The sequence below is a fragment of the Amblyomma americanum genome, chromosome 8 (genome assembly GCF_052857255.1).
Source record: "Amblyomma americanum isolate KBUSLIRL-KWMA chromosome 8, ASM5285725v1, whole genome shotgun sequence".
Lineage (NCBI taxonomy): Eukaryota > Metazoa > Arthropoda > Arachnida > Ixodida > Ixodidae > Amblyomma > Amblyomma americanum.
The window spans coordinates 27086927-27158044 of record NC_135504.1 but is presented as its reverse complement, the minus strand read 5'-3'; the positions used below and the strand labels follow the sequence as shown (position 1 = coordinate 27158044).

The 71118-nt window shown below is 46.3% G+C and overlaps 3 protein-coding genes and 1 long non-coding RNA gene across 6 annotated transcripts in view; 2 read left to right on the top strand and 2 right to left on the bottom strand.

Annotated features, from left to right (window-relative positions):
- The first annotated feature begins 14269 nt into the window (after positions 1–14269).
- On the top strand, positions 14270–15851 carry LOC144100692 (uncharacterized). Its single transcript, XR_013307804.1, has 3 exons — positions 14270–14388; positions 15292–15404; positions 15767–15851. It is a non-coding gene; the product is annotated as an uncharacterized LOC144100692 (long non-coding RNA).
- A 228-nt stretch (positions 15852–16079) lies between these two features.
- Positions 16080–34555, top strand: Top1 (DNA topoisomerase 1). Its single transcript, XM_077633190.1, has 12 exons — positions 16080–16139; positions 17387–17511; positions 20263–20387; positions 21382–21626; positions 23019–23206; positions 24674–24956; positions 26596–26850; positions 26944–27058; positions 29121–29248; positions 30678–30772; positions 30850–30999; positions 33623–34555. The coding sequence occupies exons 1-12, from the start codon at positions 16080–16082 to the stop codon at positions 33723–33725; spliced, it is 1872 nt and encodes a 623-aa protein (XP_077489316.1). The 3' UTR covers positions 33726–34555.
- Positions 34556–35949: 1394 nt separating this feature from the next.
- Positions 35950–57802, bottom strand: LOC144101195 (RING finger protein 151-like). 2 transcript variants are annotated; one of them, XR_013307954.1, is made up of 6 exons: positions 57334–57802; positions 55138–55391; positions 51356–51614; positions 44825–45208; positions 41311–41427; positions 35950–37570 (listed from the first exon to the last, which is right to left on the bottom strand). XR_013307954.1 is itself a non-coding variant. In XM_077634269.1 (5 exons), the coding sequence occupies exons 1-5, from the start codon at positions 57365–57367 to the stop codon at positions 41363–41365; spliced, it is 996 nt and encodes a 331-aa protein (XP_077490395.1). In that variant the 5' UTR covers positions 57368–57780; the 3' UTR covers positions 39458–41362. The 2 variants fall into 2 exon arrangements, 1 of the variants encoding a protein (XP_077490395.1); XM_077634269.1 differs by lacking the exon at positions 35950–37570 and having other exon boundaries at positions 39458–41427; positions 57334–57780.
- Positions 57803–60455: 2653 nt separating this feature from the next.
- Positions 60456–71118, bottom strand: part of LOC144101194 (BTB/POZ domain-containing protein KCTD9-like) — a 13219-nt gene continuing 2556 nt past the window's right edge. For both annotated transcript variants that reach the window (XM_077634267.1, XM_077634268.1), the window contains 6 exons: positions 70859–70926; positions 68769–68867; positions 67945–68094; positions 64744–64849; positions 62489–62622; positions 60456–60859 (listed from right to left, as the gene is read on the bottom strand). In XM_077634267.1, the coding sequence (XP_077490393.1) occupies positions 60785–60859; positions 62489–62622; positions 64744–64849; positions 67945–68094; positions 68769–68867; positions 70859–70926 (632 nt within the window). In that variant the 3' untranslated portion in view covers positions 60456–60784. The remainder of the gene's footprint in view (positions 60860–62488; positions 62623–64743; positions 64850–67944; positions 68095–68768; positions 68868–70858; positions 70927–71118) is intronic.

Genomic DNA, 71118 nt, shown 5'->3' with positions numbered 1-71118 from the left:
GCCAGCGAGAATGGAGTCAGTGCTGAACTCAGGCACCTGTATAGAAAATCTGCTAGCATGCACGACTCCAGATGTCCTACACCTTTCCACGTACTATAAGCAATAAATGAAACGCGAACAAGACAGTTCCACCACGAACAGTAAAATGAGAAGCTCTCAGCCAGAGGAAGCTCAATACTAGCTCCGATTATTTTCACTTTGAAGGCGTGAGGACTGTTCAACAGAAGTCTTAATCAACCTCGCTTGTATTTATTCTCCAGAAGCTAATATGCTGGTCTTTTTGTGTTACCATCTCAGTTTTCTTGTTCGCGTTTCGTTCGTTGCTGATAGTAATACGTTGAAGGCACTTAACTACGTGTATTTCGCGTCCATACAGCTGTAGCCCTTATCGATCGTCGAGGGCACCATTTAGTTATTTCAGAATTTTTTTTGTCACAGAACTCTCTCTCTTTTGTTCCCTCGATCCCATTGGGAAAGACGTCCACACAATGCCCTTATGTTTAATCGACTAAGCCTATTATAGAGACATCGCCACGCGCAAGCAATTATTGCGCTGCGCTCACCGACTGCGTTAGGTAGTATCTTACTTCTACAGAGAAAAAGAATCGTCTTTTGCAAATATTCTTTCTTCGTTGCTCCTCGCCGTCGTTCGCCACGCGGCCTCTGTTCATTTCGAATACCAGAATTTCCACCGCAATCGTTAAATTTCCGCAATTCTCCAGCACCGGGTGCTTTCTGGCAACGAATTACAGTCATAATTCGGCGTGTTGCCGTATATATAACGCACCCAGTGGTGGGCCGAATTAGTATGCGCCATAGCCTTTACTGCGGCACCAAAGAATAGCATTTTCAAAATCAGTGCTCGAACGAGTCCTGCTCGCTTAGGAGAAGAAAAGCGAAACATACCAGGCAAAGTTTGGCCCGATCCTGTTTTCTCTAAAACCGTGCACTGTTTGGAGAACAAGCCCCGGTTTGAGGTAAGCAGAGGACTTCCTTCGCACTGGCGCGTTTAGCTCTCAAGTGGGGCACGTGCAGGAGCAGGCGGAGAATAGCCCACAGAACTGAAGCTGAGAGCGATTTTCAGGTACAATTTTGCATTCCAGGCCTACATCGCAGTTTGTTGGGTTTTTTTGCGTGCAGTGTCGTTTCGCCTATAAAATTCAGTGGCTTTTGTTAAGTCATCGCGTAGTATACATCAGTGCTCCCTCTCAAAATATATATATTTAACGCGATAGCGTTAAAGGCTTCCTTCCCCATAAATCCGGCGCCGATGTTGTCGGCGTTGTGAGCGAAAGATCACGAGCACGGATTTGGCAGGGGGTGCCCAGAGAGCAACCTTGGAGGCGGGTGAGCCACCTAGGTCACGTGACCTTGCGGCGGCGTCACAACCTGCCCACCGGATAGAGATCAAACTGCCCACCGTAGCAGGTGACAGTTAAATAATGATTGGTGGCTCGGCAAGAGCAACTTGAGTCGCACAACTAAGGCCCACCGCTGGGAGCACGTGCCATCACAGGGCAGCGGCGCATCGCTTAACCGCTGAACGACTGTACCAGGTGTGGTATAAGACTCCCAGGAATATGTGAATGTAAACTAGAGAATGATAAATTCCGCGCGTATGTATTTGTAACTAATACTTTATGCCAAGAGGCATAAGTACTGTCGCAATAAAAAAAATCCCGCATATAAGACAACCCACTGACGCTATCGCGTCATACGCTTAAGGCTGAGCAAAAGTGTCCCTTCCAGTTTATTTTGTTTTTGTTTTTTTCTGAGGCTGCACACCGACAGACAGACGCCAGGTTTTCTTTCGAATGTGTGTTGCAATTCTGACTATAATGTGTTAGTTAATTACCGCGTTCAGCCAGCGAATCATCGAAAACTGGGCTTCGCTTTCCTGCACAGAAAAGCTACTACTTCAGTACGTCGATTAGGCTGCACAACACTGAATGGTTTTAGCGCACAACTTCATGCAGCCGCTCCGTTCACAATTGCTCAGCCCGTTGGCGAGTCTATTTTTAGCGAGCGCCCAGCGCATAGCATCCCCTGGTGGGGAATTAAAGCGCTGCTCCAGATAACGTTCTTGGACTCGGGCGCATCCTAAAGCTTTCCACTCCACAATAAATGTAGCGCCAATACACGCTCCCGCGCGGCCCATCCATGAGTAACGCTTGCTTCCCACAACGGAGACCGTGCCTTCGAAAGGAGCGGCGCCGGAGGCGGAACACAGTGTTGAGCTCCCGAATCGAAGCTGTCGTTTATTTGAATATGTCTTGCCGTTTTTCTCTCCGCATTGATAGAGTTTTGCTTGTGTTGTTGTTGTTGTTGTTGTTGTTGATGATGATGATGATGATGATGATGATGATGATGATGTTCTTGTTGCTGTTGTTGCTATTGTTGTAGTCGTCGTCGTCGTCGTCGTCGTTGTTGTTGTTGTTGTTGTTGTTGTTGTTGTTGTTGTTGTTGTTGTTGTTGTTGTTGTTGTTGTTGTTGTTGTTGTTGTTGTTGTTGTTGTTGTTGTTGTTGTTGTTGTTGTTGTTGTTGTTGTTGTTGTTGTTGTTGTTGTTGTTGTTGTTGTTGTTGTTGTTGTTGTTGTTGCGACTGAAGGAAGGATGAAAAGGAGAGTGCACGGGCTTGATTTCTTACCAATTGTTCGATTTCTTACCAATTGGGTGGGGCGCCGGCCTGCTCACGCGCTGGCCAATGAAACCGCGACGTTCCGATCACGGAGAGGGCATTCCTCAAATTTGTCGCTGTATGAAGGAGGAAAATTTTCTACAGGGAAGAGCAAACGGGTGGACTGTTATTTTTCTTTTTTTCATTATCTGCGTTTCTGAGAGCCCTTTTCTGACGGCCGTATTTACTGCTGGGAATTCCTCGCGTATGTGCCTCCCCATCTTCTGTTCGCTCTCAGCTTCATAAACCTGCCATCATAGAGTTATGACACGTTGGCCAAATTTCGCTTGCATGTTTATTCGCTCATTAAGCTCGTAAACAGCAACAACCGTGACACTGACGGTTAAGAGACAGCGCCCAGTTATCCAGCGCCAAAGTCTTCCGGCTGTCGGTAACGGGGCAGTCGACCTAAGTGGGGTCACTGCTGGGTTGCACCAAATGAGCGAGGGATTTGGAAGGCTCAGAAAACACGCGAACCAGCGGCTGCAACCCAGATTGTTCTTCCTGATCCGCGAGATTGCTTTGAGTCCAAACCACCGGGACGAAGACGAGCTGAGCTTCGAGGATTATTTACTTGCGTCGCGCAGTTCCGGGAGTCCTTCATTCAACCTGTGGGGGGGGATCGTCTCACTTGGAGATCGTCTCCAAGTGAGGCAGGCAAAGAAAAGAAAAATATGATGACCTCTGTCGTCTCCCCAGGCAATCGGTCTAAAGCACGCGGAATGCTTAACACGTCGTGGAATGTCGTGGATACGGTCGTGGACAATCGTAAACGCCGTCATTGCGACGAGGCGCTGTGTCGTGACCACGTTTGGCTTAAGTTCTCTATCAGTGTTACGTAATGGCTCCTATGCCACGTCTCAACCACCCACACTCTGCCCCTTGGGTGCGCCTGTCTGATTGGACAGCCCACCTCTCTGTGTTTTGTTTTTGCCTTCTACGGTCGTCGATTCTCGCCCACTTCTCTGGAGGTCTCGAGCTTCAATTGCCCCTCCAGCACGTCAGAGCCGGTATAATACAGCGAGTTTTCATGCGATATATCATTAGAGTTGTCGTCACACCGAAACGCCGCTGATTCGCTGATTGGTCCAGAGAGGTCACGTGACCTTGTGACGTCATTACAAACTGCCTTGATGGGCCACCCTCTTTTGTCGAGAGAGGTGACGTGACGTTGTGACCTGGTCACAACCTGACGATTGGGTTGATGACATCCTATTTCTAGACGGCAACCCAGATATAAAATCGAAATTAAAAATCGGAAAAAAAAGAATTTCATACATGCAAATGGAAGAAGCGTCACAGCATAGCGGATACATGCTACTGCGGCCAGAAGTCTGCATGTGGAGGTTGCTGAACCGAAGGTTGCAATGAAACTGGCGCAAACACTGACAGAAGTTGCGACTGATGCTGCGACAGATGTGAAATCTAATCCAATCACATTCCATTTTGAAGGTGACATAATGTATCCCTATTGTTTTTCTCCCGATTCTATTCCGTACCTTACAGCCCGCCGCCCCTACTGATATTCCGAAGATCATGATGATGGCGAAGTCTTCAGCACAATAAGAGCGGCTGGTAGAATGGAAGTGGAATAGAGTTGTAATCGAACCATGATATTTAGCCGGCTCGAATGTCCTGTCTAATGTATTTTTATTTCCCCGCAATGATAACCATTCGCCAGACCTCCACTTGTACATTATTTCGCATTTGTCCTCGACATGTTGATTACTCACATTCACGTCTCCAGTAAGCAACTAAGCCCCACGTATTGCACATTATACACGAATTAGAGTATATGGGAGTAAAAAGAGAATAAACTTTCATCTAGAGCACCCCCTTTTAAGCGACAGGGTATGCTGGCCAAGTCACAGGGTATGGTTCGAACACTTAATATACGGAAGTCTTACCCTTGGCAATGGAGGTATATTCTCATTGCAAAGCATAGTGACCATGTAGTTAGCAGTGAGAGGAGGCTTTTAAACGCGGCATCGGATTTCTTGAAGTTAGTAAACAGAGGAGACTGAAACTTCGTTTAAAATATTCGTAACCGCGAGAACGTCGCATATTTTGAAGAAGGAATTTGTTCTGCTGTCAACCGTAAGTATTCCGTATTTTTAGTGATGGAAATCTACCCCAGGAGTTGGGCTGAGTATTCTGCCCCTAAAAGGATCTGCGCTGGAGGAGACCTTACTCCTTTTTACTCCCCTACAGGCGTATTCGTGTTTAGAGTGTGCCGACACGAAGCCCGAGTCCTCTCTTCCACCACAGTGAGCGCCATCTATGTGAAACTCCTACAAGCGTTTCGATCAAGCCTCTGTGTAGCGTGCAACGATAAAACTTGTCAAAGTCCCGTTCCATGCACGACAAGCGCAGACAAGCAGCAGCGTGGAGTGATGGTGCAGTAATATTATTTTCCTTCGATTCTCGTCGGTAGCCGCGAGGGTCGACAAATCTGAGAAAAAGCGGGGGCATAGGGGGCTTAACACGGCTCAGTGACGGAAGGCATAATAAAACACAAGTAGAAAAGAGGTTGGAGTGAAATGATCATCCGGGTGACACTTGAGCTCGGCCTTAAGGGTATAACGCGATAGCGTTATTGGGCCCCTTCAGTGGCATGGTGTCCTCTTTGCGTATCAATTCGCAGACACGGACGCTATTCCTTATTGTATTGTTTTAATATTTCTTTTTATTTTATCTTCTTTTTTATTTTATTGTTAATTATTTTTACTTTTAAATATCTGTTTCTTAATTTATTTCCAATGTTTGTTTTTTTACAGCGAGAGCTGTTAGGCGCCCATCCCTGGGTTTCGCGTCGTAGTCGTCCGCCGTCGTCGCCGTCGGCGTAACCGGTGAGTGCGCAAGCACCCACTGGTTGCGCCGGTCAACCTGAGAGGCTCTGTCTGGAACAGCCGCCTGCCAGTGCAGGAGTGCATCACGTGGCCACTACACCAGGGGTCACGTGACTAAACGCCTAAACAGCTCTCGCTGAAACTGGCGTTACACAGTCGTAACCGTCCTGTGAGTTTTTCTTCATTTTTTTTCGTGGCGTCATGTTCCTCGATAATTGCCCACAGCCTGTGGCGTCACATCGTCAATGAATAATGGAAATTTGGTTTTCACACCAACAGGAATTTTGCTTTACCCCGCAGGGGTTGCCGCCGAGCCAAATTTCGTTCCTACGCCACCGTGGTTGCCACCGAAGGGGCACTCTAACACTAACTCGTTAAAATCGTGGCCGCGGAATTATCCTGGGTCTGTCCCAGCAGGGTTCTAGTTGGGGGTTTCCTTTAGGAGAATGGTTGGAGGTCTCACTCTGGCATCTTAAACGTACCCGCCGCGGTGGCTCAGTGGTTAGGGCGCTCGGCTACTGATCCGGAGTTCCCGGGTTCGACCCCACCCCGACGGCTGCGTTTCGGTGGAGGCGGAACGCTAAGACGCCCGTGTGCTGTGCGATGTCAGCGCACGTTAAAGGTAATAGTATTAATAATCATTGGTTTTGGGGGAAAGGAAATGGCGCACTTTCTGCCTCATATATCGGCGGACACCTGAACCGCGCCGTAAGGGAAGGGATAAAGGAGGGAGTGAAAGAAGAAAGAGGTGCCGTAGTGGAGGGCTCCGGAACGATTCCAACCACCTGGGGATCTTTAACGTGCACTGACATCGCACAGCACACGGGCTGTGCGATCCACAGGTGGTCGAAATTATCCCGGTCGAATTTTTTTTTATCCCCAGTTGGTCGAAATTATTCCGGAGCCCTCCACTAGGGCACCTCTTTCTTCCTTTCTTCTTTCACTCCCTCCTTTATCCGTTCCCTTAAGGCGCGGTTCAGGCGTCAGCCGATATGTGAGACAGATACTGCGCCATTTACTTTCCCCAACAACCAACTTTTCATCTTAAACATGCTTGCACATAATAGCAACTCAGTCTTCTCTATGCGTTAAAGCCAAGCAGACCTCTCCTGTATTGATTAAAGTCTCTCTATGCGTTAAAGAAAAAGCGATATTGTAATAACAAGAGTAATTGCTCGTTAGCACCCGCCCATGTGCAGCCATGTGGCCGCCCTTAAGCGGATGCTAATTAACAATTATTCCCTTATTTCAAATTCTCTAAACTAATTCAACTACAAGGGGATATTGCGTCCTGCAGAAAGGCGTACTGGCTTACTTCAGGCTGTCTTATGAACAAGTCTGTCACAATTGAGCAAATGAATAACAAAACTATCCGAACATCCACGTGGATGGGTTTCATTGCAACTTCTGTAAAACACATACATTCGCCTGTAACACCCTATCAAGACAAGCAAAAAGTGAGAATGGTGACAAGGAAATAGTCTACACTAATGCAAGCAATACGTAACACATGCGCTGGTATGTCGGTAAATGCGAGAAACATACTTGTGATCGTTCACGTGAAGTGTTAGTGACAAATCGAAGTGGGCTCGAGTTTGTATCCACTGTGTATTTTAACACAAAGTTCTTTGTGTGCACCTTCCGGCAGCTGTACATTACTTCTTCGTACAGTTTCAAATCGTCTATCTCGCCCGTGTGCTGTGCGATGTCAGTGCACGTTAAAGATCCCCAGGTGGTAGAAATTAATCCGGAGCCCTCCACTACGGCACCTCTTTCTTCCTTTCTTCTTTCACTGCCTCCTTTATACCTTCCCTTACGGCTCGGTTCATGTGTTCATCGAGATATGTGAGACAGATACTGCGCCATTTTCTTTCCCCAAAAAACAATTATTATTCTTATCTCTCTCGTGCGAAAGTTTTGAGAACAAGACGGACTCGCGCCAGTTAGGAGGACGCAAGCAGGGCTGTTGCAGTGACGAAATGAATAACTAAGACTTTATTTAGCTAATGACATTGAATCAAAACAGTACAGAAACAAACACAGGTGAAGCGTGTGTGTGTTTGTTTCTATGCATAATGTATTTTTGACACCTTCGTTTGCTTCAAAGCAGTAATAAAGCTTTTTTTCATGCAAAGCGCGGCGCCTTCTCGGGAGTGCTGTGTCCAATTACAAGAGCAATAAATGCGATCGTATTGCAAGTTTCCTTTGCAACACTGATGATCTTCTCACACCGGTCCTGTGGCCGTATCGCGAAGATCATCTGTTACTTGAGGTGCCGCATGTCTAGAGTCATAAGCATTACTCATGCTGTCATGCAGTCTTCTTGGCGAAGGTCTCAGGAAAACCGTTATGGAAGGCCTGACTGAAGCGCAAACAGCGCCAGTGAACAAAACATTTTTTTTATGTGTGCGTTCAAGTGCAGTATAAAACTAGACTGATTTATGTTTCTGAGTAAAGGGTCTAGAGAAGAAAATACTCAGAAATCAGTCGTGAGGGAATATGTTGCTGGAAAATAAAAAAGTGTGGCATATGCGCATTCGAGTTTCATTTTAGCCTGAGTTTACGTGCACGAAATATAATGAGCAGTGTCTTAAGGAAGGCCGCTCTTCGCAAAACTTGGAGCAGTTTGCAATTTCTAAATGCTACGAAAGTTTCAATGAGTGCGCTGGACACAAACGAGGACCTAATGGGCGTTTCTTGTTTGTTTTCGTATTAGTCCTGTGTGCTCTTAAGTAACATGCGCTCCCCGTAAGTGCAAAGAGAGATATGCGCGACTGCATCGCATTGTTTGAATATTTGGCCTTCAACCCCGTGGAGTAGTGTCAGAGAAAAAAAAGTATAAAATACTTCAGCTTGTACGTATTCCAAGAACGTACACGTTTGCTCACAGTGATCAGGATGTGGGGTCTGCTTTACGACAACCCCGAAGCTCAAAATATGTGCAGGGTGAAGAGGAGTGACGCCATCACGCCGAGGGCCTTGGTAGCTTCGTAGGCGCGCCGTGAATGCCCGATATACTTGCTGAAAAGCAGACCCTGTGAACTGGGAACTATTAACGCGATTGTGTTGAAGGCCCTGTTCACCAGAAAATCAGGTGTCGGTGTTGTGAGCGAAAAATCACGGGTATGACTCTGTCAGGTGGTCCCCAGAGAGCAACCCTAGGAGGCAGGTGGGCCACCTAGGTCACGTGACCTTCCGGCATCATGACAACCTGCCCACCGGATAGTGAGCAATAGCAATAATTCTCCCACACCCAGGTGGGAAGACATTCTGTTTTAGAGGTTATTACAGCCACTCTGAATTCAGTACAAAAGATACTAAGATGTGATTCGAATACCTTCCAGTAAATGCACATAATTTCACTTTGTGGCAATCATGTTAAAGAGAAGGTGAAATGGTTTTTTTTTTAGAATTTGAGGTTCTTTAATAAATAGAACCCATGAAGCTTCTAGGTGAAGCATGCCAAGTAGTTTTGCGCCAGCATTTAAAATAGTGACGTAACCGCTGATTAAAACTGCAATGATAGTCAGGCGTAATGACGTCATTGTTGCCGAAACTTTAGACGTCTGCTGCCATCGCCCACGAGCTGCCGCGCGTTTACCAACACCGCCAAACAATGCTTCGTGGGCTTCACCTTCAGCGGCGTCGGTTTACTTCCTTGAAACAAGTTTCTTAGCTGGAAATGCAGCGGCGCCCAACGTGACGTCATGGCTGCGTCCTCTGCCTGTCGCTGCGCACTGCAGAGAAGCCTGAACGGCGATGTGGCTTTATTCTGCGATTATATCACCATTTCAAATCCTAGTACAAAAATACATCGCATGCTTTACCTACCAGTTCCACACATTCCACCCCTTTAAACTAATCAAATTCTAAAACCTCTTCACCTGCCCTTTAATAATGCATTCAACAATTCAGGCAGCATGATATGCATGACCATCACGCAGCCATTTCAAGGTGAAGTCATTGTTGCTATCTATATCGTCAGTTGTATTTTCTCTGGACTATGTATTTATTCTTTCCCGCAACGGTATAGCCGAGAACATCAGGAAGAGTTCCCATAGGGTGATATGTCCGCGTCCGAGTCAGTCTTCGTACCGTCCCGACGTTGTGGGCTCGCAGTAAATTTCGCAAAGTCAAATGGAGTCCTTCGATCACATTACCCGGCCCTTTCTTCTCGCATACCTAACATTCGCAGCAGTCGTGCGAACCACTCAAAATTCAGCAAGAGACGATTGCCACAGTGTGCTGCGCTTCAGCCGTACCGCCGCCATCTACGAGCCCGACGACCGAAGTGCGCGCACTTCCACCTTCGCCAGCACTGCCTCCGCCGTCGAGAGCATCCCCCGCGGAATGGGTGCTTGCGAATAGGAAAGCAGACGCGAACATCGATGCGTAGGCAGTGCTCGAAGGGAAGCGGCCGTCGCGGCCGCCCGCCATAATCAAAAATAAAGGCGGCCATAAGGGGAGCTCGGAATGGCCCGTCGCTCAGGCTTTATAGCCGCTGTTCGCCCGTGCCTTTGTTTTGTGTTTGCTTTCTTTTTATTGAGACAAGAAAAATAGCCCGTGCATTTATCGGTGCGTTACGGAGGTGCAATGCCTATGTGCGGTGTCTATTACGACAGAGTAGAAAACAGTGAAGCGGCTACACAGTGACATACATCGCGGCAAGGAGATCACTTTCGTGTGATAAAGCTCACGGTAAACACATGCAGTCAATAATAATATCGTTGAGCTGTTCAAGGAAGTAGCCAGGAATGCGTAGAAAACAGCGCAGGGCACAGATGTTCCAACTATAAACTGAAAGTTTATTTCGCGGCGAAAAGAAAAAATTCTCAAAACCTGCTCTCAAGTCAAAATCTCTCTTATCCTCTAGAAATACACAATATACCCACTTATTTATATGAAGACGGAGCCTTTTCCTTACTTAGTGCTTTATAAAAACAAAGATATTTTCATTTTCTTGTTAATGCGATGGCTGGATATCTCACGCATTATCCTTCTTTTCCAAATCCATACAATAAGCCTCTCGCAGATTCCTGATCGGCTTGTTTCGAGAATGGAGCAAAACTGTGCTGTGGTTTCGTTTATGGAGCTTTAATTTCCTAAAGCGACTCAGGCTATGAGGGGACACCGTAGTGGAGGTCTCCGGAATAATTTCGACCACCTGGGGTTCTTTAACCTCCACTGACATCGTACAGTACACGGGCCTCTAGTATTTCGCCTCCATCTAAATTCGACCGCCGCGGCCGGGATCGAACCCGCGTCTTTCGGATCAGCAGCCGAGCGCCATAGCCACTGAGCCACCGCGGCGGCTGTCTAACCATGTTTCCGGAGCTACAGTTAAGAGACACCACGTATGGCAATTCACTCTGTTTAAAAAATTTATCTCCAACATCACAAAATACAAATTCAATGTCGAGGATGGCAGGCAAAAAGCCTTTTCTTCAGGCTAATAATAATAATAATTGGTTTTGGGGGAAAGGAAATGGCGCAGTATCTGTCTCATATATCGTTGGACACCTGAACCGCGCCGTAAGGGAAGGGATAAAGGAGGGAATGAAAGAAGAAAGGAAGAAGAGGTGCCGTAGTGGAGGGCTCCGGAATAATTTAGACCACATGGGGATCTTTAACGTACACTGACATCGCACAGCACACGGGCGCCTTAGCGTTTTTCCTCCATAAAAACGCAGCCGCCGCGGTCGGGTTCGAACCCGGGTTCAGGCTTCACCGGTCCTGCATCCTGCTATACACTTGGCAGAGCAGTGGTGACCTTCACCTCATCAAGAACATAAAAATAGATAAATGGAAGCCGAAAAGAAAGCATAGAAAAAAGGCTGGCGGTTTAGCATTGCTAAGCACGAAATATTCTGCGAAAGCACGGTTTTTTGCATGTGGCCGCCAGCGTCACGTGCCTCAAAGCGCGATTGAGGTGACAGGAGCCAGTTATACGTCTTTGCCTTAAAATCAACGGAGTCTCCGGAGCCCTCCACTACGGCACTACTTTCTTCCTTTCTTCTTTCCCTCCCTCCTTTATCCCTTCCCTTACGGCGCGGTTCGGGTGTTCGCCGAAATGTGAGACAGATACTGCGCCATTTCCTTTCCCCAAAAAGAAATTTTCAAAAACAATTTTTTTTCAACCCCGCCGCGGTGGCTCAGTGGTTAGGGCGCTCGACTACTGATCCGGAGCTCCCGGGTTCGAACCCGACCGCGTCGGCTGCGTTTTTATGGAGGAAAAACGCTCAGGCGCCCGTGTGCTGTGCGATGTCAGTGCACGTTAAAGATCCCCAGGTGGTCGAAATTATTCCGGAGCCCTCCACTACGGCACCTCTTCTTCCTTTCTTCTTTCACTCCCTCCTATATCCCTTCCCTTACGGCGTGGTTCAGGTGTCCAACGATATATGAGACAGATACTGCGCCATTTCCTTTCCCCCAAAACCAATTATTATTATTTTTTTCAATACTTTCCGCCGGTTTTGAGAAAAGGAAAAGTACAAAAGTGCTTCATTTGTAGGTGGATGCCCCCACCTACTCAAAGCGCGGTCGAGGTGTCCACTGACCCAGTGAGCCAGTTACGCCTGCTATTCAGAGGCTTCAGAGCGACACATACCGCTGACACCCGGGAAGTGTGACTAGGTGTGCTATCGCACTAAAATTACATAGTGGCGCTACTCCAAGCATTTCCGCTTTCACTCAAAGTTTAGTGCACCCCACTTAAGCCGTGTATTTAGTCCGCCCCTTTCTATCCATCCCGAGGCAAATGAAGCCTGAGACATCGCAGTTTCTTCAGGCTGTTATGGAAATGAATCTCCCAGACGTTTTCCATCTTGTCCGTGACGAGCATATTACAGAGAAAGCAAGAAACGTTTGTTCGTCTTTTTTTGTTATCGTGACACGAAGAGAATATCAGCCGGTTAACCTTTGTCGTTAAGGCTGTCGTGGCCTGCGCTGCTCATGGCAGAGCAGCCACCCTACAAAGGCCAATTTGACGCAGCAGTCTCCCCTATATAGCTACCCCCCCCCCCCCCCCCCTATAGTTTAGCTTCCCCAGGATGAGGGGAAGCGAACTTTGAGGCCTTGTGGGAGGGCAACTTCCCTGTCTCTCTCAAAAGAGTCGGTCGTTGGTATTCCTACTAGGCTTCGATCAGAGTTGGATGGCTAATGACGACGAATACCATAGCGACATTGCGAAAAGTTTGAGAGACTTTCATCGATCGTAGCGAGTTTGTTTCTTATTTTGTGAGGGATACAACCCCTCCCAGAGGCTACTCCAGGCCTGCACGCTCCACGATAGCTTAGTGGCTATGCCGTTCAGCCGCTGAGCCCAAGGCTGCAGGATCGAATCCCAGTTGCGGCGACAGCATTTCGATGGACGCGAGATGCACACTCGCCTGACTGCTGCGTGATGCCAATGAATGTTAAGGAACCGCAGGTGGTCGAAATTTTCCGGATCCCTCCACTAATACGACGTTCCTCATAGCCCACATGCAGCTTGATAACACGAAAGCCCAGTAAAGCTATAGCGACATCTAGGTTTGTACGGGCAGTGAAGAAAAATGCGGTGCCGAAAAAGGTAAATGCGCTGAAAATTCCCACCTTCATATTGTACACTCTATAAATAAAGAAGTAAAAAAGAGGTAAGCTGTCTTCTAACACGCACTCCTTTTTATAGAAGGAAAGTGCGGCACCCCCCCCTTTTTTTATTTTACTCCCATATAGGCGTATTCTTGTTTAGAGTAAGTGATTAAGTTCACTTGCCCACTGAGTACGAGGGACGCGGACAGAACTGCTGACCACGGAGCAACAGCAACAAAGAGGACGCTGCAGCGATATAGAAAGACACTTGTTCTTAGTGGGTTAGGCCGTGCCCCACTGCTGACAGCTTGCGCTGACAATGAACCCAGGCGGCAGCGGCTATTATATTGCTGCTCCTACTGCTGCTGCTGATCCTGGCCGACTCGGATTACGCGCAGCCGCTAAATGACGCCTGGAAGAGGGCTTGGGGCGTCCCTCCGTTGTATCCCGTCTGTGCAGCGGGTATAAAGAAGCAACATTACGTGCGCAGACTTCAGTGTGGAAGAATTAAAATTCAAAAATGTGGAAACTGCATTGTGATACTTGTGATAAATGTGTGAATGTGAACAATGAACAGAGACTGTGTGTGAAGAGAAACCGCTGATTGGAGCCATTAACAATATCGCTTCGTGCCCTTACAGGCGGAGCTTAAGTGTCGCCCTATTTTTTTGTATATCGCCTCCATCGAAATACGGCGGCCGCGGCAGGGATCGAACCCGCGACCTTTGAGACCAGCGGCCGAACGTCAAAGCCACTGAGCCACCACGAAGGGGGGGACTCATTTTCGAAATCGGCAGCCTTGCCGGAATGATGTCCCCCTGACGGAAATACGTGATAACATACCGGTTATAAAAGATCCGGAGTTCCCGGGTTCGAACCCGGCCGCGGGGGCTGCGTTTTTATGGACGCGAAACGCTAAGGCGCCCGTGTGCTGTGCGATGTCAGTGCACGTTAGAGATCCCCAGGTGGTCGAAATTATTCCGGAGCCCTCCACTACGACACCTCTTTCTTTCTTCCTTCTTTCACTCCCTCCTTTATCCCTTCCGTTACGGCGCGGTTCAGGTGTCCGATGATATATGAGACAGATACTGCGCCATTTCCTTTCCCCCAAAACCAATTATTATTATTTTTTTACCTCCTTCTAGCTCAACCTGATTTGCCTGAAGACAAAAGACGAGGAGAAAGACACGTGTGGACAGGCGCGGAGGCGTCAAATTGTTCGCTCATAATGTCCTGAATATTGCGTACAGTCCCGAGAATCGCCTGTCGGACAATGGCCGAATAAAGCGAGGTAAGATTTATGACGTTTGCGTCCGCCATCCTGGCAAGTGCAGTGCGTGGAACACGTACAATCCCTCACAAAAGTATGCAGTCCATGGGGTTTGCTTGCGAGGCCTGCAGCGTGCCTGGGGGTGCATACTCAGCGACCGTATTCTCTCGAACGATGAATGGCTTCGAGTCCTCAATCGTCCCAAGCTTTAGGTTGCTACATATTCTAGGGAGCCCCGCTAACCAGCTTAGAAGCGAACCTCTGGGGCTGTATCTTCTAGCTCGCTGGGTGCTGTTACTTTAGCCCTGCTACACAAGCTGGCCGATGCCTTTTTTTATCTAAAGTTCGTTTGCGCGCAAGACTGGAAAACAAGATCTGAACGCAGCCCTCCATTACGGCACCTCTTTTCCTTTTCTTCTTTCACTTCCTCCTTTATCCCTTCCCTCACGGCGCGGTTCAGGTGTCCAACGACATATGAGACAGATACTGCGCCATTTCCTTTCCCCAAAAACCAATTATTAATTATTATTAATGGCAGTGTTGCGTCGATCTGGTTGTTACTTGAGGAGAGAAAAAAGAGAAAAAAACAACCGACGCAGAAAAGATGTGGCAAGGGGCACCGCTGACTTGCAACCAATATTTACTGCCTCCGGCTGGGCCACAGCGTATAGAAAAAAAATACAAAAATTAATTCAAAAGAGTGTTGGAGCACCGCTTTCTCTTTGTTCTTTCTTTGTAGTCACTGGCTAACAACGCTACTCTCAGATTTGCAAAGTTTTCAGCGTTTACAGCACACATGGTGACGCGTGCATGTGTCATCGTACTTGTGTGTGCGGTAGACCTCGCACGCTCTTGGGCCTCAAGCAGACACTGCCTCCAACGCTGCTTTGTATAGCCGCCGGCTCGAGAGTATTTCCTTTGCAGGTCATGGTCGCAGCTGTCACACAGACTCGACTTGGTTTGACTGAGTGACTTAAGCGTATCTCAAGTGCAAAGCCGTGTCGCCCGTTCTGAACCGATACGCTGGGTGACCACGGGTGCGTACTCTGGTCGCTTGTTTTCGTGGCATGATGACCGTTGGGAGAACACTACCCCCCACCACCTGCAGAAACTGCACAAGACAAAATCTTGTTGAGTATATTTACAATGCTCACGTTCTCGTTCAGATCGAGTTTTTATTTTGTTTGTATTTCTTGTTTTGTTAACCTGTTCTTCATCCCCGGGCATCAGCATCGCTTTCTGATATAAATACACAAATTAATGGATAAATTAAACATCGTGCGCCATGTATTGCTTTTATATTTTACGTGCTCATGGCACAGCTGGACGATAATAAATTTTACACAGAGTTGCCAGGTAAGGCTATCAGCATTCTTTTTTTTTTACCTTATGTCTTCAGATCACTGATAGAAACAAAGCGGATAAACTGAGAGACAAGGTTGAGCAACAAGCGAAAGACATTCGGCAGCCATCATGAGGACGACATAAAGGTATGATCCTTAAAGGTTTAATCTTTGTCACGCAAACACGCTAGTTTCCACAATACTGTTTCAAGCACTTGTAAGCCGCTCACATAATTGTTATAGTTAAATCTGGAAAACGCGGACCTTTTCAATGAGCCGCAACTTTTTTAAACTGCTTAATGATTTATTAGAAAAAGACACGTATTTCTGACAATATTTGGGCATCGTGATTTTATCACAGACCAGAAGATGTCTAAGGGCAGGTCCTCCTCCGACATCCCTCTTCTCATCGACATTAAGCCCGCCCGGGTAAGGTGCGTAGTGTTATCTTATGTTACTTATGCAACATAAAACCCAGCATAGCATTTCAACTTGGTCTGCCCAGGTGTACACACACGTCGAGCTATAAATCTAATAAGGTGTGGGCTTGGGCAAATTGGTAGCGCTTGTCTGTGTCATTTCTCGCCTTCCTCTTCGTCGCTTCCTGCACCCCCTTGCTGACTAAAATCTACCCTCGCATATATTTTCTTCCTTTCTTCTTTCACTCCCTCCTTTATCCCTTCCTTTGCGGCGCGGTTCAGGTGTCCGCCGATATGTGAGGCAGATACTGCGCCATTTTCTTCACCAAAAAACTAATTTTCAATTTTTCATATTTTATCTGACGGCACATGTTAAAACACGAGCCTCTTTCCAAATAGAAAACCTTCTAAGATCAAACTACAAGTGCGTTTAGGTGTTGCATAGCAGCCAACTTTAATGCTTGCATTTCATTCCTATATACTTCATCAGGCATGCTCTTGAGCGATATTGATATGCATACACTGAAACGTGTCACACAAATCTGGTTTATGGGGGTCTAACGTCCCAAAGCGACTCAGGCTATGAGAGACGCCGTAGTGAAAGGCTACAGAAATTGCGACCACCTGGGGTTCTTTGACGTGCGCTGACATCGCACAGTACACGGGCCTCTAGAATTTCGCCTCCATCGAAATTCGGCCCCAGCGGCAGGGATCGAACCCGCGTCTTCGGGGTCAGCAGCGTGACACAAATAGTTCGGTGCAAAAGCTTCGTTGTGTTACTTATATTAACGTGAGTGAGACCTCCGAACCCGGCGCCGCAACGCGAGAAAGGCCACTTGTACGTATCTCAAATTTTGTTGCGATGCAAAAAGCCAAAAATTTGGAATCCCATCACCTCAGCCGTAAATTCACGTGTAAACATTCCGCATAACTTCTTCCACTTGATTAGTCTGGCCGCGGTGGCTCAGTGGTTATGACGCTCGGCTGCTCACCCTAAAGACGCTGGTTCGATCCCGGTCGCTGCGGTCGAACTTCGATGGAGGCAAAATGCTAGAGGCCCGTGTACTGTGCGATGTCAGTGCACGTTAAAGAACCCCAGGTGGTCGAAATTTCCGGAGCCCTTCACTACGGTGTCCCCCATAGCCTGAGTCGCTTTAGGGACGCTACATCCCTATAAACATGCCAAACTTGATCAGTCTGCTGATCATTATTTTGCGTGGGAAGCGACTAAATATGCATTTTCAATCTGTCAAGCAGTCAGCAGCCTTGCAGCCCAAGAACGCTAAGACTCAACTCCGTGTCAGGCCAACAGTTGAGGATGAGGGCGGTTCCAGAAAGCGACGAAAGATCAAGAAAGAAGGCGAAGAGCTGCTGTGGAGATGGTACGTGGTAATGCACTGTGTTCTCGCAGTCGGGCAATAAGCTTGGGCTTCAGGAGAAGCGAATTACTTTAGCGAGGGCGCAGTCATTCACAGCTGTGACAGCAGCAACTGCGCAAGAATATTGAAGGATGGGCGGTGTTCAAGCCCCTGACAACGAAGACCACCGCCTAGAAACAAGACCTTTATTTCGGCGAGTTTTCGCAGGGCAGATTAAAATATACTCGGTGACAACACCAGGTCCCACGGATATCCGAACCATAGCCAAATATCCTAACAACTTTGAGTACTTGCGAGGGATGTCCATGGAAAGTCCTTCTTGTAGATGTCCTGACACGTTATCCGGTGGATATCCCGTTGTGGTTATATTACGGACATTTGCCTGAATCGCATCTCATTACGTTTGCGTAATGTTCGCGACGAAGGTGACAGAGTGGACTCTTTGTTTCTCTAGTAGGAGATCTCTGCAACGTGGTCTACTCATTTTCATTTCTTGCTTGTGCCATCACGGATTCGTAACTGAATGAAACATCATTGTTTAACGTGCAAGAGCCACTGGCTCCGAAATGAGGGTGTTTAAATTTGGAGCATGCAAGCTCTTGAAAATTTTCCGTTCTGTGGAAGTATGCTCAATACGTTGGTGCTGCATGACTTCTAGTTTGTGGTGTTTCTTTAGCCTGATCTGTGTTTCGCATGCGCTTGTTGGTAGAAATGTTCGCCGTGACAGCTTGTGATGATATGCAGATTTTACCCGTAAAAATGTCAGTGCTGGGTCAAGCAACTACACCATTGTATTCAACTGTAGTCATTTCTTTCTTCACGCCTAAATCGCAGAAAATCTAAATTAGGCTTGGCGAATATATTTCATGTGGGCCGGATTGAGCAAGTTTTTCTCTTGAGCCCATAAAATTCCAAGTAAAATTTACCGTTATTTGACCAATAACCAATATGTCCTTGTAGAGACATAAAAATATTAATTGGTTTTGGGGAAAAGGGAATGGCGCAGTATCTGTCTCATATACCGTTGGACACCTGAACCGCGCCGTAAGGGAAGGGATAAAGGAGGGAGTGAAAGAATAGAATAGGTGCCGTAGTGGAGGGCTCCGGAATAATTTCGACCACCTGGGGATCTTTAACGTGCACTGACAACGCACAGCACACGGGCGCCTTGGTGTTTTTCCTCCATAAAAACGCAGCCGCCGCGGTCGGATTCGAACCCGGGAACTCCGGATCAGTGAGACATACACAAATCATCAGCCACTTACTGCGGATTCCTTGTATACAGGAAGTGCGGTCAAAATGGTATGTGAGGGATGTCCACGGGAGTTTCTCCGCACTTTTTGGAGACACTCGCATGTCTTTTCAAGATTTCGCAGGGACATCCCGTGGATGTCAGCTGTGTTGTCACTGGGTAGGCAGGCTTAGCGGCACGCGCGTTTAATCTCTTTGTCGAAAGTATGGTGTAGACTGAGAACAGCTGCGATGCAAAATCAAAACACGAAAGGAAGCCGACTCAATAACATCCTGCTACGTGGAAAGTACTTCGCAAGGTATCTCCAATTCGTTTTTATTCTTGCGCGCGTATATATACCGACTGTTGCAACACTAAACGTGAACCGTAAAATGGTTCACTTGGTTAAACCGCTACCTGACGCGGTGGCTCACTGGTTAGGGCGCTCGGCTATTGATCCGGAGTTCCCGGGTTCGAACCCGATCGCGGCGGCTGCGTTTCGATGGAGTCGAAACGCTGAGGCGCCCGTGTGCTTTGCGATGTCAGTGCACGTTAGAGATCCCCAGGTGGTCGAAATTATTCCGGAGCCCTCCACTACGGCACCTCTTTCTTCCTTTCTTCTCAGTCCCTTCTCTATCCCTTCCCTTACGACGCGGTTCGGGTGTCCGCCGAGATGTGAGACAGATACTGCGCCATTTCCTTTCCTCAACAACCAATTTTTCATTTTTTCAAACCGCTCAATTATTCACGCTGAAATTTGACGTATAGATGGCATACGACAGACTTTCACGCTTCTATAATGTACTTGCCTGATTCGGTCTGAATTAGAAGTCCGCATCGTATGCAGCATCGGCGATCCGAAACAAGCAGCTTTCGCATATCTTATACCTGTGGCGCCATCTGGTGCGATTGTTTTACATTTGAGGATGCGATGAGTAAGGAGAAACGGGAGAGAGAAAGGAATGAGCGGTTCATTTGAAGACGCTTTCTCGACTGCTTTAACAATACTGAGCGCAGAACACGTTGTTTGCGCAAATTTCCCCTAAGTTCAACGAATTCGGCTCGTGCCTGCCGCAATTAAATTACTTAATCTTCGTTTCGCGTCGTCTGCCTTCGTCTTTTCTTCACCGACTTCTATATCACTTCGTCAAACTTTTTAGTGCAATAAACGTTGACGGTATTCTAATGCGAGACTGCAAGCAGCTATCTGCGTGGTTTTTTTCTTTACCTGTAGAAAATAGGGCACGAAGCAGTGATGGTACGGGCTCTCTCACCAGGCAGGACATGGGTACGTGGCGCTGAAAATTGCCGTTTATAGGGCAGCATTTCAGCCAGCGTTCAGCGTATCATTCAACGTGTCCGCCATTCGCCTCAATGCACTTCTCGATGCTTTTAACGTAGCTCCTAAAAACAATCTCACGCATAGTGCGATTGATCCTGTTGAATGCATCCCCACTGCGTTACTTGAGCACTTCCACACAGCTCAGCGTACCAGCGCTGTACACAACTTTCAAATGGTGCAGGTGGGAAGACAAGGAGCGCAGTGGCACAAACAAGCTCATAAAGTGGCACACGCTGGAGCACAAGGGGCCAGTGTTCGCACCACCCTACGAACGGCTGCCACGCAGCGTCCGCTTCTACTATGACGGTGAGCGCAACTTCGCGTTCTAACAACAAGCCTTGTAACATACCAGCTGCAAGACGTCACGCTTATTGGTCAGAGTTGAGTGAAGTCACGCATGACGTCATGACAAGGTGCCACGCTGATTGGTCACAATGCCAATAACTTTGAAAAACAACTGTGCGCTTAACAGACGAAGACGGAGGGAGAACAAGCACGACACACAAGGCGCCAATCACTGCCAATCAAGTGGGCAATCACTTATCGGTAGCAACAAGATGACGTCACTCGTGAAGTCACGGGTCATTCACTGGAGCGTACGCCCGTATGACACGGCGCTAAAAGGATTGGATTATGGTTTATGGGGGTTTAACGTCCCAAAGCGACTCAGGCTACGAGGGACGCCGTAGTGAAGGGCTCCAGATATTTCGACCACCTGGGGTTCTTTAACGTGCACTGACATCGCACAGTACACGGGCCCCTACGGCACTAAAAGGAGTGTTGCGGCATATTTTTGTATTCCCATTGTATTTGTGTATAGCGTATACCGCCCCCTACCTCTATCCTTTCTTACTATCGTTCCTCCCTTTCTTTCCCTCTCCCTGTCCTTTTATTCCCGCTAGCCGCAGCTCAGGTGCTTCAGGTTTCGAAGGCAGGCGCCGCGGCTAGCAACATCTTTTCCTTCCATTTTTAATTTTATTAATAAATAGTCACTAATAAGTTAGCAACTAGAATATATATTGAAGATTGGCTCCTGGAGCATAATGCAAAGGTAGGAGAGGGCGCAAGGCGAGAGTGGCTCGTGGATGGAATTGTACACCATATTGGCAGCTGGAGATAAAGGCTTTCAGTGGTGTGCCTTCCTTTTTCTAAAACGCGACGGACACCCAACATACGTACACAGAGTTACCCAGCATTTCGCCCCACACCGTCTGCCGCTGAAATTCTCATTACTACAGTGGGAAACATCCGGTCAATTTTCTTCGTGATGTCCAAATGCGGGGCTGGTTGCACTTGGCAGGTGCGCCGGTGAGGCTTAGCGTCCAGGCCGAGGAAGTGGCCGGTTTCTACGCCCGCATGCTGGACCGCGACTGCTCGTCGAAGCGGACTTTCAACGAGAATTTCTTCCACGACTGGCGAAGGTGCATGACAATGAGGGAAGCGAAGCTGGTCAGGAGCTTGGCGAAGTGCGACTTCGCGGAGATCAACGCCTACTACAAGGGAAAGGCGGAAGAGCGCAAGGCCATGACCGCCGAACAAGAGCAGGTGCCCCAAAGTAACAACATCATGTCATTCGTCTCCACCTCATCTCATATAACAAAGGTTTGGAGTGTCCAGGCAATAATTTGTCAGGAGGCACGACCCACTAAGCAACAGGCCCGCCCTTTAACAGGTAAAACGAGCTTAACAAGGAGCAAAATAAAATGAATCTACGCTACAAGCCGCAAGAAAAAACTGGTTTAAAAAAAAACGAAGCATTAAGGTTATGGCTTAGCGCATTAATTTGTGAAAGCTGTTATGGCTATGGTATAGCCATTTAGGTTAGCCCCACCCGCTCTCTCTTCCCTCTCGCATTTTCCTCTTCCTTCTCTCTGTTAAACACCGGGAGGAGATTTCCCTCTCCATTTACCACCTGCCAACCATGGCAGGCGACCGGCACCTGCCACGGTTGGCATTGAATTGCCGTTGAACTGAATTTAATTGAGTTAAATTAAATGATTAATTCATTAATTAAGTTCTCACGGCTGACGCTGTAGAGTGCAGGGCTGTGTGGATAAACCGAAACGAAAAGGGCTTTCGCTGTAAATTGTGACTACGGTAAGGAGCTGCATGTTAAAGCAACATATTGATGCAATATCTTAGAGCAACATAGAAAAGGACAAATGATTTTAACAAGAAAAGGTCGCAAATTCTGCTAACGAACTGAAATTATCATGTGTTCTGCTGGGTTGGGATTTATGGCACGTAAGCATCTAAGGCTATCATACGCCTAACATTAGATCGAGAATAAAGTGTTGAAATACGTACAGCAGCACGCTCAAGCAGAAAATAATGCAAATGGAAGATGAGTGTAGCCAGAGACACATGATGCGTTCCGAGGAATCCCCCTAAGTGAAGTTGATTTCCGAATAATATGGTACGCTTCTGCAAGCATGGTCTGTGGCAACACGTAGCTAATCAAAGTGGTTAGCAGACAGCACGACAGCTTGTATCCAGAACTACTCACATTGATCGAAAACATGAAGTAGAAACGACGTTGTCTCGCCTGATTAATGTATGCGTTCTGCCTCGCCCTGTCATCTGTTTCCAAGGGGAATCGTTAGTCCTTCGCTATGTCCATTATTTCGTTATAAACCGTTTCGCTATAACGAGGTTTTTGATAATGTAGAACTTTGGGCTTGTTGGTGCATCACTTTTTAAAAAGACATAGCGCATGAAGACAGGACAGAGCAGAGACAACACAGGACGAGCGCTAACTGACAACTGAGTCACTTAGCGCTCGTCCTGTGTTGTATCTGCTCTGTCCTGACTTCATGCGCTGTTTTTTTCAAAAATGACGAGGTTCGACTGTATATCTTGTACTCACGTTTTCAAATCGGTTTTCTCATATCAAGGCATATGTAGCCCTTGAGCGCGTGGCTTGTTTTCTCTGCACAGGCGGCCAAGCGCCAGCAGGAAAAAGTGGCGAGGAAGTACGGCTTCTGCGTCGTCGACGGCCACAGGCAGAAGATAGCAAACTACAAGATCGAGCCGCCAGGGCTGTTCTGTGGTCGCGGCGAACATCCCAAGATGGGCATGCTCAAGCGCCGTGTCATGCCCGAAGACGTGACAATCAACATCGGCAGGTGAGCCGCTCTCGAGCAGAGGCTGGAAGACTTCTCACTGCCCGAGTTTCGCAGAAGTCATGCAGTTGCAGGCAGGAAACCAAGGGGTCAGAGCGCCGTGCCAAACACTAATGACACGCGAGCTCCAAGCTCTACGCGCACAAAAATTCAAATATTTTTCAAGAAGTCTCAAGAGGAAAGACGAAGTAACTTATCTTATGGAGGATGATGATAATAATAATTGGTTTTGGGGTATCGTTGGACACCTGAACCGCGCCGTAAGGGAAGGGATAAAGGAGGGAGTGAAAGAAGAAAGGAAGAATAAGGTGCCGCAGTGGAGGGCTCCGGAATAATTTCGACCACCTGGGGATCTTTAACGTGCACTGACATCGCACAGCACACGGGCGCCTTAGCGTTTTTCCTCCATAAAAACGCAGCTGCCGCGGTCGGGTTCGAACCCACGTTCCCTCAATTTTCAATGAACTTCCCCCTGCAGTATTTTCTCTGAATAGCCGCAAACCTATCAAAGCCAGCCTGTATGAGCCATACACTGGAGTTGGGTGTACGCATTTAGTTACCAGTGTGAATAACTATGTACTTATTGCTTGTATTGTCTATGTGAGTCGAAGTATGTATACTACAAAGCACTGCTTCGCAAGTTTTTGAGTGGCTTGAGCAGGAGCGCAAATGTAACAAGAATTTTGCACTAGTAAGCAATTATTTATCTATCTTCCCGTGCTCCAAAAACTACCTCAAGAGCGCACATACAAGCCTTGAAGCGGCTGTCACTGTTCATACATGGCAAAGCGGTAAGAAATCCGGCTACGGTTACTTAATGACCTCGGCGTTCACCTGCTAAGCCCAACGTTGCGGGTTCTAACACCGGCCGCACCTCGATGGAGGCGAAATGTAAAAGCGCCCATGTGGGCCGAAATTCATCCGGAGTACTTCATCAGGGACGTTAAGCTCCACGTTCCAGATAACAACCAGCGAATAAACGCTTGCACTCGATATACAAGCTGGTCCATCAACAGATATAGAGGATACCACGTGTAGCTCAACTCTTTCACTTCCACTTACAGTTATGTGAGCAAACTGGTTTATGGTTTATGGGGGTTTATTGTCCCAAAGCGACTCAGGCTATGAGGGACGCCGTAGTGAAGGGCTCCGGAAATTTCGACCGCCTGGGGTTCTTTAACTAGCACTGACATCGCACAGCACACGGGCCTCTAGAATGTCGCCTCCATCGAAATTCGACCGACGTGGCCGGGATCGAACCCGCGTCTTTCGGGCTGGCAGCCGAGCGCCATAACCACTCAGCCACCGCGGCGTCTTATGTGAGCAAACTAATTAGAGCGTCGCAGTTTCTTGTACAATTAGTGCATGACGACAAAAGCAGCGCACACTTTGACAGAACCGTTGCTACCATTAGTGCAATCTGCTTGCACGTGGCGAATAAGAGTAAAACAGGCAAAAATACGCCCGCAGGGAGGCCGCCTTGCCCAGGCCACCACGGGGCCACCGGTGGAAGGAGGTGCGACACGACACCAGCGTCTCGTGGCTGGCGTCGTGGAACGTCCTGGGGCAGACCAAGTACGTCGTGCTCAACCCCGGCGCCAAGATGAGGGGCCAGAGGGACATGCACAAGTACGAGCTCGCCCGCCGGCTCAAGCACCGCGTGCACGACATCCGGAGGAACTACACCAACGGCTGGAAGTCCCGGGACATGCGCATTCGGCAGCTCTCCGTCGCTCTGTACTTCATTGACAGGGTGAGAACAGGTGCTTGTTTACTTCAAGTACTCCGAGCCTGTCGCACCTGGTATTTTTTTGTTCCAGAATGCGACAGAGAAACTTACAGTATCTTACAAAAGTTAGCGCAAAAAAAAGCAACGTACAGAAGAGCTCAACTTCTCTTAGCCAACTAACCCATCTTCATGCTCTGACCAACTCCGGCAAACGCAGTGGCAAACGGGCCAAAGGTTTCATGACTAAACACAAAACGACTGCCTGCTTGGGACACGCTGACACTGAGCGTTTGCAGAGGGAGAGGGAGGCTGGAACGTACACATATTCATTCAGATCTTCCTCCTTGCAAAAAAAGCGTCGTCCTAAACGGAAGCCTACTCAGTTGCTGGACCTGCTACCACGCTATAATCGCAAACTATAGATAGAATAGTACTGTTACCGCACAGAGTGTTTGTGAAAATCAGTTTTCCAGAAAGCGCGACCGCAGCAGTCGTTGATCCGAGCGGCAGGCAGGACCCTAGACGCATTACGAGGCTTTTTAGACAGCTAAAGTCACGGCCCTCGTCACTGCTCGAGAGCGTCCAAAGTGCAGCGCGAGTTTTACTGCGTACCTAACAGCTGTTCGGCATGATTCATGAGCAAAGGATAGAGCGATAAAACATAGGCGCCTGTAAGGCAAGCGCAGATAGCAATAACTTGCGCTTTGCTACCGCGCACTTGGCGGGCTGTCTCAGATAATGAATGAAAGTTTACCAATATCCCTCAAGAGAAAAGTATACAATAGCTGTATCCTACCAGCACTCGCGTATAGGGCAGAAACGCGGAGGCTAACGAAAAGGTTTCAGCTGAAATTGAGGACGACGCAGCGAGCTATGGAAAGAAAAATTACAGGTGTAACGTTAAGAGACCCTGAAGAGGGCATAGTGGGTCAGGGAATTAATTATATCCTAGACATCAGGGATTAATGATATCCTCGTAAAGAATCAAGAAGTAATAGGCTTCGACAAGGCATGTAATGCGAAGGTAAGATAACCATTGTCGTTGAGGGTAACGGAGTGGATTCCAAGAGATGACAAGAGCAGCAGGTGGCGGCAGGAAGTTAGGTGGGCGGATGGGATTATGAAATTTGCTATGGTAGAGGCATTTGCCCTGCAGTAGGCGTAGTCAGGCTGATGATGATGACAATGATGCGTGTTGTGTTTGCCTTCCTAGCCGTCTCTATTTTGCCGCGCTAGCCTTCTTCGCAGACAACTCCCGTCACAACACGGAGTTGTCTAAAGCATAGTCTTCAACAAGGGCAATCGGGAAAGCCACAATCCACTGATCAACGTTTCGACACCGGGAAACTGTGCTTTCTCTTCTCACTCACGACTGAAAAGCGCCACCTGCCCGCCCTCTCCCCGACCACACCGTTCCCCTTCTCCTCACGCCCACTTCGGTCCCTCCTTCTTCTCGAAGTGGCGCGCCCATTTAGTCCCCACCGAGGATGAGCGCAGTTAACCATACGAAGACAGGTCCTCCTGTCGGAGCGCAGTATTCTCTGACTCCCATTGTTAAAGGTTGGGCCTCTAGAACAATCTTCCCCCTTCTTTTGTACCGTAAAGTGGTCTGACAACTTCCGAAAAACGCTGCACAAACTGTTCACTTCTTTATTTCCCTTAGCTTGCGCTGAGAGCTGGAAACGAGAAGGAGGAGGGTCGGGCCGCCGACACCGTGGGCTGCTGCTCACTGCGTGTAGAGCATATCACGCTTCACTACCAGACGCCCGACGACAACTTCGTAGTGCAGTTCGACTTCCTCGGAAAGGACGCCGTCCGATACGTTAACGCCGTCGCAGTAGACAAGCGGGTGTTCGACAATCTTGAACTGTTCATCGAGGACAAAGAGCCGGAGGATGACCTCTTCGACTTGCTGAGCGTAAGAAAATCAGCATCACTCACCAGTTCAAGACAGTGCAGTTAAAAGCTGCATGACCTTCCATGGTTGACTGTGACGTCATGTTCTCTGCAGACTGGCACCCTAAACAAGCATCTAAATGAGCTTATGGAAGGCTTGACAGCGAAGGTGTTCCGTACTTACAACGCCTCCAAGACGTTTGAACAAGAGCTGGATTTTCTTACTGACGGTACGATGACGTATACCAAACATTTACACCATGCTTTGTGCACCGTCAACGCAGAGCTGTAAATAATGCTAGAGCGCGGAGTGACCTGGTGCATCGAGTGTTTAGACCAACACCTCAGGCATGAATTCGTTTCTGTGATTTAAGCACCCGCCTAACGGCCAGCCAACACTGTATACTCGAAAGGCATCGGACGCACTGCCACATTTTTTTTTGGCTTGGTAAGACTCCTCGCCCCTTTGTAGCTGCATCATTGGCAATTGTACTTCAGAAAAGTTATGGTTTTCAGCCATTATGTTAATCTCATTTAGCGCAAAGCCCACACCAGACTAAAGAAAGGAAAACACAAGCGCCTGTGTTTCGTCTTGTGTGCTCCTTTCTTTTGTCTGGTGTGTGTTTTGCAATAAATGAGATTGGCAGTCGCAACCCGACAGCTTATCACAGCTTGCTATGTTCATATCCGTCAAGTAAATCTCTCCTTTTCTTCCTCCCTCCCAAGTATGAGGAACTGGAACTGTAGGTTTGCCCCTCGTCCCTTCTCATTGGCAACGAGATTTATAGATACAGCCCGATAAACCGGCGCACACTAATACTTAAGCACAGGGCGGCAGAAGCGCCGAGTATGAACTAAAGCCTTTTCAAAGAGAATCCAGGTTTAAATACAGAAGTGGTTTTTGCTTCTTCAAGTTATCATCGCAAATGAAGTCTTGATTACCTGCGTGATCATTCTTTAATGTTATACATCACCACTTCTTTCGTCCTACGAACTTTTTTCATTTTACTCCAGTTTCTTGCATTGTAATATCGGCATGAATTAGCAACTCGCCCATACTCTCCTGAGACAATGGAACTCGCAGTCAGCGCCCGCAACTGGCGTCAGGCATTTTATGACGTGCATCTAGCGGTATTTCTGGATTATAAATGAAGTCTCGAAGAACGGCTCCCAGCTAGCACACCGGACTATCTTCGCATAGATGCGTAGGCTACAAGCGTAACGCGTAGCATGGCGTGGGCAACAAGGCACCTTGAGCTTGACTGCGCGGCTTTGGCAGACTGCCAACGCCTTGTTTTTCGCCAGACAGTCACTTAAAAAAAAGTGACTGCAGCTCTCTGTAACGTGCAACACAATAGAAGTTACTGCAAACGTGGCCTAAGGTCCCGGCAAGGCGCGTGTCCAAAACCCCCTGTCGGCTATGAGCGCGGTCATGGTTGCCAGATCCAGCATCTTTCGTTAAGCCCATAAGCAGAGGAATACTGTCGGGACATTTAAGCAAATGAGCGGAAGGTGCAAACCAAGGTCAACAGCAAGCGCAATGCAGATGTTAAAATTGCTTTACTTATTTCTTTATGTCGGCGTAAAGGATAAAATCAAGTGCACAATGGGACACCCGCTCCGTTCCCCTTAAGCGTTCGAGACATCCAGGTAGTCAATACAGAACCATATGGGTTCCGGATATCAAGGCACGCGCATACAACGAAAGCGCGTGAGCGTCAATCCTTTCCAATCCGTAATCACGTGACCTTATTATCATTATCTGTTGCAAATGACTTTCCATTCCTTACCAACGGTTTCAACCGTCCGCGCTGAAGTTGGAGCTATAGGAGGCTGGGCGCAAACACAACTGCAAAGAAAAGCCGCAAGTGAATCACGAACAGGCTGTTCGTCCAAAAAGTCAGTACTGCGAAAAACTAACGACCCGCCGCGGTAGCACAGTGGTTAGGGCGCTCGGCTACTGATCCGGAGTTCCCGCGTTCGAACCCGACCGCGGCGGCTGCGTTTTTATGGAGGCGAAACGCTAAGGCATTCGAGTGCTGTGCGATGTCAGTGCACATTAAATATCCCCAGGTGGTCGAAATTATTCCGGACACCTCCACTACAGCACCTCTTTCTTCTTTCACTCCCTCCTTTATCCCTTCCCTTACGGCGCGGTTCAGGTGTCCAACGATATATGAGACAGATACTGCGCCATTTCCTTTCCTAAAAGACCAATTATTATTGTTATTATTATTATTATTACTCGGAGCGCTCATTTCTTTCTCTTCCGTTTTATCCGACTGCTGACAGCCGGAATGTCCGTGTCGGAAAAGGTCCTGGCTTACAACCGAGCGAATAGGGCAGTAGCCATCCTGTGCAACCATCGGCGAACTGTGCCCAAGAATTTCGCCAAGCAAATGGAGAACCTCCGCAAGAAGGTGGGCACGGCAGCTTCGTTACTGTTCTAGTAGATAGAATGATACTATACGAGTAGATAGGTTACCACAACGCATTTAGGCAAAGCCCCCAATATGGAGCAGTTTTGAGTCGAATGATACGGCTGCAGAAGAATGCTATACAAGTTTCTCAGAAACTTAGCAGTTGAATAAAAATTTGTCCTGCTTCGGGGGAGTCCTCTACTATAGTCTGATAGCAGATACAGTCCATAGCAGCTCCGCTAGACAGCTAACAGGTGGCAGAACGAGGCCTAATCGAATAGTGTTCCTGTATATGCTCCCGCAGGAGGCAGAGTTGCGCGAAAGTTCGCCATTTTGTTCCACCTCTGCGGGAAAATCATTTCTCGTGTGGCAGGAGTCCACGAGAAGGCATTTTAGAGGCACCCCTCCTCATCTGTATGGGATGTTACACTACCCCCTAAGTCAGATAACAAAGTAGACTGTGCTCAAGATGGGAGCGGCTAGCCCCCCTCCGGCTCATGTATGAACCGACACGAATTGGAACATTTGATGTCGACGGTATCATGTGATCGCCACTACGCGACTAGTGTTACGAGCGGCGCGGGAAAAACAGTCACGCAACTCTGCTCCCTGCGGGAGCGTATATAAGGACACTATAATCGAACAAAAACTCGAAGTGAGAACGGTGTTAGACCAGTACGTGTATTTTGGGGGGGTCCGTGGAGCAGATTTCGACAAAGGGAGCACTCCCTTTAATTCGAACTGCGCAATTCATTTGTACTGACGATTCTGTCTCATCAGTGTCCTGTGTCCATTAAGGGGAGCCAAATTGTACTCTCCCGAATTCGAACTCCGCCTAACTTGAACAAATTTTCCGACCCCGTCGGTTTCCAAACATCGAGGTTCGACTACTCATACAGCTTTCCTTAGTCGTAGTTCCCTTAGTCGTATGGCTTCCCTGAGGGGAAAGCCGATACAGATTAAACAGCGGATGTTTATTAACGCTAAAACTCGGTCGTCTTATCTAACAATGGTTCTGAAAACATTGGAAGAACTCAGGTTCCTTCCTGGGAAAATATAAGTGACTCACCATGCTGTTTTAATGACTAATAACTCCATTACAAACTCCTTTGTAATGTATTACAAATCGATTCAAGATCATGTCTTAATCCCATTTACGAGAGCTTTCTAGGCAAGCATGGGCCTAAGTGGCGATGTTCAGATCATACAGTTGTAGTATCAGTGGAGGTTTATTAATAAAATTTAAAAAATCTGAAGGAAAAGACGTTACCAGCTTGCGGGAAAATGGGGGAAATCAGGGACAGGGAGAAGATATATAGGAGAAAACACAGATAGGGCCGATAGCCAGGAATGACAGAGGTAGAGCTATGTACACAATTTACACACGTGCGGTTCTGTTAACGTTGCCAATGTGGCCCAACTGCCGCAGATGGAGATCAAAGAGGAACAGATTCAACGGTGCCAGTCGGAAATCAAGCAGCTCAAACTGGACCACAGCAACTCCCGATCAGAGAGACACAAAGTGTGAGTTGATCTGCAACTCAAACCGAGAAAAAGAGCTGCATGCAAAGCATGCAGGTGACATGTCCTATTCAACATAGGCGGCTGTATAGCAGAATGTCCCGTCTGCTGAAGCTCGAAGAGCAGCTCGCCAAGTTGGAGCTACAAGCAGCGGACAAGGAGGAGAACAAGGACATCGCCATGGCAACTTCGAAGCTCAACTATATCGACCCAAGGATCAGCGTTGCCTGGTAAAAAAAAATATTAGACTTTTAGCACCGTCTTACGGTAAGCAACCTAACTGCACTCTAAACACGAATACGCCTATATGGGAGTCAAAGGGAGTAAGTTTATAAAATGGAGTGCGCTAGAGGACTCTTAATCCCTTTTTACTCCCTTACGTTTAGAGTGTACCGTAACTACGACATGTGGCAAATGCACCTAGTCAAGTACGGCTGTGGCAGCATCGGTAACACGTTCCTCATTGGTCGTATGGCTCTGCTAAGGTTTTCTATTATCGTGATAATATACCTCCGAGCACTCTTTGTTTTCTTTACTCTTGAAAGGGGGTGTGATTAAGAGTCGAAAATATCTGTCCGCTTCGTAACAGTGTGGCATAAACTGCTATGCTGACAACTGGGCCTTTGTGATTTATCAAAACAGGACCGTTCCGCCGAGGATACAATTTTTCAGTGCTTGTTCAACTATAAACCGCGATTGCCGTAGCACTGAGAATGCTGTTGCACCCGATTTGACGTGTGGAGCTCTACAGTCGTATTTCAATGAAACTCGCTATACTTTTATGGCATAGTAATACAGTATTGAAGGGCACTTAACGTCCCAAAGCAACTCAGGCTATGAGGGACGCCGCAGTGAAGGGCTCCGGAAATTTCGACCACCTATTCTTTTACGTGCACTGACATCCCACAGTACACGGGCCAGCATTTTTCCTCCATCGAAATGCAACCGCTGCGGCCGGGATCGAACACACGTCTTTCGGGTCAGCAGCTGAGTGCCATAACCACTGAGCCACCGCGGCGGCGTAACCAGGGTTTGTAGCTAACCGCCAGTGTTATTCTTGGGTTCTTTGAATTTCGGAAAATCTATTTATGCTTATAATCGGTACTATGGTTCAACGAAATCTGGTCATTCCAGATGTCGTGAGAAAAACATGCGGCTGGGGCGCGCACGCCCACGAGCTTGTGACTCGTCGGCGCATGTGACCCCTCTCCCACCCGGGCCAAGTCCGGGTGTGTACAGGCCAAGGTGTAAGAAACACATGCTTACACCGTGGTCCGGGCGCACTGAAGCGCCCTACAGAGGTCACGTGACACTAGCGTGCACCGACGAGTGCATGACGTGTACTGGTGCATGGCATGCATGGGTATGCGTTCCTCCACAGTCGAGTCAGGCCGAGTGCTCTTAGAATTTGCGTCTGCGAAAAACGAGACGGCACATATGGTAACTGTGCAGCTTTGGCTGTGAGTGCAAAAGCCCGCGTGCTGTTTGTTGACTGTGCGACAAGTAACGCCACGTGACCGAAATTTATGGCGTGGGTGTGACATGCATGCAGTCTCCCTCCACGGCGCAGTTCCCGTGTCCACAGTGAGTGTGGCGTAGTCTCTGCGCCTTTCTCCTCTATAAGAACCAACTATTATTGCGAAAATGGCCGGAGACGATATGCCTGCAGTTATTTTTTTCACGTTTTCAGTGAAAGTAAGCTCCTTGCCCTCAGAACGCGGTAGTACATCGATGTAGGCCAAGTTCAAGTGGTTGGCACCCTCTGCATCAGCAGCGAATGCCTGAAAGTTTTTAAATGCAAGATACATTCGAGGACCTGCCGCCTGAGGTTTGCTGTCGGCAGGTTTTGAGAAAAAGTCAGAATTCGCAAACTGCATACCTGTAAACTTCCCCTTTATCGCTATCTAAAGATGCAAATCTACTGCGAAAACAGTGTATACGTAACCGCTCTGAAAAATCTGGTGTCTTTTGGATGTGAAGCCTCCAGCCCAAGCGAGGAGCCTCCAAGAACACAACCTAACCGCCACCCTCAACCAACCACCCCACCCCACACACCCAACTCTACCCTTGAGAAGCCTCATGCATCACCAACCCACCTACTTAATACACACTCCACAATGTCTACACCTAGAAAACCATGCAGCAGCGTAACGAAAAAGCAACGACGAAATCGAATTCAAAGACGCAGTGGGAAAACCAGCTGTCCTTCAGAAACACCACCCTGCAGCCACCTCCCGCTCCCACCCCTTTAGCCAGGGTGTTGACACAAACCACCGCCACCTTCACCATATAAGTCCTGTCGCGTCTGTGAAGCCTCGGCTTATAGTGAAAGCATTCATTAGAGCGAAAACACCAACGTAATAACTGAGGTTATATCCAGCTGCTTTCGCAGAATTGTCGCACAATCAGCCCATAATTTTTAAGCCTAACCACACTTGCGCATGCGCAACTTTGATGGTATATACAAGACGAGGTGCTAATGGCAGAAATTCATGCTTTGAACCCCTTTAGACACACCCTCTTGTGTGCAGAGCGCCCTATAGTGGTTCGCTGAGAATACGAGCTTCTCTATCACCCATTCCTGCACTGGATCACCATCCCCATTACCGATGGCAACTCACTGAGCACTGCTCCCGTCAGCACGTAACGCGACACCCAGCTGATGCGTCATGGAGCACTTGTCTTCTCCTCTTCTCAGTCAGTTTTAGTTTCAGATCTCACCTAAATGAAATTCATTGCACAGCAGATTCAGCAGCAATGCCGCAAGGGCAAATCTGACCAGCAATTGTTTTTTCCTCTCTCCAAGACCGAGATGGCTCACTCATAGTAGCGTCTGCATAAATACCATTGCAGGTGCAAGACATGGGACGTCCCAATCGAGAATGTCTACAACAAGACGCAGCGGGAAAAATTTCGCTGGGCCATAGAGATGGCGGATGCCGACTTCAAATTCTGAAGCACAGGCGTGCCTGTGAAGCACTGCAGCATGAACAATGTTTGAAGTTCAGAAATGGAGATTCATCTGTAAGCCCATTAGATCACATTTTATTAAGCCACAGGACTACTTTTAGGACCCGTATATACATACTGAAAAACCTAGACGGCTCAACTTGTAAGGCACTTTTGCAGCAGGCTTCTCAACTCTGCAAAATAGATGCCACGAGGACTTCTGAACTAGCTAACACTAACTGCAGAAGCACACGAGTCAGCAAAGGGGCACAACAGTACATGAAAGTGAAATGGAATTGGATTCTGGTGGTTAACCTTTCCAACCAACAGGTCCCACGGCCAACCTAGCGTTTGCAGAGACTCCTGCTGAAATTGCATTTAGGCGCAACATTAACTCAGCTTCACCAAAACCTTCCCATCAATAGCAATGAAGCAGATTCAATGCAATGGCACAGTTCGGCACCGTCTGCTGCACGTGTATGCTTATTCACTGTTCAGAAAGAAAACTTCCTAGTCAAAAAACAATTTGAACCAGCTGGGTTTGCAACTGGTTCTAATGGGGTCTATAAGGTGTATAATTTAATAGTCTAAATGGGCTCCCATTTGGACAATTTGAGTTTCCAAATTCTTCCGATTGGAACTGTTGCTTCAATCGGACAGTCCAAATAGACTGCCAGTTGGACAAAGTGCTAGTTCAATTGCGAGGCCATATTCCAATTTGACACTCCATTGGATCATTTTTTACTAGCTGGTAAGCCCAATTGTCCTTACCAAATGCATGCAATTGGTCTGTCCAACTGCACTTATGTATCTATGTGAACATTTGCATATTCGACAAACAAGGCATAACTAATATGGTTCTTATAAGACCTATCAGCGGCTTAACATGCTAAATTGTATTCGTTTGCACTATCACTGCAGTCGAAATTTACATATCATGTCACACACAAGAACAAATTCATAGCAGTGCTCATTCATAGGAAGTTCATAACACCTCCCTACGCGTAGAACAGATACACACATATGGGGGTAATTTTTTTTTTGGTGGGGGGGGGGGTGAGGTAGCAAAATCACTAGCAATATAAGCTAAACATGGCATGCAAGTGAAGAAAGGCTCCACAAGTCATTACAAAAAAAACTGATTTATTATAAGCAGTTTGTAGCTCCACAAAAAGAACCACTGCAATAAAAATTATTCAAGAGCACACACACACAAAAGCACCAGACAAATGTCTATGTATCACTGTTTGACCCCAATGCAATAAAGGATCACAAAGATTGGTAGCTGACGTAAGGCAGCTCAAGCTCATAACACCACAGATAATGGTAGCAGCAGGCACGACATCACGCATTTGCACACTATGTTGGTACAGTAGAACCCCACTGTGCATGAGGCCACTTGAGCGGTAGTTGTGCTCGTGATGCGGTCTATATAGCAGGAACGTGGATTATAGACAAAGCATGAAGGACAGAAGGCCAACTACTGCACTTTATACTCCTCACTATGACTGAAAAACAACTCGCCCAACTAACCATAATTTCCAGTACGAATTCACCGGATGGTGCATACTTAATGTGTACAATGCCAAAGAAATTCCTTACATCGGAACCAAGAGCTATGCCGCGTGCCTTGTAACATTATCAGGGCTGCTAATGTGTAGGCCGTGGAGACACATTAATAGCAATACAGCGCAGCGCACGACGAGCATGCTTCCAGCTGCTGACATGCCCAGACAGAAAGCACTCTCTGCCCCCAATGCTACGCAAGGTCACAGAGCCTTCCTGTCAGTGACGTCCTCATTGAAAAGGCATTGAAATTCAAGACAAAATTTGGCATTCATTACGTTGGCATCACCGAAGTACAGCAACCATAACCCTTCCACTGCTGCCACTTCTTCCACTGGTGCATCAGTGAGAATGCCAACAGCTTTCTTTCTGTCTCCGTCCCAAGGTTGTCGCAAAGCAGTGCCAATTATTTCAGCTAATGCTTGCGAAGGGGCTCTGAAACACCGTCAGAGAGCACATCAACTTGCTCTATCACTGCATTGTGTTTTCATGAACGCCCCAGCCAAATAATACACTTCAACACGCAGTATAGAACAGGCAATCGTGCGCGAAAGTTGGCGAACCCTTTGCAGTGACTTTTTCATGCTTGTATCCTCCTCTGTTGCACTGCTCCTGCATATACCAGTTCAGAGACGGCTATTGGTTAGATTCTTTCAGACGTGAGGCAGCTACAATGGCCGCGGCCAATGAGTGGCATAACTCCAGCGAGTAAGGAAACTCCGCTCCCGGAGGTGAGGGGCAGAGAAGCGCCGACATTTCGGCGTACAAAAGCGACTAAAGGAGAGAAAAACACACGAAGACGCTGAAGTTCAAATTTTGACCACAGATAACTCAATTTCTACAAAGTGCACCAAAAAATGCTGGTTGGAAGATATTCGTGATGTGGCGTCCTTTAACATCGCAGGCATACCGCAACTTTATCAGAGCCCCTTGTAGAGCCAGTTTATGTTCTGCCCTTTGTTCGGGGTGCATCCTGTTAGGAGTTGCAGTTGACAAAGATTCTGATAAAATGTCATAGAATCAGTCATGCACACTTCAAGGTCTCACTGATTGCAAACATGACTAAAGATGAGCAGCAGCTGAACAATTTTTACAATACTTATCGAAGCGAAACGCATGACTTTGAGTACTGCAGAATGCCCTCCTAGCTCGTGACAACCTTCAGCTGCTCAACAGAGCACCACAATATATAACTGACAAACACGCTTCCACCATATCAAAAGATCATGAACATGACATGTATGTCCCCGACTTCCCGAACATGCCCATTCGTATTCGCTGATTGGAAAAGGAGATGCCACCCTCTAACTTTTGGTGTAAGTGTCCGGGGGCTTGCCTATGGTTGGTGTATGGATGACAACAGTCTGCTGAGCTCTGCAGCAGTAGGAGTGGTTTAAGAGTAGAAAGGAAGAGAAATGACCATGAATGCCACAACTGTTGAACCGAATGGAGGGAACCTGAACTATCCCACAGCCGAAAAAGTAGAAGATTAGATCACACAAAGAATTGAGAGTAAGGGGTACCAGGTAAGGAGTAACTCGGAAGTAGCTAAAGGTTGGCACCCTTTAATCTAACAGGGAAAGCAGCAGCCTTTCGGCCTGCAATGCAATGACTCGGTATGCACGAATGAAAGTGTCTGGGTTTAATCTACATGATGACCACATCTGCTGAAGCTGCAGCAGCCGACAAGTCACACAGAAGAAATTAAATACAGTAGAAAGCTTCAGCAACTACGTTCCAGCAAACGTGTTCGGCATAGATGAATAAGCTCTCTCCTACAAGTTATTGCCAACCATAACCCCAAGCATCAACCAGCTGCCATATGTACCAGCACGCCAAAGGCCAAACTCTGTTGTATATATTACAGTACAATGAGACAGGTAGCGACATGTGCTTGAAAGTGATTGGAAAATCTGTTAAAGCAAGATGCTTAAACAGTGGCCGCCTATCAACTGACCCCATCTGCTGTTCCGAAACAAAGGTGTGTGTGGATGACAAGCCATTTAAGGACTACGTCTAGCTCAGAGACAATGAATTTGCTGTGATTATAAGAAAAGTTGTCACACCTGTCAGTGATGCACCAGCACATTTGGAGCTGGAGAACCATTCCACCATCACGACAGCCTTCTTGCCTCCAACCACGACACCACTAGCACAGCCATTGGACAAAGAGATCATATGAGCAGGCAAGCAGATATACACGTGATCCACTTGAAAAACAATACAAGTTTTATTCCATCGACCAGCCGAGTGCAACCGCCTGCTCGAATACTCCAGGTAGCACATCTGAAAGGTAATGGTGAGAAACTGCTTCAGACATGCACAGTCCACTCCAGTAACACCATTAACTGTCCTCTTTGCATGCTTTGCGATACACAGCAAAAATAACACACATCCAGTGCGGTCTGACAATGACACTGTTAAGGCAGCCCATGCTTTCCACCCAAAAGCGCAACCTAAGAGAGAAGTTCACTCCTGGTTTAACTATCTTTCAGACTTCACTCATAGCTGCAACACCGGCTCAGCAGAAAACAAAATTTCTACAACCCTACATAAATATATGCTTGCATGTTTGCCTTCTTTTGTTGAATATATTGGGCAATAGTGCTTATCAAGTAGGTGGATATATTTAAGGTCTTACTGGTTTTGTAAAGCCATGAGGAATTGCGTTAAACGACAACACATGGCAAGAAGACAGGATGACCACTCATCCTTTCTTACCGTGTGTCATTGTTAAGCGCAATTATTCAAGGCTTTAAGAAAACATCATTTGCATGAAAGGCATGCAGCGACCTTAAATTAGAAAGCACGAAAGCATCTGAGGGTGAAGAGACTTAGCCCGTCTCATTCAGAAACGCCAACTACAAACCATCTAGGAGAGATGAGGGAACTGCAGATTGGCCCTTTGAAAAATTCTTAAAAGAAATTTTTGCGAAGAGGAAAATGGTCTAGTGCTTCTGATTTGCAGAATTTTTTCCATAAAGCTGCACGAAAAACAATACTGATGGCCAAAACTCAGTTTTCCCAATTTCTCACATGGTTTAATGCCACACAGGAAGGAAAAAAGTAAAGGTTGGTAAAGATAAAAGAACTGGGCCGTCTCGTCTCACTCAAGGTAGGCAGGTGACAGCGAAAACTGCACCACACGGCATCCTTTCCCCACCTGCTTGGCGGCCAGATCCCAAGTGGCTGACATTCGTAGCATTGTTTCTATCACAGGGAAAGAACCACCTCAGGGTGATCATGCAGAAACTGCAGGCACGGCTCTAAGCACAAGACCACGATACAAGGTAATAAACAAGCAGCAGGTTTTCAGGCAGTGTTCACCGGTCACAAAACAGTCCAAGAAAGTAGAGTTCTGGCTTCACGAGCAGGTCAAATGAAAACAGGATTTTCTAGATACCTTTGTGCCAATGACGTGTGCAGCATATAACACAGAAGTCAATCACTACAATTCAAATGCTCAAATCTGCAAGGTTCAGGTATGGACATCATAAGACAGCATGAAAAGCAACACATCCCAGCTAAGCTCTGACTACTACACTTCCCCATTGCACACTCCTATGCTTAAAGAAATGTCACTAACTCCCAGTGAACTTGTCCGGTTGAAGACGGGTACCCCCCATCCAGTTTTCATCCTTCGTAAAATTTCCATGTTCAGTCTTTTGTGGGTTTGTTCACATTCATTCGGCAGAAAAGTGCAACTCTCAACACGGACAATGACGTCAAGTGCTTCAAGGACACTCATGATTGTTAGCTGCAAGTGAGTAAGTGGGCCAACATCAGATACCCACACTCAAAAGTGTACTTTATGTCAACTCAGCATGGCTGTGGAAACAGTCCATAGCGAAATCTGCACAGCTGCGATGCTAACATGTCTCAGAGCTGCACACAGGCTATGAAACATGCCATAGAGGCAGGCTCTGGATTAATAAAAATACATGCAACAAACAACCAAAAAAAAGGGCTTGTGCATAATTATTGGACTGCTTCCATGCACCCTGGTACACACCACGCAAAATACTATGTATGGTGTGTTATAGGCAGTAGCCCCATGCAGTGGCTAGGCCGTCTGCATGGCTTGGCTTGGCTGCGCGGCTGTGCGCCCGCGTGAGGTTCGCGGCGGCTGGCACGCGTCTCATGCTCGTGCTCATGCCGGCATTCGCTGGGCTGGAATAAAGTTTTCCGGTTGGCGTCTCATTGCTCTCGTTTTTCCTCAATCCAACATGGAGGACTCCGGTTAAAGCCACCTCTTTAAAACCGAATTCTCAAATAAGCTACAAAGTTTGAAGAGATCGGTTTGCCGCACTTACTTCTGCAACAAATGCAGTCACTATATCAGTTAATAAATAAGCGCAAGGTAGCCGACATAAGGAAGTTTTAATATGGAGAGAACCGAGCATGCTCTAAAAAATTGAGGTAGCCTAAAAGCAGTGAAGAGGAAACTAGGCATAGGTAAGAACCAGATGTATGCATTTAAGAGACAAGGAGGGCAATGTCATTAGCAATATGGATAAGATAGTTAAAGTAGTCGAAGAGTTCTATACAAATCTATACAGTAGCCAATGTAATCAGAACGTTAATGATAGAAACAGTAGCGCACAGCAATGCGTCATCCCGTCAGTCAAGGAGGAGGAAGTAAAGAAAGCCTTAGGAGCAATGCAAAGGGGGAAAGCAGCTGGTGAGGATCAGGTAGCTAGCCACTCTGTATACTCAATGCCTTATGACCTCGACCGTACCAGAAGCTTGGAAGAACGCAAACAATCTTAATCCATTAGAAAGGAGACGCCAAGGACTTGAAAAATTACAGGCCGATCAGCTTACTATCCGTTGCCTACAAGGTATTTACTAAGGTAGTCGCTAATAGAGCCAGGGCAACCTTAGACTTTTAATCAACCAAATGATCAGGAAGGCTTTTGTAAAGGATATTCCACAACAGATCATGTTCACACTATCAATCAGGTGATAGAGAAATGCGCAGAATACAACCAACCCCTATATATAGCCTTCATTGATTATGAGAAAGCATCTGACTCGGTGGAAACCACAGCAGTCATAAGGCATTGCGGAATCGGGGCACAGAAGAGCCTTATGTCAAAATACTGGAAGATATATATAGAAACTGCGCAGCTACCATAGTCCTCCATAAAGTCAGCAATAAAATTCCAATAAGGAAGGACGTCAGGCAAGGAGACACGATCTCGCCAATGCTATTCATCGCCTGTTTACAGGAAGTATTCCAAGGCCTGAATTAGGACAGTTGGGTATCAGAGCCACTTTGACCAACAAGCGTCTCACATCTCAAGGAAAGAAGCTGGTTGCACTACAAAAGAGGCAATAGAAACAACCAGATAAAGAACATTTCCTCCCGTCAGCTGACCCCACATGAATCCTCGATCCTCGCAAAAGGGCTTGGGTTCAACATGTCATCGGTTCCCGCCCTTCCAAAACTTGTCGCGGCTGTCGAGGACGCTATCCAGCACCTGGAGCCGCAGATTAGAGAAGTCCGCCTGAAAGCGATTGGTGTCATCGCCAAGGTACCCTCCAAACTTCCCAGTAACCTGTCGCCACTGGAACGAAAGGCAGTACGGGGCCTTCGAGACGACGCCACCATCGTCGTGCTCCTGGCAGACAAGGGCAACTCAACGGTGGTGATGATGGACCGCCGCAACTACGAGGAAAAAGCATCGGCCCTGCTGAGCAGTGGGACATATGACAAGATTCCCAAGGATCCGACTTCGACCACTCAAACAACGCTCAACAGAATTCTAGCAGACATATTCAAGTGGCACCCTGACTTCAAAAGGCTTTACCTCCACCTCATCTCCAGAAATGGCTCTGCCCCAAGCTTTTACGGGCTACCTAAAATTCACAAACCTGACATCCCGCTGCGGCCAATTGTGGACTTCACTCTATCTTCTCTCCGACGTCTTTCCAACTACCTTCACAAGGTACTAGCTTTGCTCTCTGGCAGAACACCCACGCATGTACAGCATTCGGGACACTTCATGCAACTTGTCTCGGACCTGAAGATTGAAGAAGACGGAAGCCTGGTCTCGTTTGACGTGGTGTTGTTATTCACCAGAGTTCCATTTCCCCTGGCTGTGGCCGTTGCTCACCGCTCACTCCAAAACGACCAAACCCTGCACGAGAGAACACCACTCAGCGTCAACGAGGTATGCCGCCTTCTTGATTTCTGTCTTTGCAGTACTTATTTCACCTATAAAGGAGAATTTTTCAAGCAGCCAACTGGAACTGCCATGGGGGCGTTGATATCAGTCACAATGGCTAATTTAATTATGGAAGACTTCGAAAGTCGGGCGCTTACCACCTTCAATCCCGAGCCAAAGTTGTTCCTTCGATATGTAGATGACTGCTTTTGTGTGGTGAAAACGTCAGAAATAGAAAACCTCCTAATCCATCTAAATTCAACTGAACCGGCCATACAATTTACAGTTGAACGTGAGCAGCAGGGCAGTCTGCCTTTTCTTGAAGTTCTAGTCACAAGGCACGACAATGGCTTGCGATTCTCGGTATACAGAAAACCAACCCACACAGGACGGTACCTCCATTACAATACGAATCATCCCACACCCCACAAGGCATCTGTCATTACATCTTTATTGAAGAGAGCCGACACCATATGTTCTTCACATGAAGAAAAAAGTCTCCGATCTCCAAAAAAATGGGCACCCCAGTTCATTCATCTAACGCGTCAGCCAAAAACAAAAAAGAAAAAACAAAAACAGCTCTATTCCTTCCCCTAGCACACACCAGAACCGGAAACGTGTTTGCATACCCTACGTGAAAGGCGTGAGCGAGACGCTGGTTCGAATTCTCGGTAAAGAAGGGGTGCTAACAACGCACAAACCGGCATCGCCATCGGACGCCTTCTCACCAGCCCAAAAAACCGTCACCCAAAAGAAAGGGCCCGAGGGGTTTTATACAAGATTCCCTGCTCAGTCTGCCCGGCCTCGTACGTGGGGGAAACAAAGAACTTCACCGAAAGACTGAGGCAACACAAAGCGGACGTCCGACAAATGAACCGTCAGCGCAGCGCGGTTGCCAAACACTGCGAGGAATGTGACCACCGAATTGACTTTGACGGCGATATTGTACTGGAAACCGAACCTGACCAGCGCAGGAGGCTTCTGCTGGAGTCGTGGCACATACAACAGACACGAAGGACTGTTAATCGCTCCCTGGGGACACTTCCTTCATCTTACATCCATGGTATGCAGCCATTGACCCGGAGGCATTCAACACGAGAGCTTAAAAAGCCAAGCTGCGCCTCGCCTTAGTCACACCGTGAAAGGGGCCCAGCCGGTCCCGAAACGTAGTTTTTTTTCAAAAATTAACGTGGTTGGCGTCAGTCATCTTTCTACTAAATTCATTTTCCCAACCAGACAGACTTCTGTCAAATGTCTTCTTTTGAGTCTAAATAATCTGCGATTCGCTGATGACATTGCCTTGCCGAGTCGCTCAGGAGATGAACTGCAAATCATGATCAGTAAGTTAGAGCAGAACGGTGGGTCTGAAAATTAACATGCAGAGAACCAAAGTGCTGTTCAACAGTCCAGCAAGTGAACAGCAGTTCACAATTGGCACCGAGGTGCTCAAAGTGGTAAAGGAATACGTTTACTTAGGGCAGGTAATGACAGCTGATCCGGATCATGAGAGGGAAATAACCCGAACGATAAGAATGGGGTGGAGCTCATATGGCAGGTTCTCTCAGATCATGAATAGCAGGTCACCAATATCCCTCAAGAGAGAAGTTTAGTTCAGTTTATGGGGGTTTAATGTGCCGAAGCGACTCTGGCTATGAGGGACGTCGTAATGAAGGGCTCCAGAAATTTTGACCAACCGGAGTTCTTTAACGTGCACTGACATCACACAGTACACGGGCCTCTAGAATTTAGCCTCCATAGAAATTCGACCACTGTGGCCGGGATCGAACCCACGTCTTTCGGGTCAGTAGCCGAGCGACATAACCACCGAGCCACCACGGCGGCTCTCAAGAGAAAGGTGCAGGACAGCTGAATCTTACCGGTACTCACCTAAGGGGCAGAAAAAGAACTGAGCTTAAGTTAAGGACAACACAGCGAGCCATGGAAAGAAAAATGATAGGTGTAACATTAAGAGACCGGAAACGGGCAGAGTGGGTGAGGGAACAAACGCGTGTTAATGACATCATAGTGGAAATCAAGAGGAAGAAATGGGCTTGGGCAGGGCATATAATGCGAAGGAAAGATAACCGCTGTACCTTAAGGGTAACTGAGTGGATTCCAAGAGCAAGTAAGCGTAGCAGGGGGCGGCAGAAGGTTAGGTGGGCGGATGAGGTTAAGAAGTTTGCAGGCATAGGTTGGGCGCAGCTGGCAAAGGACAGGGCTAAATAGAGAGACATAGGAGAGGCCTTTGCCCTGCAGTTGGTATAGTCAGTATGATGATGATGATGATGATGATATCAGCTGTCAAAATATAAAAACTTTGCAACATAATACACTGCATGACAAATTCCCCACACAAATTTCCGTTAATTTTTCGGGCAAAAAGTGCATTCATTATACCGAGTAAATATGGCAATTTCGCACAGACACAGTGCAAAAAAATTATCCAGAAAATATCTGTTTCACACCGACCATCAGCTCAAGCACACCGCAGAGGAAAAAACACTGTGCGAGGGACAAGGCGACACACCAGAGATCTTCAACGTAAAAGGTGGTTAGCACAACTGAACATGTCTGCACACACAGTTAAGTTCCTCCAGCCCAATTCTGACTGGGAAAGCACAGCACCACATTTTTTTTTTTAGCAGTATAATAGTTAAGCAAGGGACGCACACACCACAAGTCAGAAGGTGAGTATTTTAGTGGCATGCAACATTTTAGACAACTGGAAACTCAACAATCGATCAAATCCTGAGTCCTTTTGCGAACAACAGATAACAGCCGTTTTGCAAGCTATTACATGACAAAAAGCACACTATAGACATTTACATTACATTTTAACCTTCTCACGCTCCCTTTGTGTGGTCTTGCAATTCAAATCGGTGTCCTTCGCAGATCAAGCCTGCACACTACAAAAGTTTTAGCGGAAATTTGCACAACAGAAAATGAATCAAAAAGGAACTGTAACAAACGTGATCCAGAAACATGCCAAGGGTTACACATGGAGTGGTGTGGATTGAGCCAAGATTACTACAAAGAAAAGAAAATGCATTAGTCACAGATTTCTCTGCCATGATGCAGTTAAAAGAAATGCCACGCAAACAAAGTGTTGCACTACAAAGACAAGTGACCTCGAGTGACATTCATGGTTCATTCAGACAAAAACCGTCTCAAAGCTCATAAATCCTCCCAGACTGACACACTCCGGACAAAATTTGAGACAAACACGCAGTCCCACAATGCACCTGCCCGGGCCATATAGGCTGTTTGCCTGTGCGTACCCTGAGAAAACTAGGACAGTGACGGCTCAGAAAAAAATAACTAGAGGAGAAATTTCACGGGGAAAAGTTCTAGACATCCCCTTGCCAATTACCGACGTCCAGGAACAGCTCGTCCACATCCCGAAGGGACTCGTGCGACCCATCTGATTGGGGACTCCAGCTGCGGTCCGAGTCACTCTCAATCTCTTCCAGGAGCTGCGCTGTCCGGGTGCCAAACAAGAGGCCCGGGTACGCACTGGGACTGTTGCTGTTGTGGTTCAGGAACCGAGTTCGCACGGCCGTTGATGACCGGTGTGTCATCTGGGCCGATGCAGCCAGGGTCTCGGCACAGCGAAGCCGCGAGCCCAGGTCGCCAAGATTGTTCTGCAAGCCTTCGACCGTGCTGCCCAGGCGACGAAGCGTGTCATGAAGGCTCTTCAGGGCCTGAGTGGCACCCTCTGCCTTCTGCTTCCAATCGTCCCGCTCGGAGCTGGCCTCTGGAATTATACCAGTCCCGTGACAATCAGCTTTATAGATCACTTCCTGCTGCGATAGTGCAGAGGTATAGTGGAAGAAGAGGGGTACAACAGGACTGTGGTTCGAATACTGGTCCCGGTACTGCTGCAATTTTCCATCAGAATTTTTTTTAAAAAATGGAAAAGGCTTTGTGGGAACTGAATTAACCAAGCCTATAGTGTAACCTGATTATGGCAACCAGAGCTGACAATGTACCCTCTCACCAGAACATAATTTGGCCACCACAGTGTAGTACTTGGCCAACACCTCTTATATGAACACACCAATTAATGCCAGCCACTATTGTAAAGTGAACCTGGGTTGGTATTCTATGGGCACCACCTCTCTTTAGATGTCTGCTTCAGTCCGTGCTGAATGGCTTGTGCTTTTGGGGCTCGAGCCAGTCAGGGCCAACCGAAATCAACATGCCTAAAAAGGCAACAACCGCAGAATACCACCCCTGGCAAAGTTTTAACGCTTTTATTAACACAGTGCTGTTTGAGGAACTAGCGTGCATTACGTGGGATGCCATAGTGCCTAGAGAGCTTAGGAGGACAGACTGAGCGCATAGTGCAGAGTTAAAGGGCTGGCACAAGCTATGCTATTGTGGTTTAGCAGACAGACAAGAACTAGGTGTGCAATTCTTGATGAATAAGGATATAGCGGGCAACATAAAAGAATTCTATTGCATTAACAAAAGAGTGGCAGGCATATCGTGATTAAGATTAAAGGTTGACATAGCTTTTAGGCAAAGAAGTTTTATTTGTTGACAGATCTGCACAAAACTAACATGATCACCCTTACAGAACTTCATGGTTATAATCAGAATAATATTGACAGAAGGATGGGTGCATAGGAATTGAACATCACCCAGTAACAAAATAAGTAAAGAAAGCCTTACAAGCAACGCAAAAGGGGAAAGCAGCTGGTGAGAATCAAGTAACTGCAGATCTGTTGAAGGACAGAGGGGAAATTGTGCTAGACAGACTGGCCATCCTGTACATGCAATGCCTCATGACCTCGAGCATATCAATATCTTGGAAGAACACTAACACAGGGTGTCTAGCATAGCAAGCTACTTTTTTCAAATTCCCAAACTATTTTCATGTTTTCCCAGACGCAACACTGAAAATGGCGCGAAAAACGGGGCAAGATAGAGAGAAGCAACACACACAGCACCGAACTTACAATTGAGTGTATTTCATGCGAGAGCGCAATAAATACAGCAGGTAGACATAAAAACTAAAAGAACACCGTGATATAATATTGATACTATTGCAGGTCAATGTCTAAAAAGGCTATCTCTTTTCTCGATAAGCGAAGAGACGGCACGCTCAAGCACTTGTCACCTCTCGTGTGCATGACGAAAGCTTCGTACAGGTCTCATTTTTGTTGGTTTGCGTGCGTGCTCAACACTTTGCCTTTGTTGAACTGGGGAGTGCATTTGCATGTTGTCACATGCTTGGCGAGTGTGATCCGTCTGCCTGCTCTGACATCATTAGCGTGCTCTCTTAATCTGTCATTTAAGCATCAGCCAGTCTGGCCAACATAAGTGACACCGCATGACAGAGGGATTTCATAGATCACCTGGCTTTGGCAGTCAACATATTGCGTCACGTGCTTAGTGCTGCAGGATTCTTGCTTTTTCTCTGCCCCGTTTACTTCCTGCACAACCTGCGCAATTTGTTGGGTGCCGAAAACACTACACGCACATCGCCTCATCCCGCAATCTTTTTCAGCCGATGGCTGATGCCATGGACATAAGGGATGGCCGCTGTCTTGACCGAACTTCGCTCAGGCTGTTTAGAGTCGGCTGGTCTACGCAGTTCATTCAAAAGATAGTGGGCAATGCTGTTGATGATGGCCTTCAGATAACCAGCAGCACTCAGTCTTTGAGCTTGCGCCTCTACACTTTCGAAAATGCGGTGGTGACAGGACCTGTTGAGGGCATTCCTTAAAGCACCCACAGCTATTCTACGCTTCACCACTTTGGAGTGCGCCGAAGAATAGGGTAGAAAGCCCTTCTGTGAATGTGGAGCGTACTTCCAACAGAGGTGCCTGTCAACCAAAATGAGCCTTGTATTGAGGAACTGCAGTTGGTTCTCTTCAGGAACTTCTTTGGTGACTTCATCGAGTCGTGGGGCTGGACGTATAGTACATACCTAGAGCCTATTAAAAAGTTACAAAAGAGAGCACTTAGAATAATTTCATTTTCTAGTTACACTGCACACAGTAAGGCACTATTTACTAAACTACGCGTCTTACCACTCAATTTACTTCGTGAGAAAAGAACTGCTGAATGTGTTTATAAAATAGTAACAAACAACCTTCCGTTTGATATATCAATCTTTAACATCCCGCCACTTTCAACACGGAGCCGCACGTACGGCAATTTTAATTTGCCAGTGAAAAGAAATGTATATGGAGAGCGCCTCCTAGAGTTCACGGGCGCAAAAATTTGGAATAATCTACCACATGACCTAAAGACTGCCTACAACTTTTCCATTGGAATAAAAAATTATTACCTTATAAAGAATGACACACTTTGAATTCATACTTTCATTCTTTTTTTTTTTTTCTAGTCGTCTGATATTATTTGCATGTAGCAGAAACCTGATACCTTGATTTATTTATAGATTTATAAATTTGCGTCTATTCTAAAAGTGTTTTGTGATTAAAAAGTGTGCACTGAAATCATTTTATCCTCCTCTCGTGTGTTGTACCCTTGTGATGTTTTGTAAATAGTTAACAACTATTTTCCTCTAGCTTTTTGTGATGCCTTAATTTTTGTGTAAGTTCTATGCGTTTTGTTTGATCTGTAAGTTTTTAGTTTATATAATCTGTAATATATGTGTTTCTTTTGTTGATACTCTTACAAGTGTTGAGAGTGATGTATAGCCTTTTTTTTTTACTAACTTGCTTACTTTATTTTGGTATATTGTTGCCTGCATGCTTGTATACATTTTCTCTATTGGACCCGTTACTAGCCGTTGGCTATGGGTCCGAGCAGTGTTTGCGTACAATTGTAAAGCAACAAAGATCAATAAATCAAAATCAAAAATAAAAAAAAAAAGTCACCCAAGATGCTTGTAAACAGGGTATGAAGGTCCTCAACTTCCTTTGAGAAGCCGCCGCTTGAATGCCTGAAGATTATCAAGTAGTCAACAAACTGAAAAACCCGCTCGACATTTCCGTCATGAAGGGCCTCGTTCAATCTTCTGTCAGCTCGTGCAAGCAAAAGGTCACTTCGTTGAGTTTGAGGGAGAGCTGTGCGTCCAGAGAAAAGGGGTCTGCATAGGATCCTGTATTGCGCCCTTGCTAAGTGACCTTTTGCTTGCACGAGCTGAAAGATGATTGAACGAGGCCCTTCATGACGAAAATGTCGAGCGGGTTTTTTGGTTCGTTGACGACTACTTGATAATCTTCAGGCATTCAAGCCGCGGCTTCTCAAAGGAAGTTGAGGACCTTCATACCCTGTTTACAAGCATCTTGGGTGACTTTGAAGTCACCAAAGAAGTTCCTGAGGAGAACCAACTGCAGTTCCTCGATACAAGGCTCATTTTGGAAGACAGGCACCTCTGTTGGAAGTACGCTCCACGTTTGCAGAAGGGCTTTCTACCCTATTCTTCAGCGCACTCCAAAGTGGTGAAGCCTAGAATAGCTGTGAGTGCTTTAAGGAATGCCCTCAACAGGTCCTGTCACCACCGCATTTTCGAAAGTGTAGAGGCGCAAGTTCAAAGACTGAGTGCTGCTGGTTATCTGAAGGCCATCATCAACAGCATTGCCCACTATCTTTTGAATGAACTGCATAGACCAGCCGACTCTAAAGCAGTAACCGCATGAGGCGAAAATTCGCGGCGACACGCCGCGCGATGGCATCGCGCGATGGGCTGAGGGCCGCCGAAGCACTGTCGCTCATCGCGTCGCCCAGGTTCTGGGTTTGCAAGAAATTTCGCCCATCGCCCGGAAGTGCCGTGCGAGACTAGCCAATGACGGTAGGCCTTGCGGGTGCGTAACTTCCGATCCGTCTTGCGCGCGAAAGTCGATTTTTTTTCTTCAGTGGGCTTTCCGCGCGGAGCAACAGCCGACGCATCCCTCACCATGGCAGCTATGCAATAATTTAATGAAATGCTCATTAATGAAGTTCGAAAGTAAAGGGTGTTGTGGGTATGTTCTACACGCACTATAAGTCGCAAGAGCGCAGGAATGTCGCCTGGCGCCTCATCGCAGCGTCCCTCGGGCGCACTTTTCTGCGTAACGTAACTTTGTGTAGACTAAAAATAAAATTATTACCTAAATATATTTTTCAATGTTTTTATTGTGTTTTATCTTGTATGAAGCCTTAAGAGCGTTGTTCTACGCGTTAATTAACACAAAATGACTGAACGCTGAAGCGGCCGCAATCGAGCAACACTGAAAACGCGCCGCTCCGACGCCGAGTCTGTCGCTTCGTGCGGTTTGCGCCAGCGACAGCGATGGGCGACGGCGGCGTCATCGCGCGACGTATCGCGAAGGAGTATCGCCTCATGCGGTTACCGCTTAAACAGCCTGAGCGAAGTTCGGTCAAGACAGCAGCCATCCCTTATGTCCATGGCGTCAGCCATTGGCTGAAAAAGATTGCGGGACAAGGCGATGTGCGTGTAGTGTTTTCGGCACCCAACAAATTGCGCAGGTTGTGCAGGAAAGTAAACGGGGCAGAGAAAAAGCGAGAATCCTGCAGCACTAAGCACGTGACGCAATATGTTGACTGCCAAAGCAAGGTGATCTATGAAATCCCTCTGTCATGCGGTGCCACTTATGTTGGCCAGACTGGCTGATGCTTAAATGACAGATTAAGAGAGCACGCTAATGATGTCAGAGTAGGCAGAGGGATCACACTTGCCAAGCATGTGACAACATGCAAATTGCACTCCCCAGTTCAACAAAAGCAAAGTGTTGCGCGCGTATGCAAGCCAACAAAAACGAGAACTGTACGAAGCTTTCGTCATCCACACGAGAGGCGACAAGTGCTTGAGCGTGCCGTCTCTTCGCTTATCGAGAAAAGAGATGGCCTTTCTAGATATTGACCTGCAATAGTATCAATCTTATATCATGGTGTTCTTTTAGTTTTTATGTGTACCTCCTGTATTTATTGCGCTTTCACATGAAATACACTCAGTTGTAAGTTCGGTGCTGTGTGTGTTGCTTCTCTCTATCTTGTCCCGTTTTTCGCGCCGTTTTCAATCTTGAATCATGAACTAACTGGCCCAACAATCTTCCCTTTTCCCAGACTATTTCAACCAAAATTCCCTCACCACTGAAGCAATGGGAAAACAAAAGTGGCCGATGGTAATGAACACTATACATGATCTATTCAAACGGAAAAAACACTGTTTACTGAAACTGCAAACACTGCAATGAGAACGGGTTTGTTTTTGTTAGAGAGCAGATTTCATCCTGAAAGAAGTCCAGCTTCAAACTATGACTCATAAAGTGATGACTGCTTCCTCCCTGTCAGCCCGTCAATATGGGTGGCAACCCGTTTCCTCATTCTGCTACGCATCTGATGTTTCCACTAAGTGTGTGCAAATGTAAAAATTTTTATTTTGAAAAGCAGAGCACTGGACTGCAAATGAATATTAATCGAATATTCCCAGGCAGTTAAAATACCAAAACAAATAGCTTCAATTACCATACAAACACGATTCCACCAAATGCAGCAATGAAAAGAAATGGGCATTGCACGCAAATAGCTTGCTCCTCCTCCTCATCATTTATCATATCCAAAATGCCTATTGGGCATCACATAATGAGGGAGGCGAAATCATGCAGAATTGATACAATATATCACAAAGCATAAATGTGCTCAGGGAGGAGAGTCATGCCAGTTCAGTTGACTTGAAGCTCACATGACAAAGGAGCTGCTGAATGTCAAGACACGTTGTAAGCTGCCCAACATTTTCTGCGAGTAAAGAGGCTCTTCACAAGCAAGGAGCCTGTAAGAACTCCAAATCGTCAATTCTCTCGTGTTTACCTTCCTCAAGTAACCGCATTTCTTCGTTTCCAATTGTCACTAACTTCAACCATAAATGAATGAATGATCAAACGAGTGAGAAGAACACGTCGACACATGGACAAGCAACACTTGCCATCCAGCTTGCGCTTGAGCTCGTCCAGGCAGTTGTGGCCATCGAGGCGGTCTTGCGTGAGCACCTGCCCGCAGCCTTTCTCGCACGTGACTTGGCGCAGAGGGCACTGCTTGAGGTGGGCGTCGAGCGCCCGGCGCGGGCACCGGTGTTCACACACCTCGTTGGGGCAGCCCACCTCCTGAAACTCGCACATGCTCACGTGGTTGGCGTAACTTTCCGCAGGCACCCGTGCAGAGCAGCCGGTGTTCCGACACTTCACCTGCAATGGTCAACCAAAATGAATGTTAGTGCACGCAGTGAGCTCCTATATAGGTGAGGCAAACTGAAATATTGCCTCGTGCTTTCAATCTTTCACCCTGTATCACCAATTGAACTGAACATTTACTGATCTTTCCGAACTAACTAGCTCACAAAATTACCTTCGATCCTGCTCATGACCGAAGTTTTTGGAGTGAACATGTGGAGTGAACATGTTAACTCTGTATGCACAAGCAACAAAAAAAATTGGCCGTGGTTTAGCTCTGGTTAAACCTCGAGTGACGCGATAGCTACAGCTGGCCGAGTGGAACTTGCTCAGTTGAACTGCAAAGTCAGTCTTTCGCCGCTTCGTTCCGCTGGGCATTCCTTTTTCACCTTCGTCTCACTTGACACGGTGCATGTGCACAGCTGTTACAGCTCGGTTTCCCCGCCGCACCGCGCCGCCGGCAGCAGCAGCTGCTCCGCACCACGTGGCAGTGGCGGCGGCACCACCGTCACGTGCCACCGCCACAGTCATGTGCCACCACCACGCTGAAGGCTCGAAATGCTACCGTAATGTAGCTATCGCTACAAAATATGGGACAGAAGTAGCAAACTTCCAATACTGGGGTGCACGAGGTGAACTAGACTCACTATTGCCATAGACACCAGTAGTCTCATATCTATCTAGGCTTGTAGCTACATACATACTGACACCTATAAACTTCCAATACTGGGGTGCACGGGGTGAACTAGACTCACTATTGCCATAGACACCAGAAGTCTCATATCTATCTAGGCTTGTAGCTACATACATACTGACACCTATATTATCCAGTGAATTTTTTTTCCAAGGTGGCAGCGTACAGTCTGATGCAAGAAATGAAACACCAAGTCGTCCTCGTCACCACGGCCGGATACCACAGTGATTCAGAAACTGCCACTTTCCTGATCAATGAAAAGTCCTCCATTTACAAGGTTAGAAAAGAACTGATGTTCTCTGATAGTGACGAGGCATCCATGGCAAATAGGACAAGGCACAGTCAGCAGCCAGATGTCATCGAAACGCCCTATTTTCTCCAGCAGATGCAAGCCATCACGAGTGATGACACACAGAAGTCAAAGAGGGCCATTGCAAAGGAAACCCAGGTCGCCGAGTCAACTGTCAGGCTTGCGGTGCACAAGGACTTGATTGGTTTTAGCTTGGTTTTTAGGGAGTTTAACGTCTCAAATTAACTCAGGCTTTGAGGGATGCCACAGATGAGGGCTCCGGATACGTTCGACTGCCTGGGGTTCGTTGACATCGCACAGTACACGGGCCTCTAGCATTTCACCTCCATCGAAATGAAACCACCACGTCCAGGATTGAACACGCATCTTCCAAGTCACAGCCGAGCATCATAACCACTGAGCCACCGCGGCTACAAGGACTTGAGGTACCATTCCTATGTCAAAGGGGGAGGGCAATTCATGTCCTCACCTACAAGGACCTGGCACCTGAAGGTAGTGGGTTCTCCGAGCAACTCTGCTTCATATATAGCCTGGACGCAGGGACCATACCATCGCTCACTACTGGACTTCACAAAATCAGCTAACCTTTTTCCATACTTTAATCATTACTGCAGCCTTCATCACACCTTTGCGCATCGATGCACTGAGGCAATAAATCTCATTTAAAAAAAAACTCCGCGGAAGCTTCTGCTTCGGTCTACGTGGTTGATGAACAAGCTGAAGAACCCCGAGTAGTACAGAATGCTCTGGTTTTCGTCAGATGAAATCAACTTTAAACAGGGCCGAAACGCTAGCCAGGCTAATGACACGTGGCTCTGCTCAAATCTGATGATGCGCCTACGGTCATGCACAATAAATTTCTGACACCTGTGATGGTGTTAGCCATCGTTAGCAATGAGGGTGGCCTCATACCGCCACATTTCTTTGAAGAAGGACTCCGCATTAATGCTGCTGTGTAAGTGGAGCTGCTTGACACTGTTGTAAAGACCTGGTTAGAGGTTGCGTCAAAAGGAAACCTAAGTACCTGTTTCTTTATTTATTTATTTACTTATTTATCGCAGTACCCGCAGCACCCATAGGCATTACATCGAGAGGTTCGGCTCCCACCTACACAGCCTGTGTTACCCAGCAGTGGCTGGCCAAGAACTTTCATGTCCATGTCAATCTCAACTTGTGGCCTCCTCCAGATTTAAATCCGTCGGACTATTGTGCATGAGGCATCGTTGAGAGGGTAGCCAACGAACAGCCACATCACACGAAAGACTCACTAAAGGCAACCATAGCTGAATTAATGGTCAATACCACCTGATCGAAGCATACAGCAGTTTTCGAAGCCAAACTGAACCAGTTATTATTGCTAACGGCAGTTTCATTGAGTAGTTTCCTAAACAGTAACAGAAACAGTTCCCAAAATTTAATGGCAATTATATCTATTTCTGCCCAAGATATGGTTTTGTACTTGTAGTTAGCATTGTGTTGTCAAATACTTCGCACAACAGGTATCTGTAAAAAAAAAAAAATATAGTAGATTTATTTAGAATATGATTACTCCATAATTAAAGTTAGCCAATCATGGTAATTTCTGAGTGCCTAAGAACAATAAAACGGCACATAAATACTCAGGCACATACAACAAAATCAATATCAAAAATCAAGTCACCTGCAAATACAGCATTTCAACTAGCAAAATTTTTGCCATTTGGTTTTAGGGCTAGCTTTTGCACTAAGCAGCCATTTTCCAGCAGGCCTTCTGCTGGCTGACACTTTGACCTTGCTCCATTAAATATGTCAGAAAAGGCGGTTCCTGTGATATTGTGAGAAACTGATCAACGCTGACATTTTCCACGTTTCACATTTTTACAGTGAGTAGAGTTCATGATGAGGCACGCATTATAGAATTAGGTTATCCATCAGTATGCTGCCTCTGTGATGAGCATAATTCCGTCATCTTGACAGACCATTAGTTGTCTGTTCCCTGCATTGCAAATCCTACCCAAGTCCATTTCCTAGCCGTGCTCCATCATGCATCAAACTCTGTAGATACGCCACAGACCTGCACATTCGCCACAAAACATGCAGATATCCGAATCAATCTGCAACCATTGCCAACCATGTACCTCACCTCTAGCTCTCGCATCATCTCACTGCAGAAGATCTGGCAGCAAAATGTGGCAAGATACAAAAAGAACAATTTACAACCATTTTATGGAATGGCATACGGAGTTCAACAGCCCAAAGCATACGTAGTAATCTCATGTTTTCTCGTGGTGTTCCAGCTCACTTCTGGCTTCTAACGCTGCTTTACACTACTTCATTCCAAACCACTTCTCTACATCTTAAATTTCATATTTTGAACTAATTGCTTCACTGTTACTACCCTCAACGCATTTATTCTATTCTTTAATTGTAACAATACCTGTTTGTGATTTGTTTTGAGCCAGAAGGAATATTTTACTAATGAGGAGAAGCAAACGCTGCAATACGAATACCTTCACATGAGCCAGTGTTATACCACCCAAGGCAAGTGTGCCTACCTTCAGGTGGCGGACCATGTTCTGAATGAGGGGCAGGGCAGGCATGAAGGCCGCGATAGCCCGCTTCCGGCACACAGGGCAGCTGTTGTTCTTGCGCGCCCACTCCGTGATGCAGCGGCGGCAAAAGACATGCCGGCAGTGGCACTCCACCGGCTCGCACAGCACCGAGTGGCAAATGACACAGATCAGCTCCTCGTCGGGTCTGGGGTCGTAGTCTTCCAGGGTCAGCTCAGGCACTGACGCACCGTGCAAAGCTGGTGGAATGGAAGGCGGGAAGTGTTAACCCTCTGCTCATAAATGCAACAGCATTTAGGCTGCCGTGCCACAAAAATTTCTGGCTTCTCTATCAAGCCCTAAAATTCCAAGGGGTCCCTCAAATGTAGGAAGCAGGTCCCTCTCAGAAAATGGATTAAGGTGAATTTGATGGGTGGATTACCATAATCCCATAAGATAATACAGTGGAAGCTTGATGACTCATGCATACCATATAAGGGCAACGGAACTGGTTGCAAACGGAGTTTTTGCGGGAAAATCGCAAGAACATTAAACACTCATTGTAGACACCGCAGCAGGCGATCTAAATGCTTTCACAGTTTCATTTTTCTGGACTGCGGTTAAGAAGGCCCAAAGGTTTTTGCATAAAAGAGCTCAGCGTAGTACTCCTGTAAGGTTTTCTTACGATTGTTTTTTCTTTCTCTGCTGCGGTTTTGTTTCCTGTACAGCCATATGTGAGCTGCTTCACCATTTCCAGCTTCAATTCATGGGGCAAGTTACCTGGTCTGCTGTTCTCTCGATCCGACTGGTTTATTCGCAAATTATTGCCAGTACACATGCATTACCTCACAATTACTACCACTACTCCGGACAGTGCACACCTGTCATGTGAAAGGCTTGGCGTCATATTTAAACAGAGTACAGCCAAGAGCCACGGCTGTTACCTTATTCCGATGACTGCCAAGCAGACATGTTGCTACCACCACCACAAAAGTTCACTTAAAACAGTTCAGTTCAGAAGCATTCATATGCCTGTTTGCTTGCTAACAAATGAGAATGCATAAGGGAAAGTACACATGCTATCGTATGCCATTTTGGATAGTCAGCACAATCTGGTGGGTTCACACGCTATTTCAAGTTTGTGTCCTTAGCAGCTTGCCTAGAAAATAGGGCCGCTTTTCCACAACAAGAAGGAATGACGGATGTCATTAAGTTGAACGGTCCACCTAGGATAGTACTTTCACTTTTTTTTTTTCTCTGACAAGGTGCAACAGCTTCAAGTAATAAAGGAAATAGTTAATTAGGCATAAATCTCTTGTACAACAGAACAGGGCTTGATTTTTAAGAGCATAAAAGTGTGCGTGAATTCCTGAATTATTTGAGCCATTCACATTGTTTTTGTACAACAGGGGCTTCTAAATGTACTTACACACCAATTTTCAGACTTCTCTTGATAGTAGAACGTAACACGCGTCTAAAAGGGGTACTAGTCCTTTCAGATCGCTATCTGCGGCAATGGATATCTCCAGAAATGCGGCTTTTCCAAAGGGTCTTGGAGCTTTCCTTAAGCATCGACGTCATTCGCAAATGATCGACAGCGCAGGGAGTCACTAATCCAGGCGCATGTGCTCAGGAACGCTCGAAACGCTTAGCCGCACGCAACTCGGCAACGAACGCGGCCGCTCGGTCACGGTTCATGCTGCACAAATTTTAAGCGTACTCGCCCTCATTCTCGCACTTTACGCAACGAGGTTGACGCTAACAGACGCGCGGAAACAGTGCAACGAGGAACTGCGCGAAACAACTTCAGAACGCTGCAGTCCCGAACGCACCGTCTCGATCATTAACACAGAACGCTGCAGTCCCGAACGCACAGTCTCGATCATTAACACAGAACGCTGCAGTCCCGAACGCACCGTCTCGATCATTAACACAGTACCCACTGAGCTTAACACAAAACAAATTCATTTCGGCTGTTCGTATTTGTCTATAATCTTCACGAGTACGACGCCGCGCACTGTTCTTCCCAAAAAAATTGGCATCTTTCTTCGCTCAACTCTGGGGTCTCCCAGTCAACGAGGGCAAGATAAACTGGACTTTTTCGAATGGCACAAAAGGGATCAGTCGGTTTAAAAGAACAGGCAGGCATGCATGTTTTGCCTGTTTTGCACGATCGACGCACAAAAGAGTCGGGCTACTTACATGACGCAGAGGACAACAACCTGCGACGGGCCATTCTTCGAAGCCGAGCAACCGGGAAAGTCCGCCGAAACGAAGGCGTTCAGCTAGGCGGGGAGCGGTGAAGTTCGTCGAACACGGGGGGGGGCAAGGGCCAGACGTCAAAGGTAGACAACCCGCGTGGCCGATTTCGCGCGTACGGACCCCTGTACCACAGCCGACGCCACTGCCGTGGATGACAGAAAACGCTGGCCTGCGTCTCGGGCTAACAACAGCTTCCTTCGGCAAATAAACCCTATCAGTTGCAAGCGTACCTCAGCGTCAACTGGCAAGTGACAACGAGCGTATGTAACTCGCGATCGTAGCAATCAAGCTGAAGTGATGAGTCGTGCGTCCGAGCACCTCTACCTGCCTCGACTCGCACACTCGCCCTGCCTGCTACCCGCCTGTCGGCGCAGCCGTTGCGGCTGTGGCTGTTCGGAAAATCCGAAAGAGAAAGAGAAACGCAGGAAAGAAGCATAGAAAGAGAGCGAGAGGGGTCTGTACAAGAGAAACGGCACAAGTGAGTCCTTCGAAGCAATCAAGCAGGTGCTGCCACCTGACGATAGTTGTTTTTTTTTTCTGGGGGGGGGGGGGGGGTGTATTTTTAATGCTTTTCGCACAGCGCCGGCATGGCTTGCAACATTACAAGGACGAAAACAAACCTGGTCGAAGTGGCACATCATGTGTAGCAAAGGTCTTGTGCAATGTCAGGGCAAGTTTAAAAGTCCTCAAACGCGGTCGAATCCCTCCACTACAGCGCTGCGTCCGTTCTCTTTTCACCCCTTCATTCCTTTCGTCACGGCGCGTTATAGCCTCTGTATTCCAACAAAAGGAAAAGCAGTACTGCACTGATTGTCATTGAAAAGATTTCTGCTTCAGGTGTATTCAAAATGATCAATCAATCAATCGTTTATTCATTAGCACAGGTACAGCCAGAGTCTTGGTGCTGCATGGCGCACTTTGGGAGAAAAAAGATGAGAGAAATACTATGCTAGGCGCTGTAGAAATACAGTGCAACTACAATGTATGCAGACACATTAAAATACAGATAATGGAGAGAAAAACATGATGGAAATTACATAAGACAAATGGTAGCATTAGATCGCAGATCACAATATTAGGGTAAAAAAATTAATAAAAAGGAATGGTAGCAATAAAGAAGGAAAAGACAAGGCAGAGAAGTGACAGACACAAGCATGACACAAACAGTCACAGCTGCAGTGAACAAAAAAATTCAAAGGACAATGGAGCAACAAAATTAGATTACAAGAAACGTCTCTGAAAATAGATCAGTAGGCACAATCATAATAATTCTTGTTGTTCATACAACATACACGCCCTTAGTTGGCACAGACGTGTCTAGTCTTAAAAGATGATTGTGGATGACTTATTCCGCCAGACTGAAACTACACATAAAGCAGCCTTAGAGGTCTGCTTGCCGCTACCATTTGGAGTCACTTAGTGACACTCCACAAATACATACCTTAAATGGAACCCCACCTCTGACGAGTGAAAAAACTTACGAAATTTACAACAGTTTACAAATACGTTGTTTGTTAGGGCATTCTTGGCTTGCTCTGTGCAGCATGTGGAAGGTGACAATCTGTTGCAGAACATTCAGAGGCCGTCTACAGAGCTACACCGTAGACCTCATTTGTTTTTCAGTTACATTTTTCAAACATATTATTAGCTCTGTGTAAAGGAAGAGAGTCTTTCATAGCTCGCATTAAAGAAATATGGCTCTCACACCTGGAAGCCAAGAAAGGCTATAAACTGGCTCTGGTAATAATTCACACTGGCTCTAAACACTGAAGTGACTGCTTGGTGATGCATTTTTTTATTCAACCCCACATCAGCTTCACTGGAATAGTTGCAAAACAGTTACAGTGCACACAGTAGGTATTACAACAATCATGCACCAACAGAAGAAAACAGCAGTCTCATTCACTCATCAGGTCCCCTTACCAAAGGCTGAACACCACTGCACACCCACTTACCACTAAACTCACATGCAATTCATCACTTATAACATTAGTCCGTCAAACCACCATTCTATTTTCACAACTCTGACTTCGCACAGTGTGTTTTGGCATCTGCCTACCCTTTGTAAAACTGTAGCTCTCATATTTCAATGCACTGCAAAATTTAATGTTGCATTCAAAAGTTAAAAAGTTCTGCCGAAGCTCACAGATGATGCATCCAAATGCTAGCTTATGAAAATTGGTCACAGGATATCACCCAGATTTCATACAAAAACATTACTTTCTATATGATTAGAGAAATCAGTAACCGACAATGCCAGTGATTACGAAAAAACTTTGTGCTCTGTTAAAAAATTTGCTGCCAATTTTCAAAAAGACCAACGCATTCAAAACAGTCTGGCTACTCTGCCCTACGAGTGAGACTGCAGGGAGCACAGGTATGGTCCACCATTGTGAGTGCCTGTTAGGTGGTGGCTGAGGTGACAGATTGCTTCTAAAGACGAAATATGCGCCACAGGTCAGAGGTTCATGATGTGTGCAACACAATTACTGGTGCAATGGTATGAGATGTGTCTCATATATTTTAACTAAGGGGGCATTTAACACGTTGCAGATACTGTATGGTCATGACAGGGCTGAATTTTAACATCTTTACAAGTGGCAAGTTGACCCATGTAACGCTTGTTCCCAGAGGCATTGTTAGGAGAGGGAGGAGAGGGGTGTTGTTGCGGACTACACCAAGTGAAGTGTAGGGAGGGGGAGGGGTGGTGGAGAGTACCAAAAAATGAAGGCTGAGAGGAGGTGGTGCGGGGGGCTGACACAACGAGCCACCACACCAGGTACCGCTAGCTCTGGCCCCTCTGCTTGTTAATCTGCCACTTTGCATTTATATAATACCGTTTTTCTTATATCACTGACATAAGTACAAAAAAAATGACCTATTTGTGAGCTTTTCTATTCTGTGCTCTTGCTTTCAACTTTGTGCATGCACTTCACTGTTATTGCAGCTTTATGCAATCTTTATTTACACACAACAGCTGGTCCTAGTGTAGTCACTAACCATGGAACCCTATTTCAAATATCATAGTCTGTATGTAACATGTATTTTTGTTTAAACATGCAAAATTTCAACTCCATCATCTAGCAATCAAATAGGTTGCAGGTGAAGCCAAGCTTCTCAAATAAGAGGTGAGAGGGTGACAGGCACTGTGATGCTACCAGATTTCTTCCGATTCCCATACCGCATACATCAGATGAATTTATCATTAATTTGTTCATCACATGGGTTATCGATTGCCCTGTAATAAGTGCCGTCGAAATTCAATTTACTATTCGCGACTTCAGGAAGTCACTGAAACAAGCGAATGCAATTTAGCAGGGACAAACATCGCCGGCCACTTCGCACATCCACCTGCGTCAAAATGAAGGTGGCAGGGCAGTCATCGGATTGGTCACGTGACAACGTCCTTCAAATTGGCATCGACGAGGTCCGCTTCATGCAGGTCGCTCCCAGACAGGTTGCACTTCTGGAAGTCCAGTCACAATTGGTGAGACGTTAGCCCGTACATCAACGTACAGGTGCAGACAAAAAGAAACGAAGCACAGTATTGCCTTTGAACATTTTTTAACATGTCACCTAATTGAAACTGGCAGCTGTGATACCAATGTGCAGGCTGTAAGTGGACATTAGCGTGCTTTCTCATGGACAAACAATGTACCTTTATTCCCAATAACGAAGGTGTGATTGCATTTTGAATAGAATAGCATGCTCAGCTGTAAATGTGTCAAGTGAAGACTTACCCAAAATGTCAATCATTACAAACGAGGATTATAATAAAGTATATTGCACGGGTTGCTGTCATAACCTCATTATAAGGGATGAAATCTCTGTCACAAATACTACAGCATTAAATTCACAGACAAAGTTTTCTGCAAATCATTCAATGTCAGCCAGACATCTGCCTGAATGAAAGAATTTTAGAGTGCCATGCTTACCTTTGCGTGTGCCACAGTGAGTATGCCAAGTACTGTTTCTCAATATTTCAACTGGAGTGAAATGGCATGAAGCAGGTGGTACCAGTAGTTTAGTTTGTTGGTTGTTGGGGAAAGGAAATGGCGCAGTATCTGTCTCATATCTCGGACGGAGTGAAAGAAGAAAGGAAGAAAGAGGTACCTTAGTGGAGGGCTCCGGAATAATTTCGACCCCCTCAGGATCTTTAACGTGCACTGACATCGCACAGCACACGGGCGCCTTTGCGTTTCACCTCCATTGAAACGCTGCCGCCGCGGACGGGTTCGAACCCGGGTACTCCGGATCAGTAGCGAAGCGCCCTAACCACTGAACCACTGCGGTGGGTAGTTTAGTTTGCTTTCTGCTTTGAGTGCAAAGTGCTCTGCTCCATGGAAATGCAAGAGACATTTTGCTTTGCCGAAATGAGTTTTGGAGTTCTGGCATGGTGGTTTCCTTGAGGGGCCTTCCAAAGAATGTCTCTCTTTTTTCTTATCGTCTTCATTACTTACCATAAGCTACCATAATTGTCACAAAGGACTAAACTGTATGTTAAATTCCACCTTTCAGAACTTTGTCTATAAACAGGCTTGACCGTCATCATTTTTGCTTCAAGCTGTCAATTGGTGTGACCTCACATTGCCACCTGCTAGCTGCCCCAGTGAGTCTAATTGGTACTGCAACTACCTGGGTGCTAGAAAAGTTTTCTTCAATGCAAAGGTGTTGAGAGACAGCCACACTTTTCTTTGCAGTTACTGCTCATCTTCAGACCATTACATTTGAGAGGTAAATCACACTATACTAGTAATTACTGCAAGAGGCTGAATTTTCATGAGGACAATGTTTGTGATTCTTGCAAACGTTATTCAGTCCACAATTTATCCTGTGAACAGTGCACACTACCGCACAAAAGAAGTTTACATAGTCAAGCAGCTGTGCTTCATTCAGTGCACATGAATTAGGATGAAATTTCAGCACAAAACAAAGCCATGAAAAATTCAGCTAATACAAATTTAGGGTAAGTCTTCACTTCACACATTTACAGCTAAAATACAGAAAACAAAAATAACATTAAAAGTAGCAATGCTAATGAAATTTGTGCGAATCTGTGAGAATCGGTCTACATGGTGACGAAAATGGCACTCACCTCAAGGTCGGCGCAAGTTAAGACGGCAAGCCGAAGTTCACAATTCTGCAGCGTGGCATTCCTTAACACTGCGTCCTTGAGGTTCACCTTGACCATGTGGCTTCCAGTGAGGTCGGCGCCCTTCAGATTTGCTCCTGTATCAGCAGCACAGCCAATATAACAGGCATAGACATATATCCACGCAGAGCGTGACATGAGAACAGCCACTGCACAGCACTCTAAAATGGGCACTAAGAAAAACTTCATCAGTTTCTGTTCTTAGCAAAAATCACTGGCTTTTTGTGGCTATGTGAACATTTGTCCAGCGGCAAGCGACACACTTATTACTGAAAATTTTGAATTTAAAAATTCTCACGGCACTCAATTCAAATTCTTGATGTCAATACTAAAAGGATTCTGAGATCGGAATTTGGAATTGAATGCCATAGTGACCTGGCCTCAGAGATTCAGGTTTGTGGTGTGGGCTAGTTGCTTAATTGCTATCAACAACAGAATAATCCAGCATGAAGGAACGAGGACACGAAAGAGAACACACAACACAGGTCAGCACCCATTCTGTTCTGTATGTTCTCTATCTTGTCGTCGTTCCTTCGTGCTGGAATCTGTTGATGCCTCTGAGATTGGCAACGAAAAAAAGCGGTCTTGAAATCATCAGTCTGACCAGCCGCTGTGGCTCAGTGGTTAGGGCGCTCGGCTATTGGTCTGGAATAACCGAGTTCGAACCCGACCATGGCGGCTGCGTTTCCATGGAGGCAAAACGCTAAGGCGCCCATGTGCTGTGCGATGTCAGTGCACGTTAAAAATTCCCAGGTGGTCGAAATTATTCAGGAGCCCTCCACTACTTAGTCCCTCCTTTATCCCTTCCCTTACTGCCTCCTTCAGGTGTCCCTGGATATGTGAAACAGATACTGCGCAATTTCCTTTCCCCGAAAACCAATTCACGAAATCATCAGTCTGCTTGTGCTTACAAACACTCAGCTTACATTCAAAAGTAGCCGCTTACTTATTAATGGATATGAAGGTAAGCAAGTTCTTTTTTTTGAAAGACTGAATGGTAGAGCCTCCACACAAGCACTTCCCAGTCCTGCTATCTTTTTCGCTTCAATAATTTCTCGCATATGCCATCTTTACACCCTCAGACTAGAAAAATACTAATTGAGGAGCGGTCTACGTCCTTTACACGTGTTGAAATGTATTACAAACTGTCTGTCTTGTGCATTCTTATTTTTTACACTGCAGTTATGCTCTCGAAAGCAGCAATGGCCAGTTTCGCCTACATACTGTTGTCTGCAAGAGAATGGAGTCTCATACACAACACCTCCTTTGCATACAGCAAACAAAATTTGATGCTTCCTTTTGCATTCATTACGCACGTGAAATTCACACTTGCATAGGCTGTCTAACCTCTCAAGGGCTGAAAAAACAACTGATGCTTCTATTCGTTTCACAATTCACTCCAAATTATGAGAGCAGTGTGTATGTGTGGAATCACTCCCAGTTTTTTCTGGAGACAAAAGACAAGGAGAGACGCGGCAAAAGAGAAGACTACGGACTAGATTCGAATTAGTAATTCACTCCTTTCAGGAGGAAAATGTACGTAGGTTGCAGCATCGATCGTTATCCTGTGCGTGCCCTCTTGGGAACATCACATTTTAAGGTGAAGCTACACCGGGCTTCTGGTGTACCACGATTGGTCCCTTTAAATGAAAATATTGAGGGTAAAAAAATTGCAAGAGGAGCACAAAGTTCTAAATAATTCCTTTCAGGGTGAAGATACACACAGTTTGCATACATTTGAGGATACAAAAAAAACGAAACAATGCGCTGTCTTGTCTCTCAATTATTTGTAAGCAGATTGACACACTTGTCACAAAGCCTGAGAAAACAATGACAATTGCTGGCTAAGCTGTGCTCGAACTTCCAAGCTGAAACTAGTAAAACAAAACCACTACTGTGCTCAAAAGCAACTGTCAGCAACGCTGGAAGCAAGCAACCTCAAAACATCATGATTCGCAAGTGATGGTGTGGTACACACAGTAAATTATCTCTTTCATGTACAGTGGAATTCGCGCTCGGTTCAGTCAAACCGTGTCCCATACATTAAGTGCATTAAAAAAGGCTCACCTTGATTCGAACTCCGCACTATTAGAAAAAAAATGTTTGATTCCCTACTAATTTGGATTATCTGGAGCTGACTGTACGACATGGTGAGGAGTCCTCAAGGAAGCAAGAATGAGGTGAACGAAATGGGATACCACTGAGGTCGGCGCTGTCCCCGTTGAGGTCTCCCATTGTGGTTGAGCGCAGGTAGGCATTCTCGAGGTTGGCGTGCATCATCTTCGCCCCAACCAGATGTGCGTCCTGTCAACGACACCAACAATGATGAAGAAAAGGCAGACGCCCAAAAATCCACATCTAGCGAGAACAGCTTATGCACAGCCTGCACGTGACAAGAATGACAAAGAAGAAGAGATGAATGAAGAGTGCTCGTCTTTTAACACCTCATCTTTTAACGCCACAATGAGCACAAGCACCGTACAAAAGCCACCGCTTATTCTTTCGTCTGAACCAGTCTTCATCTTCCACTTATACTGTATGAAGGCTGAGGCTAGGAAGCCTACACCACCTGTCGGCTTCTTGAGCATGGTTTCAGGTATGCCGCTTCTTTATTCAATGAGCAAACAGAAAGTCTACTGGTGAGCTTTATAGGGTTCCTAACCTCAACCCCGTTGCAGCAAAAGGGGAAGATGTAGATTTGTCCAGAGGAAAGAATAAGCGGCGACTTTTGTGTGCAATGTGTGTTCGACGCGGTGTCAAGAGATGAGCTGCTAGCATTTGTGTTGTCCTCTCCATCCATCCCGTCAGCTGCTTTTTCCTGCCAGTTATGCTCTCCTACCAACTGTCTCAAATTTGGACATTATCATGCACAGCGCACACCTCATTACTTGTGGGTCAAAATCAACGACTAGGTGAGACCAACGGTTCTCAACTGAGGGTCTCTGGACCCTGCCAGGTCCTGGAAGAAATTTCTCGAGTCCTTTAATTCCCACTCTTTAGTGGAGTGCAGCTGAAGCAATCCCATTAAAGACTCTACATGCTCCTGAAACCCGACTTTGATAGCGGCAAATCAGGGAACTGCAGGTTGTTGCGTAGACTCTGGGATTCTACAAAGTCAGCAAACCCAAAAATGCGACAAGTAGAATGTCTTTTGCAAGATCCCCCAAATTTCAGTAGGTTTTAATCAAGGGAGTAATTAATGATTAGCATACATCTGAGCCATACTGCTCCAAGCGAAAGCTATTATGTAGAGCGTTCTCGGAAACTTCACGGTTGAAGAAAAACCAGGATGAACACCCCAGACTAAACCAACTGCGTAGCATTCCATCTCTCAGGTGGAATGAAAAAGTCTGCACTATCAGACCCTGCTGCTGCATAAGTGGGATGCCTACAACCACTGCTGAATTTTGCAGTACAGCACTATATTCTTTAAACATTAGCAGCTCTTTCGTTACCTTTCAAGGCTCGTTTTTGGCAACACAAGGTACGTTCAGTACAAAGCCATACTAGGAGGTGCATACACCTGACTGACAGCTACAAACGTGTTAAGATGCGGGTTTGATCCAGGCAGCGGCAGTTGAATTTCGATGGAGGCGAAATTCTAGAGACCCGTGTACTGTGAGATGTCAGTGCATGTTAAAGAACACCACATGGTTGAAATTTCCGGAGCCCTTCACTACGGCATCCCTCATAGCCTGAGTCGCTTTGGGACATTAAACCTCCATAGACCCATAAACCCAAACATGGAAAGAAGCATGGGAAAAAATGCGGGAAATTGTAATTTGTTCTCACAGTTGGCTGTTGCAAGACTACATAGCATGTTATGTGGTATACTGCCATGTGCTGTTTGACATTTGTTATTCGCTTGCGCTTCTGCACAAGTGAAGTTTCGTGTGCTTTCTTTTCCACATGTTTGTCCTTCCCCAAGTCCTTTAGGATCTTTCATAATATTAGGTACAGTGGCTCAATAAGCACATATGAAACTCTAATGTCGTTCTAAGGCTGTGTTACACCTACCGTATAAGCGCGTGTAAGAGCCGCACTTTTTTTTTTTAATTTGGGTGTGAATTTTGAAGGTGCGGCCAATACAAAAATTAAAAAAAATTTATAGCCATACTTCTTATCATTTATCCAGTCCAAAGCAGAGGATGCGGCACTTACATGAGATTATACGGTCTTCTGATTTCTTTGTTTCAGGCAAATAACAGTTCTCAAACAGTGAGCTTTCTAGCACATCCTCCACAATTTTCTTGCAGACAGATTTACCCACCAACAAAATTATTTTTTTTCTCTGATTGTCTTGCGGCATGTGCATTTTTGAAGCATGAAAAGATTCAACGATCCTTCACGTGTTTATTTGAAAAATATTTGTATTTTGACATTGCAATTTCACCCGCTGGCACACTTTGTATGAAGTTTTGTATCACAATACGCATCTTTACCGTAGTGGCTATTCAAGGTCTTTCAGCCTCAACTGCTGGCTTGTTTGCAGTGGAACTGCATGTGCAGCTGGCATATTGCGGTAACTTTTGTCTCGTAGCAAGTTTGACAAAGGTTCTTGCCTGGCTCAGCCGTGCATGATGCAAGCGCAGAATTGTCTGCACCAAAATCAAGGGACCGAAAGACGCAGTTAAGTATCATTGTCAAACTTATGAGACAAAAGTCACCGCAATAAGCAAACCACATGTGCAATTTCACCCTAAACAAGCCAGCGGTTGAGGTTGGAGGGTTTTCAAAAGCAGCTAAGGCAAAGATCCATGTCATGGTATATGCGTGTAAAAAATTAACCGCTAATGTTTAGCATTGAAAAAAGTAACAAATTGTCTTTCTTAAGGCTGGATATAATTTTAAGCAGAAAAATATTTCACTTGAATTCAAATGTTGAGTGATGCCTGAAACAGTTAATGGTTCACGGCGAGGATACTAAATGTTTTACATAAAATCAGGTTTTTGCAAAATGTGGCGCCCGTCACATTTAAAAAGCAATCCAGATAGTAGTAGAATTCAACTGGTCCTGCATGGTTTTGAACTCTGTTTTTAGACACAATCACTAGTCTTTTTTGAGTGGGTACTGATATCCATTAGGAGAATTCGTATAATATGTGAGGTTTATTGTTCCGAAGCGGCAGGTGCCCTATAAAGGAAAACATAGTGAAGGGCTCCGGGTTAATTTCGAGGACTGGGTTACTTTAGCAAACTATGGGGCAGCGGAGGCACAGGTGGAGTGATGAGGTTAGACAAATCACTGGGAGAGTGTGGCTGCAGCTGCCACAAGGCAAGGGGCGTTTGTCATTGGGACAGGCCTCTGTCACGCAGTGGACTTGGCAATAGTTGGCCATGGCAACGATGGTTTCGACAATGCAGCATGCATTGCCTATAAGACACACGACATGGCATACCTCAAGATTGGCATGCGTCAGGTCGGCGCTCTCGAGGCAACAGTAGCTGAGGTCTGTCCCTTTGAGCCGGCACTGGCGCAGCTTGGCCCACCGGAAGTCAATGTGGCGAAGGTCAAGGCCCGAAAGGTCGGCACCAGACAGGTCCTCGCCCTGTGCCAAGGACAACAACATGCATACAGTTTGCAACACCACTGCAGTCATGATTAAATAAAAAAAAAAACTGCGCTCAACGAAAAAAATGCCACTGGCTTCAGAAGGAGAGTCCAATAAATGTGTTTGGTGATACACTGATCACATTAGTGTTGAGTCTCTTCTGGTCCGTAATGTTCCTGTGACTTTACGTGTGATGCATGCCTGTAGCTAGGAAATGTTTCCAGACAGTTGGGGTTTCTCAATTCGGACCCAGTATTTTTATATACATAAAGGGATCTTGTGACACAAATCAAGCATGTGGTTTTCATTCTCTGCATGCATAGTATGGAACATTGTGATGTCTGAATGCCCAAGGAGATCGATGAAAGTCATAATATTCACGATTTTAATCTGCTCCAGAAATGATCGTTTCAGGCCAATGGATTATGGAACCGGAAACAATGTCCAGCTGAACTAATCCTTGCTTCCAGCCGGAAAATTTCCATTTCCAGCCAGTACAAGCTGAAATCTCTTGCAGTTCCAGCTGGAAGTGAAAACAAACATCGTTTGCTGCCACTCCAGCTGGAAATGTGGAGTCTCCGTTCCATTGCACATGCATCTTTCCTGGCTATAAAACAGTGCCTTGAGGGAGGCACACAGCTAGGTAGCCAATATGGTGATGTCGCACTTGCCTGCAAACTCAGCTCCGACCGATCGGACGTTCTGCCGAGGATGGTGACCACGTCATTCCGGTTGAGTGGAAAGGCGTCTCCCGCATCAGCTTCATACTGCTGTGGAGGAGGCAACATTGGGGCCTGCTTCAGTGGGAAGCCGAGAACTAACTGCGCCCTGCTTTACGAGTATTCTGTAGCGGTGATCAAAGCTACTTTTGAAGAGTCAACCTAACCAACTTCGATGGCACCACAAAGTATAGTCTCAAAGCATGTGCTCGCCCCTGTGGCTGCAGTGTCTAGTGCAGAACTATGACCTTTCATTAATAATCGCAATAAAGGCTTTCATTTAATTAAGTGTTTATTATACTGGCTCATCCAACAGAGGGAACACATCTGAACGCATCAATGGCCCACAGCCTTATGTGGCATCTGTCTTTGTAATTTTCAGCCCTTTATTTTTGTTTCTAGTCGGAGATTTAGTGCTCTAGCCTTTGGAATTGCCATATATTTGAGGTTGGAAATCTCATCAGTGAAGAAAAGGCAAAAGTAACGGAACGATACACAGACAAGAGTAGAGATAAAGTTGGTGTACTGATCACGTCAAACCACTGAGCGCAAAAAATGGCATGGTACAGGTTTTCAATTGGGTAGCTTAAAACGAATTAAAAGTAACAATAGAAAGAGAGCATCAAACTCGAGTGCTTGCTCTCAACTAGTGGTTACTAGGTGGCCAAGCTTACACAGGGTGTTTCAATAAAGCCCGGCAGTAAATTTTAAAAATACACTTCCTTATGCATTATGATAGCTTTTGCAGCATGCTGAGCGGACACATTTGTTTCACCTGTTCATGTTTTCACCTGGCTGCCAAATATGTGACATTTGAAAGCAAGCACGTGTAAATGTCATTTTGTCTCCATCCTGTGCAACTGATGGCCTGAGCAAAGAGAAAAGTATGTGTGGTTCCTAGCTCAAACAACTTCACTTCCAAAGTACACCTGGCATTTGGACATATACGGTGTCAAGACGCAACATTTATGAAAGTGACGTACAGAATACAGTGACAGTGACACATTGGCCAAAAGATTTGCACATAAAGGCCAATACCATGCCTGTCTTTATACTAACTCGCTTTTCGATTTCGATGGAGGCGAAACGCAAGAGGCCCGTGTACTGTGCGATTTCAGTGCACGTTAAAGAACCCCAGGTGGTCCAAATTTCCGGAGCCCTTCACTACGGCGTCTCTCATAGCCTTAGTCGCTTTGGGACGTAAAACCCCCATAAAAAAAAATTAATAAATAAATAAAATGCATGCACCAATCCTCCATTCTGCATACGGCCCGTAATACTTGGCACACATCAATATACAGTGTAACATGAAGCAAGCCTAGGATGTGTGGAGCTTACGTCAGAGAGTCACTGAGCAAATTATTTAGTACAGCTGTTCATTGTCGAAAAAGCTGTATAAAAAAATTTGACACTTTGACCATTTCACTCCGCATATCTTTTCCAGTAAGTAGAAACAAAGAAAACACCTGGCAATTTAACTGGGACTCCATGAACTACATATAAAATAACTTGCAAATGATTTTCAAAATAATGGCTTGAGTACACCAGCTTATCAACTGGCGTATGCAGTACTCAGTTTGCATGACCACGCAAACCCAGAGCAGATGTATTATGATCGACGCTACATAAAGGCTGCTAGTCAGGTCTTTTACAACGATATTATGGGTGGCACGATGTAACAGTCCTCATCAGGAGTACGCAAATATGAACAACCACATTAAAGCGGCCAATTTTTTTTCTTCCCACAAAATAAAACGCATGAGAATAAATGTGCATAAAAAGCAGTGAACATGACTTAAGACTCGGCTCCAGCTTCAGGGTGAAAATGAATGGTGCATAAAATCATCTTTAGTGACCCTTCAACACAAAGTGTTTGGGAATCAGCACTACATATGTGCCTCTACTTCCTTATCACCTTCGATTTCTGTTGCAATTTTGGAAAGTTACTGCTACCAACAAGCTCAACTATACACCCTCGCAAAGTTACCATATGATATCATGGATAAACGTTGATAACTGCATGTGAAGAGTAGAAACCTTACCCGACTAATCCGTTCCAGTTCTGGAATGAGTGACTCAATCCCGAAGAATCTGGCTTCTTCTAGGACACCTACACATGAAACACAGCGAACCGTGAACAAAAAATGCTGCATGAAAGAAGCTACATCACACGCCAAAATAAAAGAGCGGTCAGACACACGCAACATCTGTTCATTGTTGTCAAGGTAGTGAGCTCGTCATCAGAACTTATTTTCTGCAAAATACAGCTGCACTGTATTCTAGTTCTTGTTCAGCACACCCT

Bases quoted from the DNA above. Each gene is read 5' to 3' on its own strand.
- Top1 (XM_077633190.1), top strand. From the start codon at position 16,080: ATGTCTAAGGGCAGGTCCTCCTCCGACATCCCTCTTCTCATCGACATT. The intron at 17,512-20,262 runs GTACGTGGTAAT...CAAATGGTGCAG, and splicing joins GAAGAGCTGCTGTGGAGATG to GTGGGAAGACAAGGAGCGCA. The intron at 21,627-23,018 runs GTGCCCCAAAGT...TTCTCTGCACAG, and splicing joins TGACCGCCGAACAAGAGCAG to GCGGCCAAGCGCCAGCAGGA.
- LOC144101195 (XM_077634269.1), bottom strand. From the start codon at position 57,367: ATGGCCCGTCGCAGGTTGTTGTCCTCTGCGTCAT. The intron at 55,392-57,333 runs GTAAGTAGCCCG...CCATTCCACCAG, and splicing joins GTTGTTGTCCTCTGCGTCAT to CTTTGCACGGTGCGTCAGTG. The intron at 41,428-44,824 runs GTAATTGGCAAG...TCTCTCGTGCAG, and splicing joins CGAGCTGTTCCTGGACGTCG to GGTTTGGTCGTTTTGGAGTG.